The sequence below is a fragment of the Trachemys scripta genome, chromosome 6 (genome assembly GCF_013100865.1).
Source record: "Trachemys scripta elegans isolate TJP31775 chromosome 6, CAS_Tse_1.0, whole genome shotgun sequence".
Lineage (NCBI taxonomy): Eukaryota > Metazoa > Chordata > Testudines > Emydidae > Trachemys > Trachemys scripta.
Genome location: NC_048303.1, coordinates 23850470 through 23922558, shown reverse-complemented (window position 1 = coordinate 23922558; position 72089 = coordinate 23850470). Strand labels below are relative to the sequence as shown.

The window sequence follows — 72089 nt, the reverse complement described above, 5'->3', positions numbered from 1 at the left end:
AGTTCCACAGGTTGACTCTGCATTGTGTGAAGAAGTTCTTCTTTTTGTTTGTTTTAAACCTGCTGCCTATTAATTTAATTGGGTAACCCCTGGTTCTTGTGTTATGTGGAGGGGTAAATAACATTTCCTTATTCACTTTCTCCACACCAGTCATGATTTTACAGACCTCTATCATATACCTTCTTAGTCGTCTCTTTTCCAAGCTGAAAAGTCCCAGTCTTTTTAATCTCCCCTCGCATGGAAGCTTTCACATACCATTAATCAATTTGTTGCCCTGCTCTGTACTTTTTCCAAGTATATATCTTTTTAGATGGGGTGGCCAGAACTGCAGGCAATATTCTAGGTGTGGGCAAACCATGGATTTATATATTTTCTGTCTTATTATCAATCCCGTTCCTAATGGTTCTTCACGTTCTGTTAGCTCTTTTGACTACTTGGGAGGGTTGTAAATTGGGAGGGGTTGCAAGCACTTTGGAGGACAGGATTAGAATTCAAAATGACCTTGACAAATTGGAGAAGTGGTCATCTGAATGCAACAAGAAGAAATTCAATAAAGATAAGTGCAAAGTACCTCAGCAAGCTTCATTTTACTATTGCCTCATTTAGGAAGGAAAAGTCAAATGCAGAGCTACAGAATGAGGAATAATCGGGTAGATGGTAATACTGCTCCAGCAGATCTGGGGTTATAATGGATCACAAACTGAATTTGAATCAACAATGTGATGAAGCTCTGGGGGTGCTTGGAAGGCAGTACTCTCTAGAGCCCCTTAGACCCCACTGTCCGTCATTTACTCTCTCTTCTATTCCAGTTGGCAACACTTGGAGGGTGGCTGGAACAAGGGCCAGTCTCTCAGACAGCCCCTGGATGTTTGGCTTCAGTGGCTTAGTCTCTCAAAATCTATTGTCCCTTCATGCGGTTTACCTCCTACAGATCTTCCTGGGGCATATTGCTTTTCTGACAGGCAGGGTGGCTCCAGAAATGGTGGGTTCCATGGCTGTCTTCTCCTCAGCTGGACTGCCTCTGTTACCCTCAGTCTCTGGGTGGAGCAGCCTTCTTCTTGTTCACTGCCCCTTCCTGTAGTAAGTTAAGATTCCTCCTCCTCCAGGATGAACGAGCCTTGCAGTTTTTGCTTTGTTAGCACAGAACAAGCCCAGAAGAGCTTGTTAGCCTCTTCCCACCCAGGATGAGGGTATGTTTCTTCACAGAGTGTATTAACAGGAATGTCATATATAAGACACGGGAGGTAATTGTTCCACTCTAATCAGCTCTTGTGAGGCATCATCTGGAGTACTGTGTCCAATTCTGGGCACCACACTTCAGGAAAGATGTGGACAAATTAGACAGAGTCCAGGGGAGAACAACAACAATGATAAAAGGTTTGGAAAACCTGACCTGTGAGGAAAGGTTAAAAAAACTGGGCATGTTTAATCTAGATAAAAGAAAGCTGAGGGGGGGGGGAACCTGATAACAGGTTTCAAATATGTTAAGGGCTGTTATAAAGAAGACAGTGATCAATTGTTTCCATGTCCGCTGAAGATAGGACAATTAGTAATGAGCTTAATCTCCAGCAAGGGAGATTTAGGTTAGTTATTAGGAAAAACTTTCAAAGTATAAAGGTAGTTAAACTCTGGAATAGGCTTCCTAGAGAAGTCGTGGAATCCCCATTACTGAAAGTTTTTAAAAACAAGTGGGACACACATCTGTCGGGGATGGTCAAGGTTACTTGGTCCTGCCAGAGCACAGGGGACTGGACTTGATGACATCTAAGGTCCCTTCCAGACCTACATTTCTATGATTCTATGTGTTTGGCTACAGCAAGCAAAATGTCGTGTGTGTTATATTTAAAGTTTCTTACAAATGATCAGGCTGAGTTAACTTTAAATCTCCTGGGAAAGCTGAAATAAATGTGATTTAATCCAAAGGCAGACGGATTTATCCCATGTGTTTTCCATTTTCTAATCAGCATAAGCTGCAGCAGATACATGGAGAGCAGACATAGATATGATGGTGATCTCATTTCAGCTTCAATTTTGATACAGTTTATTATCAAGACAGCAGCCACTGTTGGCAGGAGAAACTTTTGTTTCCTTTTCCAGGCAATCAGAAGCTGGCATCTATAGAAACCTTATAAGTGTGTGAAACCAGTTTTCACAGATGAGAATTTTGATCTCATAACTGTTGTATTTTCCTTTTAAGATGCCATCAGTTTAGCAGTAATTCATTAAAACCTGACATTCTTAAATATTTGCTACTGTGCTTGCTGTGTTCAATTAAAGGTTTTCCCAGGTGCCTTCTCCATTTTTTCCTCAGTGTTAGTGAGTTAGGCCAGAGCCCACTTTTCTCCTCATGTTGGGTTGCCTAATAAACTGCTTAGCAAGAAGGGCAATTACCCAGGGCCCCACTGCACCGGGGGCCCCTCGCGGCAGGACTCGGACTTCGGCTTCAGAAATGTTGCAGAAATCCAATGTGTGAGCAGGTAAGGGAGGCCGGTGGGGAGCACTCCTTAGTTTCTGCCCTGGGCCCCAGCGAGTCTAATGCTGGCCCTGGTGAAAAGCTGCTTCTGTCTTGCACGTGCTTGAAAACAATGTGTGTATGTTAGCTGGAGAAGGGAGAGTTTTCGTAGAGATGCAAGGTGAGTTCACATTAACTTGAGCAGGATTTGTAACAAATTCCCTGTGCACCTGCCTAACAATACACCTGTAGGTCTTCTTCATGAAATATATTCAAAGCATAAAAGGACAGATTCTGCCTCCCAGACTTGCATCATATAGGGTACGTCTACATTTGAGCTGGGAGATGTGATTCCCAGCTTGCATAGACATACCCACACGAACCCTGTCCAAGCTAGCCACACTGAAAATAGCAGGGTAGCCAGAGTAGCATGGGCAGAATGTGGCTCAACAGACCAATTTTTTCAAGCAACACTTTTTTTAAAAATTGGGAAAATAAAAATCACATTGTAAAATGGACCTGTCACTGTATGTACTAGAAACTGGTATTTTATAGTGATTTTTTTATCATGTCCATTGAGAGAATGGAGATGGAAGAAAATGTTGTGCAGAAGATTTACCATTGCCCTGGGGTTTTATTAATGGGTGTTATTTATTTTCTAATGGCTGCCAGTGAACTAAAATCTGTACAAATAAACAGGGAGGAAAGTTCCTGCTCCACAGAGCTGAACATCCAGATCAGATACACATAAACCATACAGTATCAACACACAGAGTGTGAACTGAAGGTCATATTTCACACCTGTGTTTTAAAGTCAGGAAAGTTTGTCTGAGAAAGCCTTGGCTGGGATGATTTAGTTGGTGTTGGTCCTGCTTTGAGCAGGGGATTGGATTAGATGACCTCCTGAGGTCTCTTCCAACTCTAATATTCTATGATTCTATGACCATCGTTGGCACGAATTACTGTTCTGAATGAAGATGTTAGGTCAGCTATTTACAGCCTGCCATTCCAAATGGCCAGCATCACCTCACTCTGGCATTAGGACTTTGAATGAAGAGACACTCCCTAGACCAAACAGTTGAACCTTGTGTTGTAATGATTTGTAAAGACCCACTGATGCCTTGTGGACAATTAAAAAAAAACATTCCTGCTTGAGGCAACTCTTCTCATTCCTATATATTCACAGTCTATTATTGCTAACAGTAGCTACATGAAAAGCTTAGCTGTAGAGTTCATCTGCTTCTACTCTTGCTTATGCCTATCTGAGGTCTTAATACTCTATTTATTTGTGATGTCACAATTAATTGCTATAGAGATGATTATATTGCAAAGGAAGATTAAGGGCCAGATTCTGACCTCCGCTAAGTCTGCTTTTCACTGCTCCAGAAGCAAACAAAGTCAATAACTAGCTCCCCAGGGATTTACTTAGTGTAAGAAATCCCCATGACGTAGGGCCAGAATATCCACCTCCATGCCATTTCTCCCCTCCCACAGTTCCACAACCCCAGCAGTGTAGTGAGGGTGGTACCAGGTGTATGACCAAGGAAAAAGGGTATGCTAGGAACATGCAATCCAGCTGGTTCCTGTCTGCTGGAAATGATCCAAAGGGCCAGAGGCAGCTAAGTATAAAATAGAGCAGTCTCAGGGCTGCTCTATCGTGCTCCAGTAACCTGCCCGGGATCAGGCCTACACAAAGGTAGCTTACAACCACCTTTGTACCATTTACAGCTGCTGCGGGAGCAGCATTACCAGCATTCAGGATCTGAACCTTAAGCTGCAGGTGTGGAATAAGCAATAGAAGCTTTAATTTACATAGAACCTTTGAAACAAAGCAGTGGGGAGGGTTAAAAGTGATCTAGAATGGGGAGGGGAGGGGAAATGGGTCTGTGTTATTTGCTCTATGTTGCAGCTCTATGATGTATCAAAAAATGTCTGAAATGGTTTTGTTTCTTTCCCCTGACTGTTTTTACATTAGAAATGTAATCATGTATAAGCCACTTGAAAACTGATAATAATATTAATAATAATTAATCTCTCAGATAGTACTTGTCATCCATAGATCTCAAAGCATTTTACAAAGGAATAGTATTCCTTTACTAATTATATTAGCAGTAGCATTACAGTAGTGTCAAAAGGCCATACCAAGGCTGGAGTCTCATTGTGCTAGGCGCTGTACAAATACATAATAAGAGACAACCTCTGCCCCAAAGAACTTGCAACCTTAACAAATAAACATCATTATCCTCATTTTACAGGAGTGAAACCTGATTCATTGAGATGGAAAGAGAGTTTAATTTTTCCTTTCGATTTGTTTTAGTTAATACCCAGTCCACCTTGATTGCCCAACAAACACTTGGGAGAAAATGCAGTCCTTGTTAAAGATCAGTGCCATTTACAATTTTATTTCAAACATTTTTCTACTTGTCCCCCAAAATTTCTTGTTTTCATTTAAAAAAAAACAATATTTTGATTGCAAAAAATTGAAAGTCACAATTCACATTCTTGTAATTAAAACAAATTTACTCACAAATAGCCCAAATGTTATCATTGTAACTTTTTAAAAATTGCATGAAAACTTAACTAAAATTTACAAAACAATGTTAAAATACTCACATTTCAAGCATTTTGAAAATGGTTGTTGCTCCATTTTGTTTTCTTATTTCATTGTGTTCAGCCAAAAGCACTGATTGCTGTAATTACAGCTGCTGTTTCTCAGTGGTTTGAGCATTAGCCTGCTAAACCCAGGGTTGTGAGTTCAATCCTTGAGGATCTAAGGCAAAATCAGTACTTAGTCCTGCTAGTGAAGGCAGGGGGCTGGACTTGATGACCTTTCAAGGTCCCTTTCAGTTCTAGGAGATAGGATAGGACAAGGTGGCAGTAGTGTCTTTAGTGACTGCAAAGAAATAGTCACTATTTCAGCACACTTGAGGGAGTGCAGGAAAGTTGTTAACCATGCTGTCCTGAAGCTGGTCTGGAAGGCTTCATTAAGGGCAGACATTCCTGCATGTACACACATACCCCCTTACTTAGAAGCTGCAATACTCTGTGAAGGAACCCTTTCATTCACCCAGGCTCTGAAGTAAGAGCCATGCCCTGGGACAGATTTTTAGGCCTTTGAATTTACTTTTGAGTTGTTTTGCCTGAATGGACCTAGCTGCCAGTAAAGGTAGTGATTGGATTAGCAAGTGTGTGAAGCCTGTGTAAAACGGCGTGGAAGAGGGAGAATAAAGAACATGGCAGTACGGAGGCACTCCAGGGTCAGCCAACTCATTTACATTTGGCGCCTGAACAGGGACTTGAACCTCCCCTCTGAGATGGGCCATGTAGGAAATCTTGTGATTAATGATACAGCAGCAACAGTTTGAGAAGGAGCAAAATCATCTGTTCCAGGAAGTCAGCTGCACATGCCAGAGGCCCAGCTGGCCAAACAGGAACAGAATCGGCAGTTCTAGGCCAAGATGTCCAGGCTGCTTGCGTAAGGTCTACTAAGCACACTGCTGAGGTTCTCCCAAGACCCACCCTAATCAAACCGACTAACTCTGAGGACCCCAAACCTTCCTGACAATGTTTGAGCATGTGGTGCCCACTGCCAGCTGGGAGAGGAGCTCCTGGACCACACAGTTCACCCCTTACCTGACCCAGAAGACTTAGGCTGCTTACAGAGAAAGCCCTGTCCTATTCCATCCGGAAGCTGCCATATTGGGTAGGTTTGGAGTCCCCCCAGAGCTCTATTGGAGGAAGTTTCACAAGGAACCATTCCCAAATGGGGGCTGCCCACAGGTCATCACCCAATAACTCTGAGATTTGGCCACGACTTGTGGGCTGATGCCAGAAATCAAGATTGTGGATGACCTCATGGATAGCATTGTTTTGGAATAGTATTTAAAAATTCTCCCTCTAGCACTACAAGCCTGGATCTGTTAGTTCCACCCAGCAACTATCACAGAGGCCACAGAGACAATGGAGAAGTTCCTCCCTCCATGGTAACTTGAGGGTCATTGGAGCCCGACAGGTTTTGGTGCCCCAGAACAAGAAGGCACCCACAGTACAGGGCCCCCTCGAGGGACAGAATCTCCTACCTCCCCAGGGATCTCAAGGGGCAGGTGTTCCAGGCTCCAAGGTGGGGCCCTTGTCAACCATTCAAAAGAGCTCAATTATATGTTATTGTTGTGGGGAGTTGGGACATGTGCAGTGAGTGTGATTACCTTGCATGTCACTTCATCCAATAGGGTAAGACCTCAGACCTGCTAAAGAGGGAGCCCATCAGACCCTTCCTAGTTCCCATCAAGATAAGACTACACTGGTTAAAGGTGTTAATGGCAGGGCCGGCTCCAGGCACCAGGCAACCAAGCACGTGCTTAGGGCGGCACCTGGTAAGGGGCAGCCAATCTTGGGGTGGCGGGGGGCAGTGCGGCATGGCACTTGGCGGGGGGGGGGGTCCAGCAGTGCAGCGGGGCGGTGGTGTTCAGCAGCGCAGGGGGGCGGCAGTTGTTCGGCGGCATGGCGCTGGGGGGGGGGCGTTTCGGCGGCGCAGCACTCGGTGGGGGGGGTGTTATGGTGGGGCGGCGCTTTTTTTTTGCTGCTTGGGGCAGCAAAAAAGTTAGAGCTGGCCCTGGTTAATGGACTCTGGCTTTGGCCAAACACTCCTACACTGAGACTCCCATCCAAAGCCTCATACCTGATTGAATGGTCCAAACTTCCTTCACACCTGGGAAAAGATGTACTTACCCAAGTGCATCTATTATATTACAAGTAGCCATATCTCTGGAGGTGGGGGAGGTGTAGAAAAGCACTTTCTCTGGCCCATATTCCTAGGTCACAATTGGAAATACTTCCCCATGCTCCTGAACAGAAACTCTGTGCCCCTTCTGCTAGGCAATTCTCCAGGGCTTATTCAATCTTGGGCATGTGCGGGGGGCGGTGCACTCCCAGGATCAGGAGAAGGTCTGTCCCAAGAAGAAGACCCCCTGATCTCCCAGGGATCTTCTGTAAGGCTCCCGATCAACCTTCACCCATGAGTGAGATGGAGACCCTATCCACCCATCCCCTACGCTTGAGTCTGATCAACTCAGCGTAGCTTTGCTGTATGCCAAATAAAAGAACCTGAGTGATGAAACCCCAAGTTGAATTGAATGTTTCAGATCCCAGAGAACTGGATAAAGTGTTCTCCCAGAACTGGACAAGGTGTTCTGGATAAACTGAGTGGAAAAGTTCTCAGAGCAAATCCCAACAGATGTATTTTGGGAAGTAGCAGACTTTTGTCTGTCCTGCCCAGACTGAGGGATGAGGCTGGGCTCCCTTAATTCCCCTCCCCCTCAAACAATCCCATTCAAAAGGGTGGAGATTAACACTGTAAGCCCCCCTAGAGAAAAGTGTCTGGGGCCACAAATTTATTTTAGTACTAGTCAACTTTGCCACAAAGTACCCAGAGGCTGTTCTCTTGTGCAACACCTTCACTTCCACCCTCATATAGGAATTACTGAAGACCTTTTTCAGGGAAAGCCTCCCCTCAGATATTATCAGATCAGAGGACAAACTTTATATCCCAAGTGTTTCAACAGGTCTGGTCCCCTCTTAAAAGTACAACTGCTCCAGACTGTCCCTGCCAGCAGGTAGGGGATCTTGGGGGACAACTACTGCACTGATGGGGTGCAAAATAAACTTTATTAAGAAAATGCAAAAACAGGGAAAATTCAATAGTGAGGGGTATGGGGTTTGTTAAGGTAGACAATTGGGGAGGGGGTTCTTTTAGTAAATAGGATAGGGGGTTTCAATAGTGGGGTACAATACAGTGGGGTACAATATAGTTGGTAACCAATTAACACTGAAGTATAAATGTAACAGGTAGCTAACAATTTCTATGTAAAGAGTGTGTCACAGCAGCATATAACCAACTAACAGTATGGGTAAAATGTGTTAAATAACCAACAACTTTAGGTAAAAATGTGTCACAGTGGTGTAAATGTAAAACGTGAGGGGTGTTAGAGAGAAAAAGGGGTAACCAATGGGGTTTTATGCTAGACTTCACTAATACAATTGAGGTTTGGCAGCAGGTGGAACGGGGTGAGCACGTGGGGGAAGGGATTAAAAGAGAGAGAGAGAGAGAGAGAAAGAAAGTGGTAGAGAAGTGAGGTTGGGGGATGGGGGAAGAGGAGCCCGTGGTGGAACAGAGACCAAAGGCAGAGGGAGATTTAAACTTAGGGAGACACAGAGAGCAGACAGGCTGCAAGTTTAAACAGCAGAGAGAAAGAGAGAAATAAAGTGGTAGAGAAGTGAGGTTGAGGGATGGGGGAAGAGGAGCACGTGGTGGAGGGAGATTTAAACTCAGGGAGACACAGAGAGCAGACAGGCGGCAAGTTTAAACAGCAGAGAGAAAGAGAGAGAGAAAGCAGACAGGCTGCAAGTTTAAACAGCAGAGAGACAATTATACAGAACACAGTAAAATCTTATCTATGATTTAACTTAACCAAGACTACACAAATTAGCAAGTAACAAAACACAATGCAACAATTCTTTAAGCCTAACTTACAGAGTACAATGCAAGCGATTTCCTAAACCTAACTTAACCACAGCTATGCAAAATGAAATTACAACTTATCTAGGCTAAAAGCTAAATCTAACCTAATGGGTGCACCTTATACTAGGGGTAGTTCCAGAGGGCAGACTGGTGTGTGCCCAGGATACAGCTCCAGGGATGGGGAGGGGGATTAACTAGTGGTGGCTGCAGCAGTGGGGTAGCTGCAAGCTGGCAGCCCAGGATACAGTCCAGGAAGGCACAGCAGCAAAAGCACTGTGGAGCAAGAAACAGATTACAGATACAGACCAAGGAGTTAGCTTGGGTCTGCCTGCTGGGCGGAAGCAGTTCTTGGGGAGAAGGTGACTCTGGGAAATCTGCAATGGAGTCAGCTCTGAGCAGAGAAGTGGCACGCTTTACTTTTGAGTTTGTTTTGTCTGACTAGACCCAGCCCCAAATAAAGGTGATGATTGGATGAGCAAGTGTGTGGAATCTGTGTCAAAGGGCCTGGAAGAGGGAGAATAAAAAACATGGCAGGGCAGAGGGCCCTCAGCCACGAAGGGGACCACGGGCAGCAGCCAACTCATTTACAGGACCCCATTGTTCTAGGTGCTGTACACACAACAACGAGACGATCCCTGACCCAAAGAGCTGACAATCTAAGGATAAGACAAGAGACAACAGGTGATTGCAACAAACATGAATCATAGAATATCAGGGTTGGAAGGGACCTCAGGAGGTCATCTAGTCCAACCCCCTGCTCAAAGCAGGACCAATTCCCAACTAAAACATCCCAGCCAGGGCTTTGTCAAGCCGGGCCTTTAAAACCTCCAAGGAAGGAGACTCCACCACCTCCCTAGGTAACGCATTCCAGTGCTTCACCACCCTCCTAGTGAAATAGTGTTTCCTAATATCCAACCTAGACCTCCCCCACTGCAACTTGAGACCATTGCTCCTTGTTCTGTCATCTGCCACCACTGAGACCAGCCGAGTTCCATCCTCTTTGGAACCCCCATTCAGGTAGTTGAAGGCTGCTATCAAATCTCCCCTCATTCTTCTCTTCTGGAGACTAAACAATCCCAGTTCCCTCAGCCTCTCCTCAAAAGTCATGTGCTCCAGACCCCTAATCATTTTTGTTGCCCTCCGCTGGACTCTTTCCAATTTTTCCACATCCTTCTTGTAGTGTGGGGCCCAAAACTGGACACAGTACTCCAGATGAGGCCTCACCAATGTCAAATAAAGGGGAATGATCACGTTCCTCGATCTACTGGCAATGCCCCTACTTATACAGCCCAAAATGCCGTTAGCCTTCTTGGAAACAAGAGCACACTGTTGACTCAAATCCAGCTTCTCGTCCACTGTGACCTCTAGGTCCTTTTCTGCAGAACTCCTACCTAGCCATTCGGTTCCTTGTCTGTAGCAGTTCATGGGATTCTTCCGTCCTAAGCGCAGGACTCTGCACTTGTCCTTGTTGAACCGCATCAGGTTTTTTTTGACCCAATCCTCTAATTTGTCTAGGTCCCTCTGTATCCGATCCCTACCCTCTAGTGTATCTACCACGCCTCCTAGTTTAGTGTCATCTGCAAACTTGCTGAGAGTGCAGTCCACTCCATCTTCCAGATCATTAATAAAGATATTAAACAAAACCAGCCCCAAGACCAACCCTTGGGGCACTCTGCTTGAAACCGGCTGCCAACTAGACATGGAGCCATTGATCACTACCCGTTGAGCCCGACGATCTAGCCAGCTTTCTCTCCACCTTCCAGTCCATTCATCCAGCCCATACTTCTTTAACTTGGTGGCAAGAATACTGTGGGAGACTGTATCAAAAGCTTTGCTAAAGTCAAGGAATAACACATCCACTGCTTTCCCCTCATCCACAGAGCCAGTTATCTCATCATAGAAGGCAATTAGGTTAGTCAGGCATGACTTCCCCTTGGTGAATCCATGCTGACTGTTCCTGATCACTTTCCTCTCCTCTAAGTGTTTCATAATTGATTCCTTGAGGACCTGCTCCATGATTTTTCCAGGGACTGAGGTGAGGCTGACTGGCCTGTAGTTCCCCGGATCGTCCTTCTTACCTTTTTTAAAGATGGGCACTACATTAGCTTTTTTCCAATCATCCGGGACCTCCCCCGGGGGTAACACAAGGAACAATTAGACAATACTGATCAGCATGATAGGCAACTGGTGTGCTGAGACCACTGATGGACCATTGTCCATTTTTTTGTAGGCAACATGGCAGAGGAGGGTTTTAAGGAGATATTTGAAGGAATAAATTAAGTGGCTCTGTGGATGTTTATCAGTTGCAGCTGATCACTGTAACCAAGAATTCAAAAGCTGATTCCCAAAAGCTACAAAATACATTTATGGTTTTGTATATGTACAGATTTTTAAGGACAGTTAAGCATGTATATATCAAATATGTTAACATACCTGCACAAGGAGCATTTGTGATTTGTTTTAAATGTCATAACTCACTCCCTCTCCATCTTCAGAAGAGAAACATAATGCCAGAAAATGTAGTGCTGTGTGAGGCTCAAATCATGGTATAGCTAAGGGTGCCTCGAGAAGCAGTTTTGTTACCATGAGAATTTACCACACCCAGCAGTCACTTTATAAGGACATAGCTGTGGTGGTAACCATGACTTGGTGAAGACATGGCAGGATTTTAGCAGTGAAGGCTGGTCCTGAACTTGGTAACATATATTGGAATTTGTAAAACTTTAAAATTTTCCATAGAAGGTAACATTGTATACAGCCCATGAAAAAGAAGAGTTCCACTAAGGTGTCAAGAAGAGAGATGCTCAATCATCAAGGAACGCAGATTTCCATTAGCAGTGGAGGTTTTGAAGAAAAATGGGAAAACAACGTGGCAATTTCTGACATCTTAATACGAAGTTGTCATGGGGTGCATTGATCCCATGTGGGCCTGGCAACCAAGGCAGGAACTGCTGGCCAATGCTGATTGGCAACCTCACAGCAGCTGGGATGATAAAAGAGCTGAGAAGCAGACGGGTGGGGCAGTTGCCAGAGGAGCAAGCAAGCAAGAAAAAGAAGGTGTTACCAGCAAGCTAGTGAGAAGCTGCTCCGGAGACAACAACCCAAAGAAAAGATGATGAGGGGCCCCAGGCTGCAGAATCCTACAGAACCAAGGGAGGTAGGAAGGAGAATTGCCGACAGCAGATTCTGCCTGTCTGGGTTAAGGGCCCTGAGCTGGAACCTAGTGGAGTGGATGTGCCTAGGTTCCCCTACCTGCCCTTTAACAGAGACTTATGGGGGTTCCAGGACCCTTGAGAACAAGGACCAGATAATCCCTGCCAAGCATAAGGGGAAGTCCTTACACCAGTGGGAAAGAAAATTAACGTCCTTTCCTCCAGAATAGGACTGTAGAGACTCAGACAAGAAGGGCGGACTGACTGCTCTGCCGACCTAAGCAGACTCTGCACAATGCCCTGTCTGACCAAAAGGGAGTGCTGACACACTGAGGCACCAGCCCACAGGAGTTGTTAAATGGCTAACAGGCAGTGCTGTGAGTAACAAATGATATTGTTGGCTCTGTTTGCGTCTTTCAACTAAAAACATCATGTGGCCTAATGAAGGTTACTGTGACTGGAAAAATCTGTCACAAAGCATGTCAACACACAACTCATCACAAGAGTACATAAAAAGTGATTTTTTCCTTGAAACACTTAGAGCAGGAAAGCACTCATACAGACATATGAGCGAAGGTACCTTGATCTTAGAGCACGACGAGAAAATCAAGAAGAACACAGGGATTTTGAAGTGACTAATTGATATTTCAGTTGTTTTAATCTCATCAAGACCTTACATTCCATGGCCACTGTGAGATGGAGGAATCTGTCAACCAGGGTGATTTCAGGGAACTTTTGATTTTCTTTGCATCACAAGGGGTTGAAGATTTATAGAATGGAAAAAATGGGTGCATTTTTCTGCCAGTCCAAAACAATTCAAAACAAATTGATCAAATATGTGGCTGAAGAAATAACTTCCTACATTGACCATGAGAGTGTAGAATGCAGCTTTTTCACTTGTAAGGTAAACAGAGCAACTGACATTTCTCACTAAGGCCAGCTTTCACTAGTGTTATGCTACATGGACAAGAAGAGGCAAACACAGGAGAAGTTCATGGGTTTTAAAGATGTTAGCACAGATCAAAAGGCAGTTGCTTTGAAGCAGGTTGTGGATTCAGTTATAAGAAAATACGACGACAAAAGAAAACGTATGTCTTAGTTGTATGGCTGTGCTTCAGTGATGGCACGTGAGTTGGGAGGTCTGCAAGCCCTAATTTAAAAAGAGTCTCCTCAAGTTCTGTTTGTGCACTGTTTTGTCACAGACTAAATCTAGTTCTCCAACAAGGGGCACGGTGCATTAAAGAAATGTGTGGCCTTTTTTTTCAGCCTTGCAAGTCTTCTCACATTTTTTACACGCTCAAGCAAATGCGGTGAACTGCTGGAATGAACTATGGGTTGAAGGAAACAATCTCTGTGTGATCTGTTTAAAGAAGAGCAGTTCAAAGAGGTGTTTACTTCTGCAGCCACTCCCCTCACTGACTCACCTTCGCCTCCAGAAGACCATAGGCTGGGCTTGGAAATGGAAGACAGATCCTCCTGAAGATGGGCAAAAAATGTATTTACAACTATACAATAAAATAATTGACAATATCATTGAGCATTTTTTCTCTGAGGTTTGCAGCCATAAAGGCTCTCCACTTTCTTGAGCTGTCTTATTCAAGATTTCCAGCTTTCAGCAAGCAGTTCCCCATAGAAGTCTTTTCCTCGCTCTCCAACTCTTATGGCAGCTACTTTGACTTAGGTCATCTCAAGAACAAGTTTAGTGCATCGACAAAGACAAGACGTCTCAGAACCATTCTTTTAGCAACATGCTGCACTTAATCAATGAAACTGGACTCTGCCAGCAACAACAGTAAGTGTGGAAAGAAACTTTTCTTGCCTTAAACACATCAGGACATACTTGATCAGGATCATCTCAATGTGCCAGCCACAACTTCCACTGAAAAAGAACTGTGGTCTTCCCTGGAAAAGCAACTGACCTGGTATAATGATATTATTGCAGGCTTTGCTTCAAAGACAGAAGGATTGATTGATCTTCACTATAAATAAGGTGAGCTTACATCTCTTTTAATGGATATATATATATACCATTCAATTTCTTGACATTAGCAAGACAAGGAATGTACTTGTAGCTATATCAGTCCCAGAATATTAGAGACTGGCACTGCTACAACTACACTGCATACAATGTCTTGACAGGACATGACAAACCGCCTTGTTTGTTTTGAATTAATAATTTTGTGATATAGTTTGTGTCTTTATAGTGAATATTCCACTAAATAATATGTGATTTTGAGGTTTGGATTTCCCAGTTGATTCATAGGTGTAGTTTGACATCCCCCTCAAACTACTCCCCTGAATTGATTACACAAACTTTTATTTTAGCAATTTTGTAATTTTTGTGTTTAAAAGCTGATGTTGCTTTTTGCATTTGAATTGATGGGAGTATAGTTACATAGCAACTGCAGTCTATTATTTGAATGCATGAAAATGCTCTAAGCAGAAGCATATGAAATTTCTTGAACAATGTCAATTTACATTTAGGACCTTAGCATAAGCTGGTCTGATAGTTAAATTAATATGTAAATGTCTGACTTTTTTGTTTGTTTACTTTGGAATTACTCCTCTTCTTCTTCTTTCTCTCTAACCAGATTAATTAATTTGGATTATTTTCCATGTATTAAAAACAGTCATATAATAGTTATTAAATAATACATTGGACAGGTGGTGAAAATAACTAGTTTGTGATTTGTGCTTCATCTGCCAGAAAAGTCACAAACTGCCACTGATGTTTATGGGTAACTCTTCCCATGCATTGTGGGGGGGCCAGGAACACGAGAGACAGCATAACGGGGCTTGTTTGAAAATGTAACAAGTAGCAATGAAGGCTGGTGTCCTTAACTGAGCACAGACAGGAGTCAGGATCTGAGCAGCCTTTGGGAGATTATAGGTAGGGCAGGATTAGAGTATGAAGGTCCTTAATAGTGAAGACAAGAAGTTTAATGCAATGGAGAAGTGAAAGCTAGTGGAGGAATGCACAGAGAGGGGTGACAGGCTCAAAGTGACAAGCCAGGGAAGCAATCTTTGCAGCAGCATTTTGAATGGATATAAGTGGGACATGGGCTTTGTCAAGGCCAGAGAGGAGTAGACTTCAGTAGTTAAGATGCAAGATGATGAGGGCCTGGATGAGAATTTTACTAGCTGTGTGGACTGAGAATAAAGGCCAAATCTTAGAGACGTTAAGGCAGGTGAAATGGCAGGTTTAAGACACAGCCTGGACATGAGAATCTAGATAGAGAGCTCAGTCAAAAACAATACTCAGATTATGGGCTTGAGTGGCAGAAAGGATGGTGGTGTTGTCTGCAGTGACTGAGAAAGAAAGAAGTAGGAGAGCTTGGGAGAAAAGATTCAATGTTCTGGTTTGACCATGTTGAGTTCCAGCTGACAGCTGGACATCCACAAGAAAATGTCAAACAGTTCCAAATGTTTCTGAACTTTTGAACCATATCGAGACCAGATTTGGGCCTGATTCTGTTCCCTTTGAAGTCAAAGAGCAAACATTTCATTGATTTCAATGGGGGCAGGTTCAGACCTTTTGCAGCTTGAGCTCTTGTCTGATTTTAAGAATCAAAGGATTTTTTGCACAATTGATTTCATTTTAATGACTAGCTTGATTAAAAGGCTTGTGGGATTTTGCTCCACATGTTGCACTGTTCTGACTTCTGACCTCAGTTGCTATAACAAAGTGTAATGTTTGTTTTCTGAACACACATAGGAAATATCCAGGGGTGTGAGTTGAGCCCCCTCTCAAAATTTCAATTTTGCCATAAACACCAAGGGCAAAAATAATGGCTTTTACTCATTGAACCAGTAACCTTAGAACAGCTCCCTGAGGAGACTGGCAAGTTGTTCCTGAGGAGACTGGCAAGTTTTTCCCTGGCTCATTCATGAATGTCCAGAAGACAGAAATGTAAAGGGTAACACTAGTAAATGAGGGTGGCTGAGCAAATTCCCCTCCGCCTCAAAATTAGAAAGTGAGTTGATTAAGAAAGTTGAATTCCTCAGGCTATGAGCTATTAATAAGCAATAAAATAAATAATACTGAGAATTATATCTAGCACCGCACATGTACATAGCTATTTACAATTAGAGAGTAAGACATACTCCCTCTCCCAAACAGCCTGCAATCTAACGGTGAAATTCACCCCTATGCAGAGATCTAGCACCAAGTCCACTTAAGTCTGTGATGCTTGTCCGGGATATCCAGAGTTCTGAGGGACCTCACTACCATCTGCCCTTTGTCTGTGCCTGCTGCGGGTCAGCTCACCAACTCCACCTGCCACGAGCATCACAAGCACTCCCCTCTAGGCCTTGCCAGCCCTGTTGTTACTCTTAGTGATAGGCAGTCTCCTACTCTCATGCTCTCCGAATGCCTTCCTGGAACATCCAGACCCTGGTCCACTAATTACTCACAGAATTTACAGATTTGTTGCTTCCAAAGAAGCAGTCCACTCCAGATTACTAGTTCCACCTCAGATCACCACTCTGCTCAACACATCACACTTAGACATGTTTATAGTGAAATCAAGTATACATTTATATAACAAAGCACAGAGATTCAAGTAATAGCAAGTAGACGTATGGGAAAAAATGGTTACATATAAAATAAAATCATAACACACATTCTAGACTCTATACTTAATTCCCAAGATACTTTAATGCAGGGGCAAGCACAAGGGGGTGCAAGCAGAGGCCGCCCTCCTCCAAAAATATACACCTCTACCTCGATATAACGCTGTCCTCGGGAGCCAAAAAATCTTACCACATAGGTGAAACTGCATTATATTGAACTTGCTTTGATCCACTGGAGTGCGCAGCCCAGCCCCTCGGAGCACTACTTTACCATGTTATATCCGAATTCGTGTTAAATCGGGTGGCGTTATATCGAGGTAGCAGTGTACATGTACCATCCTACGTCTTCACTCAAACAGAAACCGCTTCCCGCTGGTTTGTTTCTCCTTGTAGATTTCCTTTCTTTTGGATTTCACAGTCTCTCAACCTTACCTGGCTCAGTATGCAAATGGGCCTTCATTATGAGGCAGACAATATATGTACGATCAGACAGGCAGATAAGCATCTGTTACCTCCTGCCAGAAAGGAACATGCCCCAGGCATGTGACCTCCTGGTGACCTGCCTTAACATCAAGATTTTAAGAACATATGGTTCAGTATAGAGACATAACTCCTTAAATATTAGCTATACATACATTTTACAATGATTATGATGACTACTGGGCTACTGGCTTTCGGCAGAGATCTTATGTGCTGCCCTTTGGTGATTATTCTGCATATATCCAACCCAAGGGATCCCTGTAAAACACTACATAGTCCCTGTGCCCTCTGCCAGTTGGTACCAAGACACCCCTGTGTCACAAAGTCCTACTGTGAGGGTGCATACACCTCAGCTGACCTTCTGCACAGAAGTGAGTTTCACCTTTGGAGAATAAAAACAAAGCAAGACAAGACATGAGATAGTGGTTTAGATAAGGGAAGGTTTAAAAAACTTGGTGATAAGAGCAGCAGCCCTGAAAATCTCATTATCTCTGAAACTATTCTGATTTCTTCTTCATGTAAATTCTAAATTGACACCCTTCAATCTCAAGTGTAGAGGGCTCACAGGAGAAGTTCACATTGATATTTTTCCCAGATAACAACACTCCACAGCAGCTAGTGCATTGTCATCCTAGCGGAGATAGATACCTTCATATGATTCATTTGAGGTTTGCCAATACATTAATGAAGTAGTCGTTGCAGAAAACCAAGGCACCTGAAATTGGCACCTACTGAGTGATATTTTTTTTAAAAAGGTCAATCAAAATAAATAAATAATTCTCATTTCATGTTTTTGCCCTACATTAGTGCCCTGAGCCTTTGGCACTTATTTCCCCCTTTGATTCACAACTTCCCAAGATGGTCTCTAAGGTGCATTGAAAAGCCCCTTTTCTCCTTTGTTCATAAGGAGATGGGTGATGAGTACGGCTGGATGAGACTTGAGTGACGATTTTGTGGGCAGGCTAATAAATATTTGTAATATTTATGTTGTTGCTGGGTTATTTGATTTGATCGCAGGGCAAATGGGTCTGTTTATACATGTATTTTTAAAAGACTGTCTCTTTCTGAACCTAGAAACAAAAGAAACATTTCTAGTCATGATACTGTAGGCTTCCAAATGCAAATCATTTGGACAATGGTTTAAACATTAAGGCCATGTCTACACTATGGGGACTGTAGCAACATAGCTAACATAACTCCATACCATACACACAGCCTAGAGAGATGGAACGGGTTTCTCTGTTGGTGTAGGAACACCCAGGCTGGATTTACATCTTAAGCGCCTCTAGGCATAGCATCCTCAGCGCCCCCTCTGCCTACAGCTGACCTTCGTGTTTTCCATAAAAAATGAAACTTTTAACCTACTTTTAACTTTTAGGTGCCCCTTAGAATGCCGGCATTCCTATGCACATGCCTACTGTGCCTAATTGCAAATCCCACCCTGTGAACACCACATTCCCAAGTGATGATAGCTAGGCTGACAGAAGCATCCTTTGATTGACCTAGCTACGTCTATTCTGGGGGGTCAGGTGGGCATAGCTATGGCACTCAGGGGGTGGGCTATGTCAACCTAAATTTTAAGTGTAGACCAAGCCTTGGCGCTTGGATTCAACTTGACCTTCCTTCTAATCAGTTTTTAATGACGAAATGTTGCCATATTTGTGCAGTTACACTTATTTGCGGGTGTAATTAATACCACTTAAATATCTACCTACATGACTTTCATCATAAAAAAGGCAGCTGAAGCTTTAAAAATCTAGCCCTACATGTAGCAGTTGTTGTTATGTTGCTGATCAGCATATCAGAACCATCCAGCTAATGGGGATACCTGCAGTGGTGCGGGAACAATTTTTATAGTAGGGGGGGGTCTGAAAGCCATTGAACGAAACTATAAACCATGTATATGATAGAAACCATTTCAAGTCAGGGGGTGCTGCTGTATCCCTAGCATCCTTATTTCCAGCACCCTGGATATCTGTCACTATCTGATCCATCAATTTGCGAGGACGATCAAATTACTGCTGCAAGTCTGGGTTGTGCAACAGCTAAATATTCTACTGCATATTCTTTCAGTTATTCAGGCTTTGGAAATACTTTTCCCTCTCCCTAACTAATAGGGTAAAATGATGTCCAGCTGAAAACAACCGGGCTCCCACTGTGCATCTTGTAAACGCTGATGATTTTTGGACAAAACTTAGACCAGCAAATTTCAAGTTTAACAAGCTAATGAATATTTTTAATGACCTTCTTTCTGTCTTAGAGTGACCTCTGCCATATCGGGCCCACAAAAAGAAAACACACACACACACACACACACACACACACACACGATGAAAATCCCTAAAGAATTTGCAAAATTTCTCCCTAGATTCTGACTGGCCATCTGCATGGTTCTCTTCTTTTTGAACTCAGGCTAATGACCTTCAACCCTGACACATATGTTGTCCCCGTGGTTTTATTTATGATCACATAAGCTTTTAGGTGGTGACAAATTAGGGTGACCAGACAGCAAGTGTGAGAAATCAGGACAGGGGGTAGGGGGTAATAGGAGCCTATCTAAGAAAAAGACCCAAAAATCGGGACTGTCCCTATAAAATCGGGACATCTGGTCACCCTATGACAAATTCTGAGATGATAGCAAGTGCACCGGGATCGCAATATGAGTGTGGGATGACAAAAAAGACAAAGATGCAATCCTGGGGAGTGCCAATTAAAACAGTAGCAGAGTGTGACAACTGTTTGCAATTACATTTAATTAACAAGTTTTAAACACTCTGTTACCAGGATCCTCTTTGAAGTATGTTACTAGAGTAAAGCCTGAGCCTACAAACCTTTACTCACAGGAGTAATCTCACTGATTTCAAAAGAACTGTTCTCGTGAGGAAGGGACATATGACATAAGGGTTTGCAGGATCACATAGTGATGCTTAGGAATGTATTTCCCAAAGGATGAGTCAAAATCTACAACAAAACATCCTGAGTGAGATTCTGTATGGTACCCATAAGTGGCACAGTGCAGAGCCCAGGGGAAGGGGAGCACATAATCCTGGGCTATGCAGCCCCAAGTATAATTTAGACAGCTTTGGGGGCCTGTCTAAATTACAGCAGCTTCCCAGGAGTGCCTATGCATCCGAAGAAGTGGGCTGTAGTCCACGAAAGCTTATGCTCTAATAAATTTGTTAGTCTCTAAGGTGCCACAAGTACTCCTGTTCTTCTTTTTGCGGATACAGACTAACACGGCTGTTACTCTGAATATAGGTCCTTAGTATTGCCCAGAATCACCTCAGTGTTTTAAGCTGTGGCTGCACCATGACATACCCCTTCGACTTCTAACCATGCCCCTGATGCCAGGGATTACATGTGATTGTTTTCCTCAGGTCCTGCAGTGGGAGAATTTCCCACCATCCAGATCTGGGCATTTTAGGGCCCCTTTACACCATTCTGGTCCTTTTACCTGGTGGGCGTGAAGATTTTACCCCAGTGTACTGTTTGATTTACCATACATGTAGAATTATTATTTATTATTTATATTACCACAGCACCTAGATGCCCCAGGACTGACTTATGATAGGTGCTGTACAAACACAGAACAAAAGGACAGTCTCTGCACACAAAGAGCTTAAAAATTCATATGAAATTTAATTATCCCAATTCAGAGAAAGGAAATAAATCCCTTCATCCAAATTTCTTCTTAAGAGTCCAAACCTCCAAGGTGCTGAGAAACTTCAACTACTATAGATGTCAATGGGAACAAAGAACACTCAGCATCTTGCAATAACATCACACCATACAATCTTCTAAAGAAGGTGGTAAATAGGGCAAAACCCACCTCATGAGACTTTAGTTGGTACATTTACTATGATTCAGGGTTATTTAGGGAGAAACTAATTTCAACAACAATGTGATTTGATTAGGGCTGTCAATTAATCACCGTTAACTCATGTGATTAACTCAAAAAATTAATCATGATTTAAAAATTAATTACAATTAATCGCGCTTTTAATCACACTGTTAAACAATAGAATACCAATTGAAAAGTATTAAATATTTTTGGATGTTTTTCTACATTTTCAAATATATTTATTTCAATTACAACACAAATTACAAAGTGTACAGTGCTCACTTTATATTATTTTTTATTACAAATACTTGCACTGTAAAAATGATAAACAAAAGAAATAGTATTTTTCAAATCACCTCATACAAGTACTGTAGTGCAATCTCTTTATCGTGAAAGTGCAACTTACAAATGTAAATTTTTTGTTACAGAACTTCATTCAAAACTAAAACAATTTAAAACTTTAGCGCCTACAAGTCCACTCAGTCCTACTTCTTGTTCAGCCAACCGCTAAGAGAAATACGTTTGTTTGCATTTATGGGAGATGATGCTGTCCACTTCTTATTTACAATGTCACCTGAAAGTGAGAACTGGCATTTGCATGGCACTTTTGTAGCTGACATTGCAAAGTATTTACATGCCAGATATACTAAACATTCCTATGCCTCTTCATGCTTCTGCCACCATTCCAGAGGACTTGCTTCCATGCTGACAATGCTCATTAAAAAAAAATGCATTCATTACATTTATGACTGAACTCCTTTGGGGAGAATTGTATGTTTCCTGCTGTTTTATCTGCATTCTGTGATATATTTCATGTTATAGCAGTATCTGATGATGACCCAGCACATGTTGTTCATTTTAAGACCACTTTCACTGCAGATTTGACAAAATGCAAAGAAGGTACCAATGTGAAATTTCTAAAGTCAGCTACAGCACTTGACCCAAGGTTTAAGAATCTCAAGTCCCTTCCAAAATCTGAGAGGTACGAAGTGTGGCGCATGCTTTCAGAAGTTTTAAAAGCGTAACACTCTGATGCGGAAACTATAGAACCCATATCACCAAAAAGGAAAATCAACCTTCTGCTGGTGGCATCTGACTCAGATGATAAAAATGAACATGCATCAGTCCACACTGCTTTGGATTGTTATCTAGCACAACCGGTCATCAGCATGGAAGCATGTCCTCTGGAATGGTGGTTGAAGCATGAAGGGACATATGAATCTTTAGCATATCTGGTACCTAAATATATAACAGTGTGTCATACAAACACCTGTTCTCACTTTCAGATGACATAGTAAACAAGAAGTGGGCAACATTATCTCCTGCTAATGTAAACAAACTGGTTTTTCTGAGTGATTGGCTATACAAGAGGTAGGACTGAGTGGACTTTCTAGGCTCTAAAGTTTTACATTGTTTTATTTTTGAATGCAGTTATTTTTTTTGTTCATAATTCTACATTTGTAAGTTCAACTTTCATGATAAAGAGATTGCACTACAGTACTTGTATTAGATTAACTGAAAAATACTATTTCTTTTGTTTTTTACAATGCAAATATTTGTAATAAAAATAATTATAAAGTGAGCAGTATACACTTTGAATTCTGTGTTGTAATTGAAATCAAAATATTTTAAAATGTAGAAAACATAAAAAATGATTTTCTATTATTGTTTTAACAACACAATTAATCTTGCGATTAATCATGATTAATTTTTTAATTGCTTGACAGCCCTAGATTTGTTTATTTTCTAGTACTAAATAAAGAACTGATTGTAAAATGGATGAGCACATGCAGGATAGGAAATAATGTTTTATATTTCAAAGGTAACTTGGAAACTTCACTGTGAAGAGTTTGACATCATCAATGATTTATATACATCATGTTGGCCTTGGAGGATTACACAAATGAACTGAGAAGTGAGACCATGCTGTGTTATACCAAACAGCTCTTTAATTTGTTTTTATAGAGACAACATTTTCAATGGAAAGGTGCACCTTATTTAAATATGGGCAGGAAATATTTTTGTTCCGCATAAGAATTGACAAATTTGAATATTTTCATCAAAAGTTTTCCTGTTTTCCCAACAATTTTTTTTGTCAAAGACTGAACTATTTTTCATTTAAAAAACAAAAATGTGGGGGTTTGGGTTGCTGAAAACAAACAAAAAAAAGCTTTTAGGTTTTCTTAGGGGGTGAGAGTTAGTCTTGAAATTTTCAACCAGTACTAACTTTATTTCCACATTGTGGAGATAATCTGTTAGGCTGTGGCACCTTCTGTACTATTCCATTAAGGCGAGGTCCTTGTCATGAGACTTTCCATGCTGGGTTCTGTGTTCATTTGGGGATATAGAAGTGACAGAACCAGCACACTAGATTTGCTCTCCTCTTTGGTTCAGCCTGTTGTCAAAGGCCAGACAGAGTCTGAAAGACAGAATCAACTAATTAAATTAGATACATTCAGAAAGTAATACACTGACAATGTGGATAGGACATTTATAATGCTTTCCTTTTGTTATTATTTCTAACAGTGTAAGCAATGCATATGCTAAGGGGAGAGCTCTCTCATGGCTTTTAATAATTAAGAAGAGTAAATTCCAATAGTGTTGCAAATATGGGGCCTCAGATTCCACTTCGTTACACTAGTGTAAATTCCATGGAGCTGCACCAACATAAAAGCAGTGCAACTGAGTGGAGAATTAGGCCCACTGTATCCAATATTTACAGTACAGATTTAGTTAGTAAGGATGGTCTTGTGGTTAAGGCACTCAACTAGGATCCAGGAGATCAGGCTTCAACTCCTAGCTCTACCATACACTTACTTTGGGCTGGTTTACACTGCGGGTGGGGGATCGATCCAAGATACGCAACTTCAGCTACGCGAATAACGTAGCTGAAGTCGAAGTATCTTGGATCGAATTACCTGGGGTCCACACGGCGCAGGATCGACGGCGCGGCTCCCCTGTCGACTGTGCTACCGCCGCTCGCTCTGGTGGAGTTCTGGAGTCGACAGTGAGCGTGTTCGGGGATCGATATATCGTGTCTTAACGAGACCTGATATATCGATCCCAGATAAATCAATTGCTACCTGCTGATATGGCGGGTAGTGAAGACGTACCCTTTGTCGCCCTGGGCAAGTCACTTATTTCCTATGTGTCTCAGTTCCTCATCTATAAAATGGAGACAATACTTCCTTTCTTCCACCCTTTGTCTTGTGTCTTTATCCTGTAAGCACCTTCTTTCTGTCTTAAAGCACATAGATAGGTAGGTAGATGTAATTATTAGGTGTCCATCACTGTGGTTTACAGATGCCATATACATAATTTAATTCAAACAGATCACACTGTCACTCTTCCATTGATTTGCTGCTGTCCATAAAAAGCTGTACTTCGGAGAATTTTATTCCAGCTGCCCATTAGTGAAATGTCTTTACTTGAAAAAGTTAAATTTTTTTAAAGTGAATATTCCTGCACATTTTTGAGAATTTACAGTAGAGGTAACATATTACTAAAATAATTTACTTTGATGTTCCCATGTTAAATTTGTATTGTGCAAATTCATCTCTAACCAAGTGGAACAGCTTTGGTAATAAGTAGTCTGAAATTTTAAAAAATTCTAATAGAGTTAATTATCTGAACATTATTTCTGATTAGCTAACTGTTGTTCCCATTGAATGGGAAGATTGTTGCTATGGAATGTAGCTAGTTACATTATAAATCAGTTACTTTAGTTGAATATGGATTTGAAACATTTCATCCTAACATATTTACAATTGCAGAATTGGTAACCGGTATGTACTGGGGAGGACGGGTTAGTCTGACAAACATTTATGATCTTTTTGTTTCAAAATATATTTCCTAGGAAAATTCATCAGGATTAATCTAACACATCACAAAATTAATTTTGGTTGAATTAAAAAACAGCATAGCAGCCTTATTCTATGCACTAGCCTCACTATAGTGGGACTAGCTGGCCTGGCCTGAAAATATGACCTCAAAGTCCCATTGCATCTAGCAGGTTGGTCCTGGTTGCTTTTATGGACCTATCACCTCTGGCCTCATGGATCTTCTGTAAATGGATATGTGGATACAGCTAAACAACATTTTATGTTTATAAGATGCATGGGTTATCATGGGGGGCGGAGAGTAGAAAGACACATTCCAGTAACATCATGTCAGGCAGGTGGCTCTTTCCTTCCTTCACACTGAGATGCACCAGTGGAAATATTAAAATTCATACACCAAGCAAGGGGCTTCCACTGACACCATATTGAGCCTGCTGGACCTCCAGCCATATCACCATGACAAATCGAGTTTCACTATTTTACTGCAAAGTAACATTTACCATTCAACATTTTATTGTGATCACAGCTTGAGGCCTCAGTCAGGTAAGGGCTCCATTATGCTAAGCCCTGTAAAAATATATAGTCAATGACAATCTGTGCCCCAATGAGCATACAGTTAGAGGTGGTTGGAAAATGGGGACATTTTTCAGAAATGCCAGTGTCCATTGTGCTGTCAGGAGAGGAGGCAGTTTACACACTGCCCCATCTCATAATCATAGAAGGGGGATCCCACAGTGCAGAAAGGAAGTGCACAAAAATTAATACAGCCTCGTGCAGTATATTATATACACATATTCTACACACACACAGTACATATGTGGTAGATGATAACCACATGGTAAATTGCATAATTGCATGTATCAGGCACCTTTGACCACCTACATTAAAAAATAGTCACGATTAATTGCAGTTTTAATCACACTGTAAAATAACAATAGAATATCCATTTACATTTATTATACATATTTTGAATGTTTAATACATTTTCAAATATATTGATTTCAATTGCAACGCAGAATACAAAGTATACAGTGTTTACTTTATATTATTATTTTTATTACAAATATTTGCACTGTAAAAAAGATAAACAAAATAAATAGTATTTTTCAGTTCAGTTCATACAAGTCCACTCAGTCCTACTTCTTGTTCTGCCAATTGCTAAGACAAACAAGTTTGTTTACATTTGTGGGATATAATGCTGCCTACTTTTTTAGAATGTCACCTGAAAGTGAGAACAGGCATTTACATCGAACTGTTGTAGCCCAGGTTGCAAGGTATTTAGGTGCCAGATGTGCTAGACATTCCTATGCCCCTTCATGCTTCGACTTTGTAGGCTCTAAAGTTTTACATTGTTTTGATTTTGAGTGCAGTTATTTAAAAAAAAAAAATTCTACATTTGTAAGCTGTACTTTCACGATAAAGAGATTGCACGACAGTACTTGAATGAGGTGAACTGAAAAATACTATTTCTTTTGTTTATCTTTTGACAGTGCAAATATTTGTAATCAAAACAATAATATAAAGTAAGCACTCTACACTTTGTATTGTGTTGTAATCCAAATCAATGTACTTGAAAATGTAGAAAAAATCCAAAAATATTGGATTTAAATAAATAGGTATTCTATTATTGTGTAACAGTGCGATTAGAACTGTGATTAATCACAACTTTTTTTTAAATCTCATGATTAATTGCAATAATTTTTTAATGTTTGACAGCCCTGCTTTTCAACATTGCTCATGAATAATGCAGCCATTCCAAACTTCTGCCAATAAAACCTTCCCACCTCTGCCTCCCCAACAATACTTAACAACATTACTATTACTAGGGCTGTGCTGACATCTCAGATTATTGGTTTGCACAAGGAAAGAAACAAAACCACCTGCTAATGCCAGTGGGAAACAATGGCATATTGATATTGTTTTCCAAACCAAAAGCCCCGTTTCTTTTTATGGGGAAATTGGCTAAAAATTAAAGCCCCAATGTCTAGTAAATGGAAAAGGAACACACTGATAGAAAACACATTTCCCCCTGAGATGTTATTATAAATACCTAATGGACGACAGACAGACGGATAGTATTTTAAGTATCCTTTTACCTAGAATGTACTCAGAGTTCGCTTATAATGAAGTCTCTCCTCCCCCAACACTTAAATTTCACCCTTGCTGAAAGCAGAAATCTTCCTTTTCTAAGCTGATAATACTATAAAGTTCTATTTCTATGGTTTCTCCTTTAATGTGTCGGGTAAGGAAGTCACTAGGTCATTTGTGCTGCCAGTAGTTGGCTTATCTCGTTGTCTGAGCCTGGCATGGTGGTTTTACAAAACCCTTTTTGGTAGCCCAGTGTACTCCCTTGAATGCTAGCTCCTCATTTTCAGTTTTCTAAAGCGATTTTGTAGCTCCCTTTCCAGCTACTGCGTAGCATAGAACCAAGTCTCCATTATAAACACTGCAGGAGCGCAAGTAAGGGGTTTTCAAGAGCTGAGAATTGTTGGTAATATCCTCTTAGCTGTGTCCTTTTCCATTAAAAAAACCTTGATTTTTTCACTCTCTTTTTAAACGGAGTTGACTGAAACTGGGATTTCGCCTTTTTTCACCTGCCTCCTCATCAGTGCTATCGGTAGTTTCTTAATCAACTGCTACTGTAAAGAAAAAATTAAAAAAGCAAAGCACAAATGTTTCAGTGGGTCTCAGGCAAAGAGGCTTTTTTATTTTGTTTGAGAGGAGGTTGTTCCTATTTTTCTATGAAGGAAAGGATGAAAAATTATATTTAGAATCTGGAGGAATTTCTTTACCAGCTTACAACTTTTTTTATGATCAATTAGTTAGTTATTGTTCACTCACTACTTGAATGTTTCAGAGCCCTCCGTCTAAAGACATTACTTCTAAGAATACACTGTAGATCTAATTACAGTTAAATAGGGGGCAGTCAGGACCTATAGCATTGGCCAGAAAGAGCGAGTGAGGCTGGTCTATATTGATTCAAGGTGCGGCACAAAACGTTATGTTTTCATTTCCTTGTACGGTCAGGAAAGACACTGTCTTTCGCATGCTTTTGCTGCCATTCCCCCTAAACCGTGGATCTTTGCTTTTTAGCAAAAGTTGCTTATTAGCGTAATTCCTGCGCTCTTCAATCCTGTTTCCCAGGCTCTCGAAGACTTCATGCCTCAGAACAACTGGATGAGTCATGAATACAAGAAGTATGGGTGTAAACTGAAGCTGTTTACACTTTCTTAGGCCTCCAGCTACTAAAATAGTAGAGATCGTCCGTATCACAGAATCCGTGTGAAGCTTCAGTTCAGCTTTGAAGTCTCAGGAAATGTATAGGTCACGCACTTTAAAGAGTTAGCAACGCATTTAAGAGGCATTCTACATCTTACAGGAAGCTAATATGTTAAGTGAATGAGACAGATCGTATTTCCTTTTATAATGACAATTTGCCTAATAGTGCCTTAGAAATCACCAGCAAGGCTTGCCGTTATGCTATAGGAACTACCTAACACCCGTGCTGTTCTTTGCACGGCTATACAGAAATTGGATTTAGCTCTGTCTCGTTACCTGGATCACCAAGAAATCAGGACATAGCAGGTCTGCTTTCACCCAGCGCCTTTTCCCTAGCGTTTTGCTCTCCTGCGAACCGCCCTCGCTAGGAATAAGGACACGCTGTGGGTTTGGGGAACTTTGGATGAAATCAGTTTTAACGCAGCCTTCTCTGACCTGCTCCTTTAGAAATGATGTTACAGCTTTGGAATTGGGATTCGGAGTGTGTGTGCCTTTCTACCAAAGTGTGGTGTTATGTTACATCCGCTTGAAAATTTAGCCTAAGATGCCGGCCAACTTCAGAAGCCTTCTTCATTGCTTGCCATGTAATACATGATATGTAGAGCCTCTGACTTCAGCCAAGAGATATTTGGAAACTCTGTCGGATCCAGTGTTGGGAGCTAACGTGTGTTTAGATCCGAAAGCGAATCAGAGGAGGCAGCGGAGGGCACGTCACCAGAAGGGGCCCTATAAATCCATCTCCATTGCTGCTTCGCCCTGGCAAATCGATTGCTTCGCATGTTGGCCTGCGCGCCCACATCTGCCCTCGTGTGAGACGCCTCCAGTGGCAGGTCCCCAAAGCTGATCGCTCCCACCAAGCGCTCTGACCCCAGCGGATTACAGAGGGTCCCGCGCAGGTTGCTGTCGGGAGGCGCTGGATGCTCTCGCACCAAGTTGGGATCGCTCTAACTCTGCACGTTCCTCTTGGATCTAATCTTTCAGCGTGACGCGATCCCTTTCTGGAGGAGGGAGTCCTGCTGCGGCGGCGGCGGCGGCGGCTAGCTTACACATCTCCGCTCCAGCCTCTGCTTCTCCCGCAGGCTGCTCTGTCCCCGTCTCCGCTGTTTCTCGCGTGCATGCGAGAGTGCCCCGTTCCCCCTGGCCCAGCTGGCGTCCCGGGAGCCCTGATGTCTTCATTGGACTCCCCGCAGTTGTTGATGGGGTGTCTCGCTCAGATTTCCAGGCAGGAGCTCAACCGCAGCACCCAGAGCCAGTTCTCGCTGCCAGGCGGCGCTTCGTGCGGTGCAGGCTGCGGCTGCGGCTGCCGCTGAGCTGGGACTCGGCTGCAGGGCAAGGAGCGGCGAGAACCGGGCGCTGCCTCTGCTCTCCGCAGGGACCGCGCACCTGCGGCGGCGGGGGGAGGGCGCACGGAGCGGTGCCGGCGGCAGCAGCCCCTTCCCCTGATCCGGAATTGTGAACTTTCCCCCTGCCCCCCTTGGAGGATCCCCGAGCTGAGCCACATGCATCCCTTGGCGGCCGGCCGGGCTTCTTGGAGTTAATGTCCGTGCTGGGTCCGACGAGCCCATCTGAAAGGTAAGGTGACGTTTCTGCCCTTGGCGAGGCGCTGGGGGTGGCTGCAGGGAAGGGGGGGGGGCGGCAAAGGCTCTGGATCGCTGCCCTTGAGGGCACAGGACGCATCCTGAGCACCCACGGGAAATAAACAGGTTTAATGTTCTTCCCCTCGGATCCTGGGAAGTAACCAGAGAGGCCCGCCTAGGCCACCTGGGTCAATGCAAACATCTGCGCCGCTCCCTGCAGTCCTCGCACCTGGGCGCCCTGCCCGGGCCCGCAGCCAGCGCCGGGAGTTTAAACCTCCCCTTGCCCTCGGGGAGGAATTTCTGCCCTTCCAGGCGTTTTCCAAGCAGTGAGGAGTCTCCTGAACCCCCGAGCTGGGACTGACACTGGGGGATGGAGACTCGGTGTCTCCCCAGCGCCGCTCGCCAGCCACGCCCCGTGCTGCAGCTCCGATCACCTCCTGCCGCCGGCGTTTGTTCCCCGCCGGGCGAGGGTCCGCCAGACACGCTGCCTGGGCACGCGGTTGCTGGTGGCTGCGCGGCGCAGAAGCTGCGGCGGGAAGTTGAGGCACAAGGGCCCGAAGGCAGGAGCCGGCGAACCCGTTGCTGCCCTTGTCATCCTCGCCAGCCTGCAGCGTCTCTTCCCAGCCTGCCAGAGCCGTGCGCCCCGCTGGAGGGGCTGGTGTGGCCAGGAGGCTACGTGTTTACACCGGAGTAAGCGATCCTGGAGGGACCCAGCCACTGATCGGGCCCCAGCAATTAACGCCGTCTGAACTCCCCATCCTCCCATGCTGCTACCGGGACAGCAGCAGCAAACCGGGGGGCTCCGCAACACCTCGCTAAAGGCCGCTGAGGTCGAACTAAAACGTGTGCAAATAAACCCTTCAAACAGGAATCGTTTCACGCCCTCCCAAAGCAATCGTTAGGCTCCCCACCCCGCCAGGGTCTAAAATAGTGCACAGGCGGGGAAAGAGCACGGGAAGAGTTTCCTTGCTGTGATTCATCCCACACTGGGAGGGATGTTTCCAGGGAGCTGACAGCTACCACCTCTGCTTGTTACATGATTCACTAGCCTGCTCATCGGAACTTCGCCAAAGCGTATTTGCAGAGGTCATTTTCTGCAGACAATGTACTAAGTCTGGAGCGGAACTTTTAAGAGCAAAACACAACTTTTGAAATCGCGGTATACGTGATACGGGTGTTGAAGTGGCCACAGGGTTTAGCACAGACCGTGCAAGTCTTCTAAAGGTATCACCTATGCCGGTTTGCATCCCAGGATGCCTAGTTGTCCTTTACAAATGATTTTTGCTACCCGCTGGATAGGGCTGAAACGTAGTGCAGTTTTCCCCCAGCAAGCCATGCGGGATCACGTTCACTCCTGTTGCTTTCCAAAGAGTAGCCTAAAAATACACATTTCCCACTCCAAACATCATGCTGGGCTACACAAACATAGTAACGTCTCAGTCTCGTACTAGGTGGGCACACCGAGCTATCGCAGTTCAAGCGGCCGGTTTACACTGCCCTCTAGCGCCGGAAAGGTGTGTGTCCTAACACACACTAGCAATGAGCAGGTTACTAATCCACCACCGGCCCCAGCCCCATTTGTGCCTTTCCATTTGGGGAAACTCTTCAAACATTCCTCATCACTTGAACTCCTGGTTTAGGGAACCTGGAATCGCTTTCCTTGCTAAAATTTCTTCTCCGCGTTAGGATTATTTCAGGGGAGCTGATGATTGCTTTGAATTTCTGTTTTCTTCTTTCTTTTAAAAACAAACCGACAAGGAATAGCGCACTGAAGGATTTGTTTTGAAAAAGGCACGCAAAGAAAACGACACGGATTTTGCAAATGGTAGAGAAAATGCGAGTTGAACGTAGACCTTCAAGAATGGCTCTGTCCTATAAAGCAAGCTCGACAGGAGATGCGGTTTGGTGCAGATGCCTCTATCTTTATTATCAGAGGGGTAGCCCTGTTAGTCTGAATCTGTAAAAAGCAACAGAGGGTCCTGTGGCACCTACTTGCGTCTGATGAAGCACCCACGAAAGTTTATGCTCCAATACTTCTGTTAGTCTTAAAGGTGCCACAGGACCCTCTGTTGCTTGCTATCTTTATTGAAATTCTTTAATGTACAATGACGGGGCAATAACCGAACTTCAGGATGACGTTCTAGACCCACACTGAAGTCAACTGTAAATTTACCATATATTTCAAAGGGACCAGGATAGAAGCCTGCAAAAGTCTCTATAAAACTCCCGCATTCTAGAGAACACGCAAAGAGCTGCCCAGGACAGACAGGGATTGGGGAGCCTTGCTCATGCCCTGAGGATGTCTGAGGGGAGGAAGGATTCAGATAAGGTAGCCCAGTTCTGAACGGGAGATTGGGGCTAATGCGTTCATACGACCAGAGATGGCAGCTCTGGTATTGGAAGCAGAAAGAGGGATTCTACCTAATGGGGGGAGAGCGAATTGGAATTTTTCTTTGTTAAATATTCCCCATTCCAAACCCTGCCGTGCAAATCCTCGGAGGGCAGAATGCAAATCCATTTGTTAAAACCCCTCCCATCGCGCAGAAAGGAAAACACTCAAATAGAGCATTCTAATTGAGTCAGAAGGGAAATCAGTTGCAGTTACATGGGGGAGGGGGGTGAAAGCTTTAGGGACGCTGGTGTTTTAGGTGGTTCTTTGCTTTCAAATGTACCATGGCCCTGGAGCTGATAGATGTAACACAACGAATATAGTCCTTATTACAGAAAGTGTGATCCTCTCATGACACGCTATCTGGATCCTACTCCTTCTCTGAATTACTCCCAAATATTAAGGGAGGAAGGGCCTTGTTTAGGCTTTTTAAAGTTGTTTGTGTTTTAATATATTTTTATGACAGCTGACAAATTATAAAGGGGCTTCAGGGAGCTACATTAATTTCTTATTTATATTACAATCAACATCCCTGGCTAGTAAGGGCTAAATCCAACTGTCTTTACTGAGGCAAAGTCTGACCGCAGAGGGGTCAAAGTAAGATTTGCCAGATCTGCCCCCACGTTAACGAAATCCGAATAAACCAGTTTCAGCGAGTTTCCTCTCCAAAGACAAAAATACAAACAGGCGAAAGCTAACATCTGCTAAACAGGGAGGATGGAAATACACGCATCTGCCCAGACCTAGGTGTTTGCGAAAAGCGGAGAACTGGTTGGAGTGGAGTGGATGTAAATAAAGCAACAACATATTTCTCTCACATCTCTGGGAGCAGCCCCCTGACACCCTCCTGGTGCTCATAACATTTTACTATCAAAAGCCTGAAAGTTGCCAAATCCCTTCTTTGATGTAAAAGCCAATGTGGTGGATTTAAATTACAATGCGACTGGTTTTATAAAACATACGCTTAAATCCAACCCGGATTCCCATTACGAGCCACGACGATTTGTATCTCCGAAAGAGTTCGACCTGGCCTCCACCTACTCCCCTTCTCGTGCGCGATTATCAGTCGGAACGTTTCAGTGTCTGCTAGACTTAATCCGGCCGCTCCCCTGCTTTCTAATCTCCTGCACACCGCCAGGTACTGGGGGTTTGGCTTTGGGGACGGATCAAAGGACAGGGATTTAGAGAGCCCGCGGGTGTCTGCCCTGTCCATTGCAAGGAGGCAGCGTGTCAGACGTTCCTTCTCTGCTCGTGAGCCGGAATCGGTGGGATGGGGGCAGCGTCTCTCCAGGACCTGCTGCGTTTCGTAACGAGCCCCGGCCCCTCCCCAAACCCTTTGGGTTTATTAAAAGGCCCCAAGAGACGCAAACAGCCCTAGTGTTTTCTGGGCAGACCCTCGGCTGAGCTCCAGAGCGACACGGGCGAGCAGAGGGTTGGGTTTGTGTGACCCTCCCCATAAGAATTAGATCCGCTGGCAGGGCCGGCTGCTGGGGGTGAGGTTAGGGCCCTGGCAGCCCCCCGGTCTGTGCACGGCTCGGTTATGGGATTAACGCAGCAGACTGGGCTGGAGCGAACCTTTCCCCCGGGGGAGTTGATCATTTTCACTCCAGCATCTGCGCTTGGTCGAAGGCTTTTGAGAGCCCCACCGGGGCTCGGGAGCCCAGGCGCAGGCTCTGGCACTGGGGGAGCCCGGAGCGCAGCGCAGAGCTAACCTTGTGTCTCCTCTTCGCCAGGGGCCGGTGTCGGAAGGAAATCTAAGATGAAGTTATGGGATGTTGTGGCTGTCTGCGTGGTGCTGCTCAGCACGGTCTCCACATCCCCGCTGCCCGCCGGTAAGACGCCTCCCGAGGGGCCCCCTTCAGTGGTAGAGGGGCCTGAAGACGATCACTCCCCCATCAGCCTGCCGCCTCCCTATGCTGTGCAAAGTGACTGTAAGAAACGTTCCCCTTCATAGTCACCACTGTCTGTCTTACTAAACCCGCTTTCCAGTGTCTGACCCGGAGCGCGGGGAGCTCGCTGCGCGGAGCGCCCCATGGCTGTGTGACTGCAACTGGAGGGCGGGCGGGGGTTGGGGCATTTTAACTGAGGGGCAGTTGCTACACCTGCCCCCATCCCGTTTGCGTGGGTGTACCGAAGCGTTTGTTTAAAACCTGTTTTTCTATTTGTTGCTCCCCTGTGAAAGATCCATGCAAAGGAGGGGGAATTGCTGAACTGATCCCAAACAGGAAACACTTCTTGCCCCCGCTAATCCCTTTTCAGTTCTAAAAAATCTCATTATGTATTGTTTGTATGACAGTAGCACCTAGAACCCTCAGCCAAGATTGGGAGCCCATCCTACAAAGCACTGTACAAACAAGTAGGGCGGCTACTGACCTCATTTAATTCCCCCCATTTATTCCAAAATAAGATTGTCCACATCAGACTTACACTGAAATAAAAAAGGGTTTTCGGAAACTGATGTAGTTAAATCAGTGTAAGCCTGGCTGTAGACCAGCCCACAGTAAGAGACTGTTTACAATCTAAATTCTAGGTAATAATAAATAACCAAAGGTCTCAAAGAAAAGCATTTTCAGAAAGCAGTGTGATTTTTAAATACACACTGGTGCTCCTTTAAAGTTAGCATTAATATGACTCAATAAGCAGTGGCAACATACACAAGTTAATCATAGAAGTGTTCAATTAACATGAAGGGCCTTGTCTTAAACCCATAAAAGCAAAGACCCAGAATTGAGACTGCCTACTTTGTCTTTAACTAATTCTCTTCTCTGCGTAGATACTGTAATTTATATGGTACAAGGATATAGCTCAGGGATCGGCAACCTTTGGCACGCAGCCCATCGGGGAAATCCGCTGGTGGGCCGGGATGCTTTGTTTACTTGCAGCATCCGCAGGTTCAGCCAATTGCAGCTTCCACTGGCCACAGTTCACTGTTCCAGGCCAATGGGGGCTGCGGGAAGTGGCGTGGGCTGAGGGACGTGCTGGCTTTCCGCTTCCTTCCTTCTCTAATCTTCTGTCTTCTTTCTCATTTTCCTCCCATTGGAATCTTTCCCAGGCCTCACTCTCCTCTCTTTTGAGCTGACCCTCTTACTGTTCCATGAATGACAGCATCCTGTCTCAGTCCCTCATGAGATGCAAGTTGACCAAAAGAACTCCCTCCCCAGTTTTCTTCTTCTTGCACAGATTGCTGAGGCTTTATGATGCTGTGATCTTCCTCTACATTGTGGTACATGGAAAGGACGGTGTATGTGCAGTGGAAGATTCCACAAAACCTCAGGATGCTGGCATTTGTGCCAGTCTCCCCTACTCTGAGCTGCAGCTGTTTCAGTTCTGTAGGAAGAAAAAAGCATTAAGAAGAAAGTTGTACTAGTAACTTTACAACGATGACAAGTTTGTCAGTTCAGGGTGGTGAGATATCAGTGTTCCATTGTTCTGGGTCCTACAAATGAGGCCTAGAACTATTTTGTATAACACCAGCCCCTCTATTAAGACATTTTTAAAAAATGTTATTCCACCTATGCCGTCCCTTCCACAGCAAGCAGAAGAGACAGACAGGCAGCAGAAGCATTAATCACTTACCCACTAGGTCTAGTCTATTTCCAGTATGAGAATAACCAAACTTCTCGTTGTTGTTTGGGTATCTTGTAGACTAAGGAGTGAGATGTCCATCATGTGGGCCTTGTGTTTCAGGTGGATCATGGCACAATGAGTGAGCAGCATCTTCCAGAAGTGTAGAGCCCAGTGTAGAGCCAAGCAGAGATGGACGAAGGGTCTGCTCCAGTATATCAGTTCCTATGTTTCTACTAGGGAAATTATCCGCAGAAACCTGAGCAATATGTTCTTGCACTGTTCAAACCTACAATGGAAATCACAAATAGATGGGCCTGGGTGAAAAGGGAAGATGAGCATTGCTACTCACCCTGCGGTTAAAGCTGGATAAGTGAGTCTCTCAAACATTTTTTGTGTTCTTTTCCCAAGACTGGTGAAATATCCATGTTCAGAGAAACTCCTGTATTGGCTACAGCGGTGAACCTGATAGCAGGGGTTTGCTGAGCTGGTTGGCTATGTGCTGATATTCCAGCCTAATAGTTAAATACCTTGATTCACTTTATTACTGTTTCTGTATTAAAAATGTGTGGCATCTGGATGCCATTCTGAAAACACTGGGCTTAATAAGCTAACAATATCCAAGATGTGTCACTGCACTTCTGCCCAGAGTGGTGCTTGGGTTCCACCATAATAAGAAAGGGTGTAGGCAGAACTCAAAGTACTATAACTGGCATTTGAGTCAGGGTCTGAATTTTGATAGCAGGGCCTGAGGGAGTCTGAGTCATGATGGGATGAACACCATTAGTGTGTAGGCAGAGGGCATGCTGGTGTATTTCCATTTCACTGAAAGCTATTTTCACCATTACAATAACAAAAAAAAAAAGTTCACTAGAGGTTTTGCCAATCACTATTGATTTTATTTGGAAGGTGCTCATACAAATACAATACCGAGAGAGAGAGATCCAAGACTCAGGTTCTTTTTAATGGGTTCCCCTTCCACAGTTATCTTCCTTAATCTGCTCTCATGACTTTGGTCCCATTCTCTTCCACACATCACTTAGTGTGTGTGTGTGTGTGTGTGTGTGTGTGTGTGCTCCCTCTCACACACACATGCATCCCAACACAAAAAATGGGTTGAACACTACCTGTAATGGGACTCAATGGCTTCTCCTCCTCTTTGTGGTTCTTCATCTTCCCTCTCCTCTCTGAAATAGCTCTCCAATATGCTGCCAGGAGCAATGGTTAGTCTGGTTCTGATTCAGCTCCCTAGAAGGAGGGGTACATTGTCCAGCAGTGGCCTGATACATAGTTGAAGTTGTCAGCTCAGTTACACCAGGACTTTAATATTTTCATCTTTCCTCAATTCACTGCATCATTTTCTCCACGAGGTGCTCGGAGGTGCTGATAGTGCTCTGAGATCACAAGATTATGTAGCACCAAATTCAGATTAGCCTGAAAATTTCCCTTGCCCCAGATTATGAGCAAGGTATTGACCTCTCAATCTGACCAGATGTACTGTGATGACCCCTCCGTTTCAGATCAGTGGTCCTAGAGTAATGTGCACCAGCAGTCACAGGCTTCAGCTATATGATTAAAGTAGACACCGGCTTGCTCAATGTAGCCTGCACTAATTGCAGAGCATTTTAAATCAGCCCCCTGCTTCTTGATCATATAACCAGCAGAGCCATATGGGATAGTTTGTGACGGGGGATAGAATTGCTGGAGGACATATACATATGGCACACGCAATACATAGGGCAATGCAGTGTGGGATATTTGGTTATAGCAACTGAGAAGAAGCTATCCTAGTCATTTAGGCATGATCAAGGGTCCTATATGAGCAAGAGTGGCACACAATTAGCTTCTATAGATACTATGTACTGTGTGAACACAAAACACATTATAAATAGAACTATGCCAATAAGCGGATGCAAGATGTGGTCAAAGGGTTATGTTTGAAAGCCTATCTATGAAAAGAAAACCTAGTGTTAGGCATATATATTTTGTAACTGGGTACCCCAACATGCTGTAACTGTAGGGTGAATGGGATCCCAAGTCACATAGGCCATTACCTACAATGTGATCACTGGCAGAGGGGGAGCACAGTGTAAGATCTAGCTGCATATTTAAAAAAGAAAAAGAAGAAAAGAAACAGTGTAGAAGCTTCTCTCTGTAAAGAGGCAGAAGATGTTCTTATAAACTGCAGTACCTGAGGCATAGTGAGATTGTTGAATAGTGATTTGATTTCAGGGGTTTGTCTTGTGTGTTTCTTTTTAAAAGATAATTTAGTGTTAGGCCATTTAACATCTTTAGCTGGAGCATAGGCGCTGACTCCGTAGGTGCTCCAGGACTCAAGCACCTACTTGATAGGGGGTGCTCAGCACCTGCAGGGCTAGATTACTTTTTGTGGGCCCTGGCAGCCAGACTGTGACTCCACACCCCCGCTCTGCACTGAGGCCCCCCCACCCAAGGCCCTGCCTGCCATTTGCATGGAGAAGAGGGGAGTACCCACCCGCAAAAACAAAAGTCAGTGCCTGTGAGCTGGAGTGTTTTTATTTTCTATATTAGAAATACAGAGGAAATGTAGAATAGCCAGGATATGATACTGGAATGCAAGCTCTTCAGGGTAAGACTTGTCTTTATATTTTGATGCTATATAGTGATGAACACATTGTTAGTGCTAAAAAATGATATGTTCTGATCTAAATATACTTTATTCTATATGCCACTTGTTAGACACGTACAATACCTAATACACCATCATTCCATTCTGTGTCAAATACAGTGTCTAGTAAATACATTCCCATGGAAGGCGCTCAAAGAGTTAACATTAAAATGACCGAGTCCTTCAAGAGGAAATAAATATACAAGTATATATTTTTCTCCTTATTCATATTTTAAAAGTATATATTTACTTAAAGCATATTCAAGGGAAATTCTTGGAATTCAGCTGTTCAGATGACCATGAACCAAAAGACGGGAAAGAAGTTATATGGCTACTACAGTGTGATCCTCAAATGGATGCAGCTTAAAATATTGTCTCAACTGTTCTGATCTCCATTAGGACTGCAGAGACTAGAATTCACAAATAATAATCTCTGCTGGACCTGCTTAAAAAAGATGTAGAGTTGCACAGGAATCTCATAATTCTGAGATAATATCCTAATGGCAATCAGTAAGATCGTAATATTAAATAATGCAGTTATATGAATCCTCAGTTTTATCAGAAATTAAAATAGAGTGGGTTTCAAAATGTTTAGTGGTGGCAAAAACAGTTAATCCTTGACACTGGAAAGATATAACAGGACTAGAATGGATCATCTTAGATATAAAAGATGCATCTAATGAAAAAGCGATATATGGCAAGCAGAATAAAAGGGAAGATTTCAATGAAACATGGAAACTATTCCCTAATTATAAAGATGGAAAACAGAAGTAAACAAACTGCTAAATACTTGAGACAGGTTCATACAGGATATTCAGTTGCACAAAAAATGTTACAGGAAACTTAGCATGTTTTAAGGTAAAAGAATGAAAATGAACTATGCAATGATCGGTTTTGTTATAAATTTCAGTAAAGATTTTTTAGAAGGGTATAAGGTCCCACCTCAACTCAGCTTAAGCATTTGCTTAATTGTCTCTCTTTTCAGCACAACACCTAAACATGTGCTTAACTTTAAGACTGTAATTACATTTCTTTGAAGTCAATGGGATTTAAGAACATGCATAAGTGCTGTGATGAGTAGGGATGGATTTAAGCATGTGTTTAAAGATGAACACTTGTTAAGTGCTTTCCTGAATCTGGGCAGAGCTGCAGAACAGCAGGGATTCCGAAATCTTTTCATAAGGCAGATTACATCTTAACAGAGAGATTTTCTTGTGGACGTAGCCCCTCTGATTCACAAATGGCACATACCACATTCCCTCCCATTGATAAATGTGAGGACCACCTCTGCTCCCATTCACAATCATGTAACAACTCTCTAATGACAGCAATTGCCTAGCTGAAAAGGTTATATTAGGTCTGTATGTTTGACCATATTTTAATACCGTGTGGAATCTGGGAAAGGATAAGAACCATCCTGTGAACAGACACCTCTCTGCAGATCACTATCAAGTGCTCCATGGGCTACCAGTGGTCCATGGATCACAGGTTGGGATGCCCTGCAGCAGAACATGTGGCACCTGTTTTAGTGCTATGCACTATTTATTGTAATAGTATGAAAACATTATCAGCTTGTATGCTAACAATTTTCATACTGAGAAACATTCATGCTAACAGTATGTTCATTATCCAGACACAAACTGTAAAAATGCTGAAATTTGGAAAGTAAAAGAGCATCATAGAAAAACATGTATTATTCATAATGCAAAACCATCACTGAAATCAGCTGAGATTCAGAGTCAGGATTCAATCATGGTTTTGCCACAAGCCCTGTACATGGGGGAGTATGGTGGTGTACTGCTCCAGGAGCAGCCTGGTAAGCAGACTATGAAAGAGGCACAGTCTGCCTCCTGGCCCTTGTGCCTGTTCCTTGGGGATGTATCCTAAAAGAATATGGGAACTCAAAGCCAGAGCATAGACTCCTGGGCCAGAATGCATTTGATTGATATTGACTAGATATAGGGCCGGCTCTGGCTTTTTTGCCGCCCCAGGCAAAAAAGCCGCCGGCCGCCCACCCCCCGCGGGGGGGGGGGGGGGGGGGGGGGGCGGGAGCCCCGGGGGGGGGGCGGCGGGCCCGGGGGGGGGCTCCGCTCCCCCCCCGGCGGCCGGGGGGAGGGCGTGGGGTGGGAGGGCGGCTGGAGCCCTGGGAGGAGGGCGGCGAGCCCCGGCGGGGGCTCCACTCTCCCCCCGGGGGCCAGGGGGAGGGCAGCCGGAGCCCTGGGAGGAGGGCGGTGAGCCCCGGCAGGGGCTCTGCTCTCCCCCCGGCGGCCGGTGGGAGGGCGCCGGGGGGGAGGGCGGCCGGAGCCCTGGGAGGAGGGTGGCGAGCCCCGGCGGGGGTTCCACTCTCCCCACAGCGGCCAGGGGGAGTGCAACCGGAGCCCTGGGAGGAGGGCGGTGAGCCCCCGGCGGGGGCTCCGCTCTCCCCCTGGCGGCCAGAGCGCAGGGGGCAGGGCGGCGAGAGGGCGGCGAGCCCCAGCCAGGTCTCGCCGCTCTCCCCCCGGTGGCCAGGGGGAGAGCCCCAGCCAGAGCTCGCCGCTATCCCCCCGGCAGCCGGGGGGAGGGTGCCAGTGGGGAGGGCGGCCAGAGCACTGGGGGGAGGGCGGCGAGCCCGGCCGTGGCCCCGCTTTCCCCGGGGGCCGGAGCGCCGCGCCGCCCCCCTCCAGGTGCCGCCCCAAGCACAAGCTTGGTGGGCTGGTGCCTGGAGCCGGCCCTGACTAGATAGTATATATTTTAATTGGGGAGATAATTCTATTTTTTTTCGCCAATACATTTTTCACCTTGAATATGTGAACAGTAGTAGATTAGCAGCCAGGTCACTCTAGTGAGGGCTTTGATAACATTACTTGAGAGCTGAACTGCTGGAGGATTTTTGTACCAGAAATCCAGGATGGAATTTCTTTGTATGGCCATCACAGACTACTCTCCCAGAAATCTCAGAACTGTGTCTGTTAGCTGGCTACATGCTCATTGCTATGAGTGCTGGCTAACAGCAAGAGGCTCATAGGTTTCAGGTACTGCTAGAGTAATAAACACCTATTTAAGGTTCTCAGATACCAGACTGATGAGATTGATATAGAAAATTGTGATAAAACAGAATATTCAGCTCACAGACATGGGAACCTGCCACTGGACATGTACTTCAGGGATACAGATTCCCATACTTGTTTTAGAACAATACAAGGGTTTAGAGAGGAGGAATGGTCCAGAGGCTAAGACATAAGAATGGCCATATTGGGCCAGACCAAAGATCCACCTAGCGCAGTATACTGTGGCAATGGACTGGGGTTCTGTTCCCAGCTCTATCACTGACCTGCTGTGTGACTTAGGGCAGGTCACCTCACCTCTATTTCTTCTCTCACCCTTTGCCTGTCTTGTCTATTTACATTGTAAGCTCTGAAAGGAAGAGCTGGTATCTTAGTATAGTACCTAGCACAGTGGGGCCTTGATTTTACATGTGGCCTCTAGGTAGATGTATAGATGTATAATATACACAATAGATGTATTAAAATAAATAATAATGCTTTTTCTCAAAAACTGTCACATTATAATTAGTTAAAAGTAACACTTTTCCGTACTATAAGCCTTAATAAAAATCTGTGTATCTATACTTATTCGGATTGGCAGGATGTACTTTCTTCAAAACTGGTACAACTATTGCCATTAGACAGTGATTCGGTAATGCCTCTTGCTCCCATACCTTCTTGTATATTTTTCCTAATGCTTTGATAGCACTTGCCCTGTTGACTTTTAGCAGCTTAGATGTTATATCGTCTATTCCTGCAGCTTTCCCATTTTTTAACTGTTCCACTGCTCTTTCTATTTCTTCATCTGACGGTGGTTCGGTGTTGATATCCATATGGCCTTATATGCTGTTTATCTGTTTACCTGTTTATCTAGATGTCCAGAATGCTTGCATTTGAATGAATACAAGGTTCAGCACTTTGTCAAAAATGCTCCGTCCATACTTTCAGCTCCACTTCAGAATTTGTTGTCAGTTCAACAAATTAGCCTCTCTTCCTGCTAGCATCATTGGTCTGGTTGTGTTTCAATACAACTTAACCTTATTGTATATCATTTTCATATCTTGTTTTCTTCATGCTTCCTGTAGTTGCTGAGCGTCTTCTTTCCAGAATCTGTGCTTATTCAATCTTTGTGATTTCTTCATCACTTTATGCAATGCTGTAAGCTTATCATCAGTATTGGGAAAAATCATGATGTAAATAATTGTCAACAGATTATGACCAGTTTTAGGGGCAGCAGTAAGCACCATGTGGGTTCAGACCAGACTGCAGTTGCATTGATCAGATATTCACAGTCTGACAGTTAATGGAAAAAAGTGAGAATGGGGATTAAAGACATTTGTTGTTTTCATTGACTTCACAAAGGCATTTGATTCAGTTTGGAGGGACGCATTATGGAAAGTAGTAAAATCATGTAGCGTTCCAGATAGGATAACTGCAATTATAAAAGTTATGTACAAAGATTCCTATAGTGCCATAAGAACTAGTGGAAAATTAAGCAATTGGTTCAAATCAAAGCAAGGGGACAAGAATTCACCTTTGTTTTCATCATTTCTTAAACTGGACATTAAGAATGATAGGTGATTTGGACGGTGTGACATTGGGTAATCTAGAGTTAAGCTCTTTAGTTTATGTAGATAACATTGTACAATTGGCAGAAACGTTTGAATTAATGATGATCCTCTACTTTGGAAAATTGGTGTAGTTGACTTTGACTTAGACTTACAATATATGCCAAGAAGACAAAGTGATTGTATCTTGGACAAGGGACAATAGAAGAATTGTTGAAATGCAGCAGCCAATGAAGTCACAGAACAAGTAAAATGTTATGTGTACTTAGGAAGCTTGATCAGTGCTGATGGTTCCATCAAGAATGAAGTTAAAAGAAGATGTGCTTTAGATACAAGTGCTGCATAGAAGCTGATGCACAGAAATTGATGAAATTATGGACTGATAAAAACATTACATTTAGTATCAAAAGTGAAAATTTATAAAACTGGTGTACTAATAATATTACTTTACCATATGGAGGCAGTTGCATTAAAAGGAAAAAAAACATAAGAAGGCTGAAGGCCTTCCACTTGGAAGATGGCAAGTGTAAGGTGAAATAATGTTAAGACCAACGAAGAAGTTAGAAGGAGAGTAAGATGTGAAATCGGTATGGATGTCAGGTACGCAGCTGCCTCTGGGCTTGGTTGCTTGGCAACCACATGAGCTCTGCTGCCCAATAAACCCTCACTATGTGACTGTGCTCCCTGGTTGGACAAAAGAGACAACAGATCACCATTTAAGCCTTGTAGGAACAGCAACACAATGGCTTTTCAATGTGTTCCATACCTTCAGCTGCGCCAGACCTGCTTCCAGCCCTGGTCCCTGCCTACTTCTGAACTCCTGGCTCTGATCACTAGAATGTCTTCTGACCATGACTCTGGTTCTGCTCTTTGGCTCTGTTCTGGTTCCCAACTCCTGTCTCTGACCATTGGCTTGTCTCCTGACCACAAGTCCAGTTCTGCCCAACAGATTTTGTTCCAACCACTAGGACACACCACCCACACCTCAGTGTGTGACAATGGGATTAGCGACAATTGAGAAAGATTATGATGGTGAGAATACTGCAGAAGACAAACAGATGATAGGATGCCAAAGAAAATAATGCAAATACAATCTGATCTAGAGGCCAACCACCAACTAGATGGAGAAACATTTTATGCAGGAATATGACCAGGCTGGACTTAATGAAGAAACAAGTCCTGAACAGGAATGAATGGTGACATTGTTCTGCTTCCCGTGTCCGCAAAGATGTCCTGGGATGAGATGAAGAAGAAAGAAGAAAAATCTAGCTATCCAACAAAAGTATTTTTGCTGCTTGGATTAATGATATCACATACCACTATCAAACTTAGGATCTGCAGCTGTCAAAACAGGGTCTCCTCCCACAGGGCTCAATTTTGCTCTTACTGAAGTCAATGGAGATTTTATGAATGGCTTCAGTTTGAACACTATTGGTCACTCAGATTGGCCAACTAGCGATCAACTGGTAAGCCAACTCACGAATATTAGAGCCCTAAAACCTCATCTAAACCTGATGGGACCCAGGTTTGGGTCAGCGTGGGTGGGAAAACAACTGGATTCTTTCAGGCTCAGGTTGGGGTAGGTTGGCTCGCCACTTCCTGCCTGCCTCACTCCTGCCTTCCTGTGTTGCAGAGTGACCATGCCAGAGAAATCTCAGCACCACTCTGTAGTGCACATACAGCACAGTGTGGGGCTGCTGCTGCACCAAACCCATGGGCAGGAAGTGGCATCAGAACTGATTCAGGTTCATGGTTGGGTCGGAAAACTACTCTACTCTCTTGTGCTTGGGTTGGGTTGTGTGGGATTGGGTCCAGTTTGGGTCTGCATCAGGTCTCAAAATTAGGCCTGAGAAGTCCTCTACTGTAGACCTCTCACCTTGAACAAGTTTGTATCTACTTTACCCAACTCTCCTGAGCATGTTTTTCCCTAACACAGCCACAGATGACAGCAAGTGAAGTTTAGCAAATGGGATTTTTCTGTCACTTCTTTTTGGCCATGTCTATACTTACTGGGGATAGATGCTGCTGCAATCGATGCAGTGGGGATCGATTTAGTGGGTCTAGTGAAGACTCGCTAAATCAACCACAGAGTGCTCTCCGGTCAACTCCGGTACTGCACCAGAAGAAGAAGAAGAAGGTAAGTCGACGGGAGAATGTCTTCATCAACGCAGCACAATATAAACACCGTAATAAGTCAACCGAAACTACGTCAATTCCAGCTATATTATTCATGAAGCTGGAGTAGCGTAACTTAGGTCAACTTACCCTGGTAGTGTAGACAAGGCCCTAGTTCAGGAGTTCCCAAACTTCATTGCACCATGACCCCCTTCTGAAAACAAAGTTACTATAAGACCCCGGGTGGGGGGACAGAGCCCGAGTCCTGCTGCCCCAGGTGGGGGGAGAGGAGGCTGGAGCCCAAGCCCTGCCGCCCCAGATGGGGGGGAGGGGGGGTCGGAGCCCAAGCCCTGCTTCCCCGGGGGGAGAGGGGGCCAGAGCCCGAGCCCTGCTGCCCTGGGTGGGGGTGGAGCTTGGGCTTTAGCTTCAGCCCTGGGTTCCAGCAAGTCTAATGCTGGTCCTGGAGACCCAATTAAAATGGGGTCCCAACCCACAGTTGGAGAACTGCTGCCCTAGTTTCCTTCTTTTACTGGAAACAGATGGAATCTGATTTTCTCGCAAGTACTGTGAACTGAGAAGCACAGTTGAGGAGGTAGAAAGATTACGGGAAACAAATGAAAACCCTGTAAAAGGCTGAACACAAACTTAAAAATATGAATTAATAGGCAGATTAGCGATAACTATCAACTGATTTATTGATCATACCCTGGCATATGATGGGCCTTCAAGCTCGTGAGCTATAAAGAGAAAATCTTTGTAACCATAAAAGGAAAAATTACAAAAGCTATTTTAATTCAGTACTTTTTCTAATTCTGGCTCATTGTAGCTGACATTAAAAGGCCTAGGAGTCAGATGCATCAGGATACTTAACACTTCACCTTGATGAGAGACAGGTGACACCAATGACAGTGTCGGTTTCTATGGGAATTCTAAGTTACAGGAAAGAATGTAATGTCTCTTTGTGAGCTGGCAAGTCAGTGAATAAGGTAATGAACTAGAACTGTATTAATCATTTAAAGACAAATTGACGTTGGCATCTTTGATGTTATATTTTTTAATGAATACAACTGACATGTTTCTGTTTCACCCCTTGCCCCACAAATTTTCATGCAAAGCATAAAAGCAAAGTCAGTCTTCAGACTGGTGTTATTTTAATTGTTTAAATCCTGATAAACTAACCTATCTATGCTGAAAAGTTATTTCCAGGGATTCAGTTCTAATTTCTGCTTGATAGGCTTATTACTGAAAAATATTTCTAAATGAGTCTTTTTTCCCACTTCTTCACAACCCATTTCTTTCTAGCTTATAAATGTATGCAACAGAATGATCAAAATGCTAGAGAGGCTAATGGGAGAACCAACCGGACCCTCTCGGACTCACCATGGTAAAATAGAAGTAGAGTTTAAGTTGAGAGGGTCCTGAACTAAAACTTTGGACCTTATTTTGGTAGAAGGAGCCTTTGAGCCAAACCCAGGTCTGGATCTGAAATTTGCAAATAATCCCTATCATTATAATGGGCTGAATCAAACCCCCTGAACTTTGAGGGTCATAATGTAAATTGTGTTTGGTGTTTAGAGATGGTAACATAACAACCATTTAAGATACGTTAAAGAGCTATGCAAACAGGGCCGGCTTTAGGCCAATTCCCGCCATTCCCTGGAATTGGGCCCCGCGCCTTAGGCGCCTTTTTAATTTTTTAATTTTTTTTTTACTCACCCAGCGGCGGTCTGCTCCGGGTCTTCAGCAGCACTTCGGCGACGGGGGCGTCCTTCAGTGCCACGGAAGATCTGGAGACAAGTAAAGGACCCCCTGCCGCCGAAGACCTGGACTGCCGCCGGGTATTCGAGTCAGGCCCCGCAGGTCCTAAAACCAGCCCTGTATGCAAAATGCGAGTTAACATAGAAAGTAAAAAATTATGTACAGAGTTACGAACACCAGCGTTACGAACTGACCAATCAATCACACACCTGGAAGTACACAATAAGGTAGCACCAGAGACCAAAAAAACCCCAACCAAATACAGTACTGTATGGTGTTAAATGTAGACTACTAAAAATAAAGAGAAAGCAGTGTTTTTCTTCTGCATAGTAAAGTTTCAAAGCTGTATTAAGTCAATGTTCAGTTGTGAACTTTTGGACCATGTTTTGTTCAGAATTACAAACATTTCAGAGCTACGAACAACCTCCATTCCGAAGGTGTTCATAACTCTGAGATTCTATTGTAGATAAGTATACAAAATTATTTCTTTCCTAAAATAATTGCATGGACCAGAAAAAATTGTTTCCATTCAAAATTGCATGTTAGTGAAAAGGCATCTTTTACAGAGAACTATTTTGCAATAAGTGGGATTTAAGCCTTTTCTCTAAAACCTGATGGCCAAGATTTTCAAAAGTGAGCACCTAAGTTAGGCTCCTACATAAATAAGTGATCAGATTTTCAAAAGTGCTGGAGATCCAGCTTCTCCCAATGAAATCAATTTCTGGTCACATTTGCTTTGAGGGTTTCTTGTACTAATACTCTTGTCTGGGTTGTCACCACTGCAGGGGAATGTTTTAAAAAAAAATCTGTTGACAGTGGAATTAAAAGATTAGCTTTATAAAACCTAAATTTTGTGCCAGATTTGCTCTGATAGTTTCCCATTAAAGACAGATGGGGCAATTTAGTTTCTGTCTTCTTTGGAACATGGCCGTGTTGGAGTCTGCTGTTCCAAAATGACATTTGGACCTACTTTATTTATACATTCTTCTTGTATGCAGTATAAATTGTTTCTTAAAAGGGGCTCATCGCCAAATACAATCCTCTCTGGCACTTGATGCCTCAAATCAACTAGAAATGCAGACTTGGGGAATGTAGTGGAGAACTTGCCCAGAGAACATGATGATCCTCTGAGAGCCATGGAGCAGAACTCTTTGGTGGCTCTCTATATAGGAAAATGAGTGGGGCCATTGTTCTTTGACTGAGGGAATGTGTGGCTATCAGTGTGGCCAACTCTCACAACTTTATCATGAGTCTCATGGTATCTGATGTATATGTTAAAGCCCCAGCTCCTGAAGACAAGTGATTAGATGAAAATCTCAGGCTTCATTTAAACAAAAATAAGTACATTTCTAAAACTTACCCTAATGGTTGTGGTAAAAGCATTGCCTGAGTGTACCTCAAAGTCTCAAAAAAACAAAAGGCAAATAAAATGAACCCCCCGCTTATGATTTTTGGGGATCCAACTCAGGACTGATGCTGCAGCTTTAGCGTCACCCACTAATACTGCTGTTGGCAGCCCTAGCTGTATGAGTTGGACTGCAGTTCCAGCTGCCTCCAACAGAGGCTGCTCTGCCTGGGCAGAGCTGAGAAGCAGTAGCCCATGTGGGCAGGAGAAGTTGCAGGGAGAGTGCTCGGGGGCAGCACCTGCTCCCTGCCCCTTTCACTCCCCTATAAAATGCTGCACGCTGCAGTCCATCCACTGCATTGGGCTCCTTATATGGGGGTAGGAGAGAGGAAGGGACATTGTCCTGGGATGGTGGTGAGGGTGGGGGCAGCTGGGCGGGCACATGTCCAGAGGAGGGACAGAGCAGGCAGGGGATTGAACCCATTGGATGGAAGGAGCTGAGTGGGAGGGAGCTGGTCAGGGGCAGCACCTGAGTGGAGAGAAGGGGATAGTGTCCAGGGTAAAGAGCTACTGAAAGTTCCCAGGGCAGGAGCAGGGAGGGTTTAGGGGAGTCTGCCCAGGGAGAGGTGGCATGAGGCCCTCCAGCAGTAAAGGGAAGCAGGATATGTTCAACACCACACCCACCCTTGTGTTTATTTTTGTGTTTCAGAGTAAGTTCGATAAAATGTACATGCTGTGCACATGCATACACACAAGTAATTCCCACCATAAGTTCAAAAATCAGAAAACAGGCCTCAGAAATGTGATGTAAAAATAAAATAAATCTCATGATTTTTAAGTAAGTTTCATGATTTTTGGAGTCATCATTTTTGAACTTACAGGGTTCGCAACATTGCTGATTCTGTTACCACAAGCCTCACATACAGAGGCCTGTTGAATTGGATGGTCCTTTCTCCTGCATATGGACTGTAGGTGAGACTGCAAACCAGATACACAGAAGCCCTACACCATACTTTGAGCTTGGAAGGAGGATTTTTAAGAGCATAAATGCCCACATATTTCCCCCATGCATAACCCTTTTACTCAGGCTCTGTGTATGTATGTTCTAGTCTATATAAATTCTTGTACCTCGTTCACCACCATAATATCTGCGCACCTTCCAGTTGTGCATTAAGCAACATAACTAACAGAATCATAGGACTGGAAGAGAGCTTAAGAAGTCATCTAGTCCAGTTGCCTGCACTCATGGCAGGACTAAGTATTATCTAGACCATCCCTGAAAGGTGACCTGCTCTTAAAAATCTCCGATGGAGATTCCACAACCTCCCTAGACAATTTATTCCAGTGCTTAACCACCTTGACAGTTAGGAAGTTTTTCCTGATGTCTAACCTAAACTTCCCTTGCTGCAATTTAAGCCCATTGCTTCTTGTTCTATCCTCACCGGTTAAGAAGAACAGTTTTTCTCCCTCCTCCTTGTAACAACTTTTTATGTACTTGAAAACTGTTATGTCCCTCTGTCTTCTCTTTTCCAGACTAAACAAACCCAATTTTTTCAATCTTCCCTCATAGGTCATGTTTTCTAGACTTTTAATCATTTTTTTGCTGTTCTCTGGACTTTCTCCAATTTGTCCACATCTTTCCTGAAATGTGGTGCCCAGAACTGGACACAATACTCCAGTTGAGGCCTAATCAGTGCAGAGTAGAGCGGAAGAATTACTTCTCATGTCTTGCTTACAACACTTCTGCTAATACATCCCAGAATGATGTTCACTTTTTTTGCAACAGGGTTACATTGTTGACTCATATCTAGCTTGTAGTCCACTATGACCCCCAGATCCCTTTCCTTCCTAAGTGGAATACTTTGCATTTGTCCTTATTGAATTTCATCCTAACATCTGTCACATGTTTATTCTCTCATTCTCTCTCCAGGGGGAGAAGTGTATGCAGTGGAATTCTTGTTTGGTAGGAGTGTTAAAAATATATAAATATACATGTTGCTAAGTATTTCTGTTAGAGAAGGCAGGTCAAAGAAATGCACCTTGCACTTACAGAGAAAGGTGGTAAGATTTGGATGGTCGTCAGTTCCTGGAGGAGTTCATTCCACAGACTTGGACTGGCCCCAGAGACAGCTCTGTCTCCTGCACAGATAAGCTTTACTTTATTATAGTGAGTTCCATTGTACCACAGGAGTGAAGTTGTCAACTACGGTCTTCATCTGGGCACTTTAGGCAGTTTGTTAGATATCCTGGGGCCCAGGTCAATGAGTACCTTGAAGATAAGGACTAAGAACGTGAACTTGATTCATATTCTGTAGGGAGCCAGTGTGGAGAGCGGAGGATAGGTCTGGTGTGTTTGTGGTAGCCTGTGTTGAGGAAGAGATGTGCTGCAGCGTTCTGTACTAGTTGGAGTTTCCTAAGTGCTGAAGTCTTTGTGCCCAGATGTATTGCATTGCTGTAGTCCAGCCAAGAGATGAATAAAGTGTGAATAACTGAGGCCAAGGCATTATTCACCAGGACAGGACAGAATCTCTAGCCAACCAGAGACAGTAGAAAGCATTACTCACAGATGCTGTTATGTGAGCGCTTGGGTCAGTGAGGCACCCAGGAGCATGCTTAAACTATGGACTGAATTAACCAGTTGTGGGTGTGTATCTTCAACCAAAGGAGACTGCACTGTGGCTGCAAACTCTTCAAAATGCTTTTCTCTGCCCACCAGCAACACCTCTGTCATGCTCAGCTTTAGCTTCAACCAATTGGTCTTCATCCATGAACTGATCCCATCTAATCACTGGACCATCTTGGTGGTGACGGGGTGGTTCTGTGTTGGAGAAGGAAGTGTACAGCTGTGTGTGTGTTTAAGGATCTGACCCTCTGAAAGCAACTTCACAGGTGGCAGTCTGCACTGGCATCTGTGAAGATTTTGTCAACACAATCCCCTATCATCCTGCATGTCATCCAGCTGTTGAGAGGCGAATCCACAGATATCTTCCTTCTGATCCTTGCAAAGGATGCATGCCTTCAATGACTAAAGTTCTGGCACTGTGCATGAGGCAAGAAAGTTCTCACTCTTGTGCTATATTTGTGTGTTTAGATTAAATAATAAAATGATGCCCATACAATGGCTCCAGTCACCCCTTCACTTAGGCTATGTCTACCCATGCTATGCTACTCCAGTTTTGTGAATAATGTAGCTGGAGTCGACGTACCTTAGGTCGAGTTCCTGCGGGGGGTGAACGGGAGAAACTCTCCCGTCGATTTACCTTACTCTTCTCATCGGGGGTAGAGTATGGGGGTCGACTGGAGAGCGATCTGCTGTCAATTTGGCAGGTCTTCATTAAACCCACTAAATCGACTGCCAATGGATCGATCTCAGAGCATTGATCCTGGCTGCGGTATAGATGTAGACTTAGTTAAGCTTACAGCATAATAACTTGAGCTTGTTGAAAGTCAGAATTTCTATCCCACTGGAAATGCCAGAATTTCAAAATTGGTTTTGTTTCCAATTGATATGAAAAGTTGAAATCTCAGAATTTTTCATGAAATAAAATATTCCTAAAATATTTAGTTTCAGCCTATCAAAATGTTTCATTTTGATATATTGTACACCGTGACCCAATATAACACAAATTCGGATATAACGCGGTAAAGCAGTGCTCTGGGGGGGCAAGTTCATTGAAGGTTTCACCTATAATGCGGTAAGATTTTTTGGCTCCCGAGGACAGCGTTATATCGAGGTAGAGGTGTATTATAGCATATCAGAACATAAAAGTCAAAATGAAATGTTTCAATTTCCCATGAAAATTTTAACAAAATTGATACATTCCTGTGAAATGTTTCAATTTTGGCAAATTATTCTCTGACAGAAACTGTTCCACGTGAAAATTTTCAACCAGCTCTAATAATAATATCCTCAGCTGCATCAAAAAGCAAGCATTTAGCCAGGGGCAATAACTCAACTTGACCAGTCAGTTAGCTACAGACAGCTCCTTTCTACCATTGCCATCATTCCAGGAGCATATCCTTTATCCACTGTTAGTCTTTCTAATCAGAATGATAATCAGAGGGAACCCTTATCTACAGTAGACTAGGAAGGTCTAGGTGACCCTTCTACAGTAGGTCTGCTTATCTAACATTTATACCTTGTCACATTTTTCTTTCCCAGTTTTTGGACCCTGCTATGTATACTTTTTGAAATACACAACTGATAGAATAGCTTCCATAGGCCTGACATTTTGTTGAATTATAATATTGGTCAGGTTCTAGTGGACTTTGATTAAAACATCTAGGACAAATAAAAATGGCCATCCACTTCTAACAAAACCTGTTCTCTCTTTCTTTTTCAAATAGCTAACATGCCAGAGGATTATCCAGATCAGTTTGACAATGTAGTGGACTTTATTCAAGCCACTATAAAAAGACTCAGAAGGTCACCAGATAAACAAACTCCAATTTTTTCTAAACGGGAGAGAAGTCGGCAAAATGCAGCTGTTAATACAGAGAATTCCAGTAAAAAGGGACGGCGAGGTCAAAAGGGCAAAAATCGAGGTTGTGTCTTAACGGAAATACATTTAAATGTGACTGACTTGGATTTGGGATATGAAACCAAAGAAGAGCTGATTTTCCGGTACTGCAGTGGATCTTGTGATGCAGCCGAGACCACATATGACAAAATTTTAAAAAATTTAACCAGAAAGAAAAAGCTGGTCAATGATAAAGTGAGGCAAGCTTGCTGCAGACCCATTGCCTATGATGATGACCTTTCATTTTTGGACGATAACTTGGTTTACCATATATTGAAAAAACATTCCGCTAAAAGATGTGGATGTGTCTGATTTTTTTTTTTTTGAGATTAATACAATATTGCATTCCTACTACAATGCAAAGAACAGGACCAAGGTTCCCAAGGAAACGTCTGTTCAGAACTGAGAAAGAGGACCAAGGATGCAGGAAAACAGATGTCATGGGAGCCTGGTAGGACAAGATCCAGCACAGAGAACTGGACAGGATAGAAAAGTTGGAACTTTTAATTTCTACAGGAAAGCAAATAAAAGGCATCAAAGCTCAGGGGTGGAGTTTCAGAATGGATGGGTGGAGGTTGCTATCACTATTTCATTTGACATGGTCCACTATCAACGAGAGTTGAATCAGCTAGGAATGTGCTTAAAAACACAACCTATTAAATATCATGCCTTGTTCTTATTTTTTATTAAGTTTAGTTATAAAAACTGGGGTAGCATTAATAATGGTAAGCTTAAGTGGTATTAGCTTCACTCCAATATACACCCTAATATTGCCTGTTAAAAGATTATTCCAAAACACTGGAGATAACTTTTTTATTACATAGTATATGTGCAAGGTTAAATCAGGCAAGTGTCAAAAGTAATCAGCTAAAGTTCATCCGGGGAAAATCAACACAAAACAAAACAGTTTCACTTATTGTTTGATTTAGGCTATTTCCATCTCACATTTCTTCAAAACAGTTAAGTATCAGATTTAATTCTTCTATTACCTCTGAAAACACGTTGTGTTTTTAAGCACTCACTCCTAGTAGAATAATAGAAACAATGAGCCTGGCCTACACAAATGCAAAATGTGTTACTTTTGGTTTACAAAGGACTAATGTCACTTACATAACTCCTTTAATATTTGGTCATTGTGAGTGAACAGACTACTTGATGCAATGCATCCATTCAAAGACATAAATATACAGAAGATATTTATTGAGATTTAAGTTATTGTTATTTATTACAGTTCACTAATGAGTTTCCGTTCCTTATTTATTAAAGTTTTTTTCAAAGGTGCCAAAGTGGAATGTGCTCGCAAGATACAAAGACAGTTAAGCTGGGAACAAGGGGCCATGCTTTTAAAAGTATTAACAGTTAACTTGAAAGCAAAAAATCACTTACTTTACCTTTTTTAACAAAACCCTGTTTAAAATCTCAAAATAGAGGGCCAAAGTCTGCAACCCATATTCATGTTGAATAACATTTATGTGAGCAACTCCATTACTACCCGAATGAGTTAGTGACACTCCACATGAGTGCAGGTTGCAGAATGGGGGCCATTATTATCAATTTGTTAGAAAAAGTAATTATATTAATATTATAATGTTGATGCAGTTTTTCTCACAAACACTTCTTCTGCCAACTGACCTCACAAGTATGATTGACAAATGAAGATTAATCACACTTTTGTCATTTTAATTTTGTTATATTTGTTTTTTCTTTCCATATTTCCATATAGAAAAGGTTAAATCCCTTTTTGTAGTTAGTCCTGGATTTAATGTAGACTGAAGGTAAACAAACTATTTTGTTAAATAACCAAAGTGTTTTGTATAATTTTCTGAAACATACAGGATTCAACTGGCATAGTAAAAACCATTTTAAGTTTTCATCTAAGATACTGCTTTAAGGTGAAGGAGGTTATGTATCAAAGGGATTAGCACAAGTTATGAAGCTGGAGGTTTATTTATTAAAGATTAGCAAAAGTATGTTTATACTAGACATAATAGACAACTGAAGTGAAGACTTGACTCCCAAAAAAACAATATCCAACCAAGACTCTACTGAACAACAGCAGCAGTTAGGATCATAATTTATCCAATCCATGTAATGGCTCCATACTTATTCTGTTCCTTTTAAGTACATGGAACCTGCACTGATACCAGTGGGGAAGGTCCCATGGTTGCGGGGGAAGAAAGAAAGGAAAAAACACACAAAGATCCACCATCGTGTGGCTTAAAGGAGAATTTTGCCCTAAATCAAGTTTCTTCACTAAGGTCCCAATCCTGCAATTGATGATAAGTGAGCACAGTCATTTTCATGAGCTCTGAATGCATGGCAATCCACCACATGCAATCAATTGCAGGATTAGAGTCTAAGGCCCGACTCCAGCAAAGCACTCAAGATCATGAATAGTCCCATGGAAGTCATTAAGCATGTGTTTAAGTGCTGTGCTGGGTCAGGGGATTAACCACTGTGTTGGGCAGCGTACAGCAGTGAAAGCATCATCTGCATTACTTGCATAGTACAATCCTGGCTGTGTGATGAGTCAAAACTCAGAAACATGGTGGTTAGTTTAGGCTAGCTTTGAGCACAGAAATGATAAGTACTTTATCACTTGCTATGGTACTTCATTGATGGTTGACAGCTTGCCTCAAGCAACAGCCTAAATAGGCTTTAATTATAGCAGGTCACTATGTTCAAACTACAAAGGGTAAAGTTTGTGATTTTTTAAAAAACTTATTATCAAGAACAGGAGTATGATTCTCTGGAGGTTTTTACTTCACCTACAATTTATGTCTCAGTTATTAGTGTTAATCAACCAAAGTTCTCTACAGACTTTATTTTTGTACAATATTCATTTTATAACTTTTTACAAAATAAAACTCATTTCTATTGTTGTATGGATGCTGTTTATACTTCTTGCAAAACCATCCTTTTCAGAGAGCTATGATCTTGCCCTTTTTACAATCCAGACAGGAAATCCCAAATGAAGGCAAATTTCTATGTGGAGATCTCCTCATCCATTGTACCCATTCTGCACCGTGGATCAGACATTGGTAGGGGATGCCAAATACACATTAGTCAAACATATTGAGGTAAACTAATCTCACCATAACTTCAAAAAGCGAGTGTAAAGACTTTAACATTTTGTGGCCTATGGCTCACACAGCAGGAAATGGAAATGTATATCACACACTTTTTTTGCTGTAACATGTTACTCCAACAGTTCCTAGCCAATCCTAGCCTGTGGCATGGTCCATCTATGCAATCTGCTACAGCTAATATGTGACTTGTCTTTTGCTTTACTGATGTGCTACTAAATCAGCATTGCAAGACTCCATTCACCATGTCCAAGTAATTTTTTTTTCTTGATGGGAAAATACAATATTAAGATTTTTCATGATCTTTAGTCATCAGAGAAAAAATAAAGGGTGGGGATAGATTTGGTGTCTGGGCTGGTAAATTTTCACAGCAGTTTGCCTAGGTCACATTAAATGCTGCAGCTCCAAACATCATCTGTAAACAGACGCAGCCAAGGCAGGGACTGCTGCTCTGGGAGGAAAGGGTAAAATGGGGCCAATCTCAGACCACCTTTGTCCCCTGCCCAATACTACCTGGATATAGAACTGTACAGAGAAGATCACCTTACACTTGGGGCACTAAGACTAGCTGGTGCCTCCCTCTCCACCCCTCACCGATATGTGGCCGTGAGAGAAAACTGCAGAGAGCAGGTTGCCAAACTAGCGGTAAGTAAGTGACTTTAGGCTTGGGATTTGTTTTTATTTTTTTGTTTTGAAGTTGGGTGGGATTTTTCATACTGTTGTAGCCTGGGGTTTTTTTCTGCTTTTCTCTGTGGCCGCATTTTTTTTTCTTTGACTATGTCCCGCACCCAGCACAATGATATTTTGTCTCAAATCTCAGCCAGCATTATGACGTACGGATGCAAATCCTCCCCCCATCCTCCCCGCTTTTGGGGGGCTGTTTTTTTTGACCAGTGTTGTTTTGAGCATTGTTTATGGCAACCCTCATTCCCTTTGGAAACAGAACTTTCTACAGTTTTGACTGGACTTTCTATGCCCTGCGATGACTGGCTGTTTGCACAACTCTTCCTCCCTCTGTCTCTTCGCCTCACCTTCACTCTCCACCTGCCCTGTCTCCCTCACTCCCCTTCCCTTCAGTGTCTTCTCTCCCTTCCATTTTCTTTCTATTTAGTTTATCCCCTCCTAAGTAAACACCCTCCCCCTAAAATTGTGGCACTAACATGACATTTGCTGCCATTACATTGTTCACTCTGCTTGTGTGTTAGACCTTTCCCCCCACCCTGTGACTATCTTGTCTATTTAAATTATAAACTCTTTGGGGCAGTAATCATCTACTGTTCTCTGTTTGGACAGTGCATAGCACAATGGGGCCCCATGCTTGGTTGGTCCTTAGGCACTACCATAATAAACATAATTAATACAATAAAATAATAATAATAGGACAATTAAAGGATTTTACATAAGGCTTTGTGCACTGGTGGAAACCACAAGATGAAGGAGGGTCCTACTGTTTGAAAAGTGCACAGATCAGTTTAAAAGACCTAACCAAAACAATACACACGCATTCTCTTCAGACACAACATACGGGTGTCTAGGTTTCATTTCACAAACAACAATGACATAATGTGTGTCTCTAGTGAATATATAGCAGTACAGCCTCTAGGAACACAAGTGAAATTAGTTGTAAGTAGGGTTGCAGCAGTCAGAGATCTGCATTTTAAATGCATAGTATTCAAAGATACTGTACATCTGAAATGAAATTCCTTGTAAACTTCCCAGAGATCTGACAGCACAGGACATTAGCCATGCAGAAAGTGAGAGCTATGCTGGTTACAGCATGGTGGAACGTAGCTCACATAAACTGCTTGGCACAGAGACTGTTGGCAGCTGTACACTCAACAGAGATCATGCACTTTCCCAAGATCTGGAGTGCAGTGTTCAGGGTACGATGTAGCCCTTAGATGTTACAAAGATGAATCATTGACCTTCATCAGCCTCACCTCTGCCTTCCCATGGATGTGGAAGCATGATTAGGGCAATGCTGTAGTTCTGTTTGGCCTTAGCAGGGGTCAACAGCTGATTACTAAAGAGGCTGGAGTTAGTTGATTTTCAAATTGCACAAGGCAGTTCAGTATACTTTTCCCACTCTTACTAGTGAAGAGATGAGCCACCCTAGGAGGTATTGGAGCCAGTGTTGCTCCTGCGTGGCTGGTCTCACTGGCCAGAATCCAGAATCCATTCTTGAAGGCTATAGAAAGCATAAGAGAACTACATAAAAAATGAATTGTACAGCTGTTCAGAACAAAGTATTAGAAGCCAAGATTCCTAAGTTCTATTCTTGGCCTTGCCACTGACTTGCTGTCACTTAACATCTCATTTGCTTATTGTTAAAATGGGGATCAAAATGTTTACCTACCTTGCTGCATGTTGGGTGAGATAAAGCCCTTTGAAATCTTTGAATGAAAGGCTATGGAGAAGTGCAAAGGATTTTAAACAATGCTTAATAAACACACAATCACTACTACTTACTACCAACACCAGGAGGGCCAATAGCTTTTTATATAGAAGGAAAAAAATAGCAATGGTGAGTTTTGGAAATAGATAAAAAGGCATAATATATTTAGCTAGGTTAAATCACTTTTAAGGAAATAAACCACATAAATTAACTATTTTAGCTTGCTCTCGCTATTTTAGCTTGCTCTGGGTTTTACTACGGGGATGTCTGAGAGAGTTTGGTTTTGGGGGTTCATTTGGTTGATAGAGAACTTACTTTTTTTGCATTAGTTAATATTGGATTGGTTGACACACAGCATTAATAGGCTTGGTACTGTGAGGTGATAAGTCATCCCTGAACTAGGTCCTGATTAAGTCACATACATTGATGAGTCAATTCTTGTGCTAGGCTCCAACTAATCCACAAGCCAGGAACTGGGCATATAAGCCTTGCAGGACAGGCTGCTCAATGTAACTTCATGGCTTGGGATCATGGGCAGTGTGTCACATAGGCTGGGGAAGGCTGTGCCTCCCCAAACAGCCCAGCGTGGCCCCGCCTATGCTCCTCCCTGAAGCCCCCTCCTGCTTGCCCTTCCCCTTTGGCCCCAGCCCAGGCAGGCTGCTCCTCTCAGGAAAGCATGCTGTGGTCTGGAGGGCTGGAGGCGCTGGAGCTGCCCACCCTGTGCTTGGGGAGGTCTGGGGGAGCTGCATCCCGCCCTGTGCTCGGGGTGGGGGGGGGAGCTGTCTGCTGCTTGCCCGCCCACCGCTGGCCCGCCCTGCACTGAATACCGTGTATTCAGAAAACACCTCCTGATTCTGACCATTGGCAAGTGTGTATAAAGAAAAGACAGGCTCATTTCAGGAAACTTGGAATCTATTATGTTAATATATTAAGAATTTCTTGGGAATACTTTAGTCTGGTTTCAGAGATACTGGTAATACATACTGGACAAAGTACATATAGGTCCCTGCATGCACTTCAGTAACAGGCTTTGTTTTATATTTATCACTGACTAGGATGTTATTATGTACTATGAGCTAATACAATTGAACAAAATGACAGTGTCAGATAACTCTTTCCAGAACAGTAACTGAAGGGAGACGATGTTATCACGGCCTCACACCTACTCTGCTGCATCGTTGTTCATTTAATTGGAAGAGAAATCACAGTTGTTGCATTTTGTATAAACAACGCCTCTTAGATTTTCCTTGGCTTCATGATTAGGGGAAGGGGTAATAATGCACAGCCCATAAAAACATTTAGGATCTAAGCATCATTAACCACTTGAAGGGCAAAAAACAATTCAGTGAGTACAGAATTGCAGAACTGAGTGATGTCTGCAGTACTTAGGGCAATTAAGTTAATTAAAAATAGGTACATAGTTTTTATTTGCCCACCTCAAGTGCTAAATCTTCCATATCTTCCTCAGACATTGTTTAACTTTGAACTCAAAAGTATACTTTAAAATTATAGCATGTGAAGATTTTTGAGGAAATATGGTAAAGCTTACCTTAAAAACAAAATCCCCTGAGCCCACTTGGTCTCAGCCATGTTTATTCATCTCTTCCAATGTTATAACTCAATAAATACTGCCACGGATTAACTAGAATGACCACTAAATGTATGGTTTTATGGTCGAGGCCACTTTCTGGCACTCATTTAATCATGTGTTTTATTGTCAGTTCTTTAAACTGTCAAATGTTGTTCATTAGGAAATAGAGACCTGTTTTCTGTAACAAGACGGTTTCCCCCGTTCTCATGATTTGGGACCGTTGATATATTTCTTTTCCTCCAGGCTGCTGATGATATTTATGGCTGCTTTTCCAAGAAATCACATATTTTTAAATGGGGCCTCTTTCCCACTTTTTAATGCTTTAGCTCAAAAATTTCCAACATACTAGAATAAGCCCAGATGATGTGGTGATCTTCATATCCACCCATATCTAAGGGCCTTGTACAGCCATGGAATCTTTCCCTGGACACAAAATTTCCCCTTACTTCATGGGGCTCCACAGAAAACTTTCTGTGCTCTGCCCAGTAGTACAGAAGTACAAAGCAAGCATATTCATTGGTGTGCTGCTGGCTCTACCTCAGATCAGCCAAGACCAATGGAAGGCCATTCACAGGAGTACCCGTGTCTGTACTTGACTCAGCAGGCTGCTGGCATCCCTCCATCACCATGGATACTACAAGTGTAAATAATACCCTACTTTATACTGTGGTATAATACTATGTACACATTTACACACACACATTCAATGGCTCTCTTAACAGGGTGCCAGTAACAGACTAATACTGTAAATTTGCTGCTCAATTATTTAATGTTTGGTGGCTTCCATTGTACGTACACATGTAATAGACACATACTATTTATATGGACTTGTATTCTCCCAAGCCTCAGCCACAAAGAATACAGGGGCAAGAAGAGGAACAATCTATCCAGGGAGGAAACATCTAGGAATCTGTGCAGAAGGGGAGTGGGAGGAAGAGTCTGTCAGAAGGCAGAGGAAATGGTTTAACAATTACAGGCCTTCATTAGTCTTAATGAGCCTCACACAATGACACTAATTCTCAAGCTGCTTAGCAGCAGGAACCAGACCGACATTCTACTTTTCCTGTCCATCTCCATATACAAAACTTTCAACACGAGTAGTACAGGTTAATTTGCGTTGTAGACAATTTTATGTCCCTGAATTTGTCAATCATTTCCAAGCTGCTTTTTGCATATTAATTAATATCAATCACTGGAGCAGATCGAAAATTTCCCAATGAAACAGTTTTCCAGCAGAAGATTCTGATTCAAAATATTTAGTGAGAATATATCCATTTTGTAAAAATTTTCAATGGTAAATTATCAAAACATTTTGTTTCAATAAGATCAAATGTTTTGTTTCAAGTGAATGTAATATAATATAATATGTCAAAACACTAAAGTCAAAATAAATACCTTATTGAAACAAAACAAAACCTTTTGATAAGGTCAAAAATATTTTTGGAATATTTAATTTCATGAAAAATTCCAAGATTTCAACTTTTTGTACCAATTCAGGACAAAACAAAATTCTCAGAGTTTTGTGTAGGTCAGAAATTCCATTTTTTGACCACCTCCATTAATCATTTGCCTTCATCATTTGATTTCCTATAGGCTACTAATATTCCCCAGGTACTGTCCATGTTAAGCATGGGGAATACCATGAATACAGCGCAACAGTCATGTATGGATTGTAATGGCAAGAGAAGGTTACTTACACCTGCATTCCACTGAGGGTTATGTGCATGTGCCATGCGCCCAAAACTGGAGCTTTTCAAAGTAGAATTGCTCACCGGTCCGCACATGCGCTCTTTGAATTGACTTGTGGTTTTGCCCAAGGCGATAAAGGATGGGCTGCCTGACCCCGACTCCAGTTCCTTCTCCACCACAGACCTACAGAGCTGCAGCAGAGGGGAAAGAGGGTGTGACTGGAATACAGACAGGGACCATACATCTTGAAGAACCTCCAGTTACAGGTAAGTAACCTCCTCTTCTTCTTCGAGTGATGGTCCCTATTGTATTCCACTGAGGGTGATTGACAAGCAGTACCTAGAAATGAGGAGGGTGTGAGGAAGATTGCGGACTCACAGAATGAAGAACTGCTGCACCAAATGAAGTGTCCCTCTCAGTATCATGTACTAGAACATAATGAGAGGAAAAGGTGTGTACCAAACTCCACATGGCCACCTCACCTATCCGCCAGTACTGTCGGAGCCGGGCTGATCAGTGCATTGTCTAACTCCATTTCCAAACATCTACTGGATGAAAGGTGGGGCAGTGAAATGGGAGTTCTCCTGAACTGAACAAGACTATTCTGAAGGCAAATATTGTGGTCAAGAATTCCAATATGGCCAACCCAGTTGATCCTGCGGTTGTTGTGCCCAAGCAGCTGGATACCAGCTTCTTGAGTAAGGCAATGAAGGAAATTGCCATGGGCCGTCGGAATCCTCTGGTAGTCCTGTTTCCGGAACAAGCGGTGTACTGTGCTGAATATCTGGATCCTCAAATTCAGAGGAGTCGGAGTCTTGCATTAATGGTAGTGCCAATGGAGCCATTGGAAAGGGATGTGTTAGAAAGGTACAGCCAGCACGAGGTAGATGTAATGCAGGAGATGGAGCCCTCTGCAGAAGTGAATACACTGAAACACCATGGAGACCTTGCGCTTTCTGAGCCTAACAGTTCGTGAGGGCCAGGAGTACTTCTGAGTCTCCCTGGAGTCAATGGTATCTGGTCTATTGACGGGACCAAAAGGCGACACCTGGGAGGGGCAAGAAGGGTCACATGCCCCTCCCCAGACGCTGTGGGTTGGCACATTCAGCAGGGAACCACAGCGGCGAAAGGAGCAGAATGTGGGGCTGCAGCTCCTCCAGCATGGCTGTACCACCCCCAGCCCTTCCACACAGCTACGTCTCCTGTCTGGGGTCTGTACAGCCCTGCTGGAGGACAGGGCTGAGGGCGGTATAGCCACACTGGAGGAGCTGCCAGGATGGGGCCGCCCAGCGGGCCCATGTTCTGCTCCTTTCGCCACTGCTGTTCCCGGGAGAGCCCTGCAGTTCAGTTAATCACTGAACTGAACTGCAGGGCTCTCCCAGGAACCGCAGCAGTGAAAGGACCAGAACATGGGGCCACCACTCTCAGCAGCCAGCGCCTCGTGCCAGCAACTCCTCTGGCGTGGCTGTACTGCCCCCAGCCCAGCCCCCAGCCCTGTTCTCCAGCAGGGCTGTACTGACCCCAGACAGGAGATGTAGCTGTGTGGAAGGGCTGGGGGCGGGGCAGGGGGCGGTACAACTGCGCCAGAGGCGCTGCTGGCGTGGGGCCGCCAGGCGGACCCACATTCTGCTCCTTTCACCACTGGGCAGTGGGAGGACAGGTAACGCGGGATGGGGAGGGGACAGGGAGAGCGTGGGGGGGGCTGGATTGGGGGCAGAGTCACATGCCCCCCTTTAGCTGGTGCCCCCTTTGTGTCCCTTCCACGAGTTGCCTTAGTCAGAACCAACGATTCACGGGACACCAGTGGAGCCGAAGCAGGATGGGTATGTGGATCCAGCGAGTGGTGTGACCTCTTATCACTCTTGTGCCTTGAAGCGCATAGCTCCTCTGTGGCCAGAACTCATGGACGGTGCAGTGTCCTTCTTGGATTTAGAGGAAGACTTACTGCCAGGCTTACGCACATGCTTCCATGGCTCATGGCTAGTCCCAGATGCAAGGTCTGTAGTACTGGTACCAGTGGATCCGGATGGAGGCTCTGCAATAGGGGGAACATTCTTGGATCGCTCAGGCTGATGTAAGGAGTGGGGGGTTTTCCGGCCAGGATCCGACTTCCACCCCATGGCAACCTCCATTAGGTGCTTTTTGAGGCAGAGAGCTTGGATTTCCTGGGTGCAGGCAAGGAAGGAAAGGCAGATACTGTACCTGGAGGTGATGTGGGCTTCCCCCAAACAGTACAGTGTTGGTGTTTGTTGCTAATGGAAAATGAGCGAGGACAGGAAGCATAGACTTCGAATCCTGGTGTCTTCGGCATAATCCAATATGCAGACCTGGGAGCTGAGGTGGTGGTGGGGTGAAGGGATTGTTTTGTGGGAAAAACTGCCAAAGAAGCATTCCAAGTCCTTAATTCAAAAAACTGCTAGGAATTACCAAAGTACAACAACAAAAACAACAATAAAATCCTAACCAGGAACGAAAAGAACAGTTTTGTTTTTTAATGATTTTTAGAAAATGCATCACTAAGAACGAGAGGTCAGCAAAAGCTCTGACTCAGACCATTAGGTGGTGAGAAGAAACGGGAGATGTGGTCAACATCAACCAAAGATCAACACTAGAAATATGGCTGCCAGGGTGGCTAAAACAGCCCTTAGGTGGCCAACTGCAAAGTGGCCAGCCCCTTACTACTCCCTTCCCAGAGGACCTGACAAATTTAGGGTCTAAATCAACCAATTCCAATCAGCAGGCAGAGTAAAGTCCTGCTTCCTCAGCACACAAATGGACCAGGCCACTAAAGTGCCCATATGATGGGAAGAGGATGCCAACATTCCAGCAAAGGGACCAACAAATGTGGGTGCTCTAAAAACAGAAAGTTCTTTTGCAACTTCTTCAGGTCTTTGCCTCTTATTTTTTAACACGTGTTTTGATATTTGCCTTTTAATTGCATCACTTACCTTGGTCTCCCAGATCTTTTCATGGAGACCACCCACATTGCTAGTGCAAAACTGCTGGCTGATATATTCCAGAACTTGCTTTTTTGAAACTATGCTATCAGGCTGCGATTTTCAAAAGAGTGTATAGAAATTAGATGCCCAACTCCTGATGTGATTTACGTGCCTAACTCCCTTAGGCTCCTCTGAATATCCCATCCTTATTCTGCTTCTGAGGTTAGAGCTCATTTTTTTCTCCTTTACAATTACATAATATTCTGCTCTTTCCGCTGTGTAAGAAAACCTTATAAAATACAGATTATTGATATACTTGTTTGCCTCACTGAACAGCTGTTCAGTTCAAATTATGATTCATCTTTTCATTTAATTAAAAAACCCCACACATTTCATTATATGTCTCTAAAGCATCATGCATAACTAAAATCAGATGCCTGATTTCATGATTTATTTTTATTCCAATTAAATCATTAATACATTCTATTGGTGTTTAATACCTAGCATTTAGCAGAACATAAACAACATGGAAATGCTAGGTATTATGTTGCCAACAATAATGTACATCATTATTTATTATTTGTACAGCCCACTGCCTGTATACCTATATAAAACCCTTTGTCCTGTATTATAGCATATATGCTGATGCCTTTACAATGCAGGTCTTTTTAGGTAGTGATGTCCATTCTTTGGCATAGTTCCCAGCTCTAAAATGCAGCTAGGGAGCATATGATGGATGTAACAAATACAAAATCTGATTCATTTTTTGTAGGAATCCTCTACTAGTGAAGATATTTGGAATTGCTCAGTTAGTGCTTTGAAAATAAAGATGGCTCTTTTACAATTATGTGATTCTCTGTTAGGCCATGTCTACTCTGACAAGTCTGTGATAGGCTAATTAGTATGAAAAAGCAACCAACCAGGCATACATTTTCACTTTGCTTGGAACAAAATTAATTAAACAAAATGGAATATAAAATTGGGGTTTCTCTCCTTGCAAACGCCTATGGAACAGTCCTACAAAATTTAATAGAGTATAACTTTTCTATGGACCTATAAAATGAACCTGTATAAGTAAGGATTTAGTTCTATAGTTTTATAGTTTTTAGGGAAATTTCTCTAGAACCCCAAACTGGTCTAAATTCCTAACACATTTTATAAGAGATTTTCATAAGGAATGTGTAATAGGGTGACCAGATGTCCCGATTTTATAGGGACAGTCCCGATTTTGGGGGCTTTTTCTTATATAGGCACCTATTGCCCCCACCCCCTGTCCCAATTTTTTACAGTTGCTATCTGGTCACCCTAATGTGTAATCCTAGTCCACCAAAAGCTTGACTGCTCACAATGTAATACCATGGAATGAGAAACCATATCGGAATCAGGCACTCAGAGACTTACTAAAATACTCTAACCAGGATTATTAGGGAGTGGTATGTTGTTAGTATTGCAGTCCAACCAAAAATAAAACTATTGTTTCATAGACTCAGAGCTTCCAACACCAGAAGGTATCATTATGATCATCCAGCCTGATTTCCTATAGAACTTCCCCCTAAAAAGTTCTGCAGCATATCTTTTAGAAGAACATCCAATCTTAATTTAAAAATTGCCAGTGATGGAGAATCCACCATGACCCTTGGCATATTGTTCCAATGGTTAATTACCCTCATTGTTAAATATTTATGCCTTATTTCCAGTCTGAATTTGTGCAGCTTCAACTTCCAGCTATCAGATCATACAAAACCTTTCTCAGCTAGACCGAAGAGTCCATTATCAAATATTTGTTCCCCACGTAGGTACTTACAGAAGGTAATCAAGCCACCCCTTAACTTTCTCTTTGTTAAACTAAATAAATTGAACTCCTTGAGTCTATCACTATAAGGCATGTTGTCTAACCCTTTAATCATTCTCGTTGCTCTTCTGTGAACCCTCTCCAATTTATGAATATCCTTCTTGAATTGTGGGTACCAGAACTGGACATAGTAGCAGTGGTTGCACCAGTGCCAAATACAGAGGTAAAACAACCTCTCTGTTCCTACTCAAGATTCCTGTTTACGCATCCAAGGCTTGCATTAGCCCTTTTGGCCACAGCATCACACTGGGTTCTCATGTTCAGCTGATTATCTATCATGATCCCCACATTTTTTCTGAGTCACTGCTTCCCAGGATAAAGTCCTCCATCCTGTAATTATAGCTTACATTCTTTGTTCCTAGATGGATACATTTACATTTAGCCATGTGACGGGTTCCCCCGGGTTGCCACTTGGAACTGGGATACCACTGAGCCCGCCTGTGCCACTAGCCTAGATTCCCCTTACTCTGTGCTGCTGTGACAGGCTCTCAAGTTCCCTTCCAGCACACACACAGGTAGAGACACACCCAGCTGCAGATATATTCACACAGATGCTGAGATCAGCTCTGCATGGGAGAGCTCAGCTAAGGAATTGCCCAGCACACAAGTGCACACCCCCTCTGGAGTATAAACTCAAAACTGTCTCGTCTTGCGCCGCACAGAGAATTATACAGCATAAACTCATAAAATTCACCCTCTCCCTCAATGTGGAGAAAGATATGCAACAGCTCTCTGCCCCATGTATGAGTTCCACACTGGTTTTAACAAAACAAAACGAATTTACTAACTACAAAATATAGATTTTAAGTGATTATAAGTGATAGCAAACAGATCAAAGCAGATTACCTTAGTAAATAAACAAAAAACGCAAACTGAGCTTAACACACTAGATAGGTAGGATATAAATTAGCAAAATCTCACCCTGAGTGATAAACAGGCTGGCAGATGCTTAAGGCACAAAAATCCTTCTAGCCCGGGACCATCACTTCCCACAGTTCAGTCTTTGTTCTTCAGGTGTTTCCTGGCGTGCTGTTGTAAGGAGAGCGAGGTCCACCCATGATGTCATTTCCCCCCTTTTATATCTTCTCCCAATTTGCTGGAAAGCTCTTTTGCTGTGACCTGGGTCAAACAGTTCCCATTGTATAGTGCTATCTCTGAGAGGTTTCTATTGTACACAGTTCCTGAGGTAATCCTTGTGCTTGTGTGCATTTCCTCAATAAGCCATTAACATTGTTTGGCCTTTTCACTGTCATACCTGAAAGGCTGCTTGTGGGTGCTTTCAACCTCACGACATGTTTGAGTAACACATACATAGCCAAACTTCATAACTTCACATACAACAATAGCACATACAATCCAATAAGATATTACTGTCTAGCAGATCAAGACTTTTACAATGACACCTCACAAGGCATTCTTTGTATAAGACATATCCTAATTACATGACAGTGGTGAATATTGGGGAGTCAGAAGCCATATTAGAAGACGTTGCCTTTAGTATTGCAGAACACAATAGATGATGTCGAGCCCAGCAGTGTGCTTGGGTGAGATGAGGAGGCAATTTTAATTATTGAAGTTGTGCACCTTGGCTAGCTCATCAAATTCCAGGGGCCTCATTGCCAACTCCCTTTCTGCAGACAGTCTCACATACCTATGCAACTGTACACATTATGATTCTGATAAAAATTAAAAATGCTACTTATTCACTGGAAACAAGTGGATGCAGAGCAACATCACACAATCTTTCCTAGGGCTAACAGCCTTCTGGATAGAAACAAATGTGCATCATTGGGGAGCTTTTGACAGAAAACACACAGGAACTGCCATTTCAAAGACATGTCTGGGCATGCTAGAGAAATGGCAGATAGCCAAAGATAGCATTTACATGGTGCTCTGAGATAATAGAGCTTCTCAGGGACTAATATGCATGCTTGGGATGCTGCATATGCACTGGAATTCTGCACCAGCTATGCTCTTCAAACATCCCTTAGTTATTAACCAGAATGTCCTCAGTCAGAAGCTGGCTGACCATTTCAGAACTACTACTTCTGTTTCTCAGGGCTTGTCTGCATGGGGACACTCATGAAAGGTAAGGTGAATGAGCAAAAGGTGTGAAGTCATATGCATAAGGCCTGTCTACAACTAAAATTTAGGTCAACCTAGTTACATTGCTTAGGGCCGTGAAAAATTTCACACCCTGTGTGACATAGTTCAATCTAACCCCCATTGTAGATGCAACTAGGTCAATGGAAGAATTCTTTTGTTGACCTAGCTACTGCCACTTGAGGGCATGGATTTACTATTGTGACAGAAATACCCTTTCTGTGCTGTAGTGTCTGCACTAGAGTGCTACAGCAGCATAGCTGCAGCTGCTCCACTGTAGCACTTGTAATGTAGACATACCCTCAGTTAATGCACATTAAACCTTGTGTGAATGCTCTCATTCAGGAATAAAGTGACTTTAGTTCTCTGTAACTAAACTCTTAAATTAAGGTTTAACTTCACAACTTTAGCTGATTTGCCTTAACTTTTCTGAGTGTCCCCACATAGATATAGCCTATATTGAACAGCATACAAACAAGTTTAGTCCTGGCTGACACCTAGCTGATTCAGGATGCTGTGTGCAGGTGACACTCCAGTTACCTCATGTTTAGATGCTTGCTAGAAAATAAATAGGCTATCTTATGCTTTTGCTCCAAAGATTTTAGTATCATCCTACTGACATCATCCCGCTGGAACCTAGGAAGAGACTATAGTATGTCTACACTGCAATAAAACACCCATGGCTCGCTCATGTTAGCTAATTCAGACTCATGGGGCTCAAAAATCGGAGTGTAGCTGTTTCGGCTGGGGCTGGAGCCTGGGCTCTGGAACCCTCCCCATCACAGGGTCTCAGAGCTTGGGCTCCAGCCCGAGCCCAAATAGCTACACTGCAATTTTATGGCCCCACATCCCAAGCCCCATGAAACTGAGTTAGCTGATCCAGGCCAAATGCAGGTGTTTAATTGCAGTGTATACATACCCTGATATTCCATTTGAGGAGTGAACCCATGAAATAAGTTTGGATCAAAGCAGTATCCCTGTGGTGATCCCTGCTATGTGAGTCCTGAAAGCTCATCTAAACAATGATGTTTCAAATCAAGGAATCAGAATTATGAATGCAAAAACAGTTGAACAGCTTGAAGTGATTTAGTCATGTCGATTTTGAGCAAACGTATATGGTTGCCTGAGTGCCTGATCCCTGCTTTGAGATTCACAAAATTTAAAGTTCTGAGACAAAACTTACTGCCACCCAAGAAACCTAAGAAAATAGGTAGAGAAATGTAATGTATATTGCTACCTATGAAAAGCATATGTGATGTAGTGTAATTTAAAAACTCCTGGAACAAATACAACCTTTTCAAGAACACGTGGTGTGTCTTGTTGTTTGGGTTTGTATATGGTGTGAAAATCAAGGGTTATTTTGCGCATGTGTATATATACATGAACTCCCATTTTAACTTTGACGTATGCATAGAACCATAGAAATGGTGAGGCTGGAAGGGACCTTGAGAGATCATCTAGTCCAGCCCTCTATGCTGAGGCAGGACCAGGTATACCTACACCATCCCTGACAAGTGTTTATCTAAACTGTTTTTAAAAATCTCCAATGATACGGATTACACAACATCCCTTAGAACCCTATTCAAGAGCTTAACTACCCTTAGAGTTGGAAAGCTTTCCCTAATAGCTAACCTAAATCTTCCTTGCAGTAGATGGAGCCAAATATTTCAGTGGATGGGGAGAACAACTCAGCATCACCCTCTCTATAACAGCCCTTAGCATATCTGAAGACTGTTATCAGCTCCACCTCAGTCTTCTTTTCTCACGATTAAACTGGCTCTATTTTCTACATCATAGGTCAGGTTTTCTAAACCTTTTATCATATTTGTTTACATATATATTGAAAGGAAACTCATAAATACCCTTAACTATAGCATCTATATGTTTTGATTTACATACAAATATGCAAAATGCAAAAGCTAACAGAAAATCTGATAGCTCCCACTAAATTATAATACTGACAAAATTAACCACTGAATCCTACTATCAGTGATTTCAAAAATATAATCACTGTTTTCTGCAACATTACATAACTACAGAATGACAATTACCAGCAATTCCACATGGGATCAGTCAAGTTGGGAGACCTTTGGTTCAAAGGCATAGTGTCATTGCTCACCCTTGTAATAGCTCTGTCTTCTGTTTACTTCACTAAAGTTTAATTTGGCTATGATTTCATACCTATTAAAATTCACACTGTCCCTGTGGCTAAGCCATAATAATTTAGGGCTCAGTAAAGATGAGTGACATCATTAACCCAATACAGTAGCTATTCAAATGTACACTGTGGTCTCCTTACATAATCACCTAATTATAGGCGCTGAGTGAACATTATACAATACTCTGTATTACAAGCTCTGCCAACTGTCAGTAATTGTCTTCTATTTTACTTTATTTTCCTAGTTTCAAATAATTCATGCAAGGTTCAGGTTATTATTTTCTTTTGAACTAAACCATGTCATAAATCTTTACTACAGTACATGCAATACACACACCATCTCTTCCCCTCTACTTCTGATCATTTTCACATATAATTAGTCATTTCAGAAATCCTGGATTATCACAATTATGTTTCGCTCACACTATTCACACACACTACATGACTTCGTGACCTTATTATGTCTGTCAACAAGAACAAGGCAAAAAGTACATTAAGAGTCATATAAATCTATCTATAACATACACAGTTAAAAAGAACCTGGCTTGCTAACAGTAGCCTTCTTGTGTACATGCATAAATACTTGCAGGTGTACTTTTCAATCAGAAGCTCTTTGCAACAAGGACTTCCTTTTGTTGTGTGTTTGTCCAGTTCCTATCACAATGGAGTTGGAGCCTGTAGACGCTATTGCAATACAAATAATAAACCACACCAGCATGAAAAGGATAAATAATTTATATGAATAATTTGCATGTGTAAATTCTATCGTCTGTGTGTTCAGGTATTAATACTTGAAAAGTGCTCATATGGGCATTAATACATTTTAAAAGAAGGCCAAGTTGCGGCCCCTTTGAAAATTAGGCCCTTAGTTTTGAGCATCTTATGTGTGATTTTTATACAGTGTTATATAAAATACTGCAGATGCACTGTGCATTTGTATTATATAATGCACACCCACAAACACACTTTATATAGTGTATCACATGCACAAAATTCTTAAAATGATCTTATTTTACATCATTCATGTGAATCCTATTGTTTGATTTTTTATTTCAGTACAGTTTGAAAACTGTACATCGTGGTTATAAATAAAACTTTGCATTTGTATAGTACTTTTCATCCCAATATGAATGTTAAGCTAAACTGCCTGAGCCCACAAAGACATATTGAACAAGAGCTGGTGGATTTCTGCACAGTTACAAGAAAGAAAAACTAAAGTCCATACACTGTCTGTGCCAGGAATTTAAAACAAAAAAAAAGCATGTAAAAAGTTTAATTACATTTAAGAACAAACAACAGTGTAACTACATTTTATTATAAACTGCATAGTTCTATCAACCCTCCCCCTATATATAATACATCTGATTTTCTTTCTTTCTGCCTCTCTTACTTGCTGCCACCCAGAACTATTCTCCAGATGAGAGAACTGGCAATCAGTTACACTCCCTTGTGTAATCAACTATCTCACCTCAGAGATATGCTCACATTCTGTTGGCTCACACTCAACTCTTCCAGTTTATAGCAGTGCAAATCTGCAGACAGAACACTGGCCCAGATTTCCATCAGTTTCTAGTTAAAACAAAACTAGTGTCTGTGTAACACTCACAACAATTCCTTGAAAAATAAACAAACTAAAAA

At 42.9% G+C, this 72089-nt stretch overlaps 1 protein-coding gene across 1 annotated transcript; it reads left to right on the top strand.

Annotated features, from left to right (window-relative positions):
* The first annotated feature begins 28914 nt into the window (after positions 1-28914).
* On the top strand, positions 28915-55500 carry GDNF (glial cell derived neurotrophic factor). Its single transcript, XM_034774841.1, has 3 exons — positions 28915-29704; positions 33832-34029; positions 52466-55500. The coding sequence occupies exons 2-3, from the start codon at positions 33858-33860 to the stop codon at positions 52948-52950; spliced, it is 657 nt and encodes a 218-aa protein (XP_034630732.1). The 5' UTR covers positions 28915-29704; positions 33832-33857; the 3' UTR covers positions 52951-55500.
* Positions 55501-72089: the final 16589 nt, after the last annotated feature.

What these genes read in the sequence shown, in the direction of transcription:
- GDNF (XM_034774841.1), top strand. Translation starts at nt 33,858, where the DNA reads ATGAAGTTATGGGATGTTGTGGCTGTCTGCGTGGTGCTGCTCAGCACG. An exon ending in CTATGCTGTGCAAAGTGACT is followed by an intron (nt 34,030 to 52,465) that starts GTAAGAAACGTT and finishes TTTTTCAAATAG; the next exon opens with CTAACATGCCAGAGGATTAT.